The sequence below is a fragment of the Hibiscus syriacus genome, unplaced genomic scaffold (assembly GCF_006381635.1).
Source record: "Hibiscus syriacus cultivar Baekdansim isolate YM2019G1 unplaced genomic scaffold, ASM638163v2 tig00111330_pilon, whole genome shotgun sequence".
NCBI classification, from domain to species: Eukaryota; Viridiplantae; Streptophyta; class Magnoliopsida; order Malvales; family Malvaceae; genus Hibiscus; species Hibiscus syriacus.
The window spans coordinates 12,258,961-12,328,446 of NW_024063059.1; the positions used below are offsets into that span (position 1 = coordinate 12,258,961).

At 38.0% G+C, this 69,486-nt stretch overlaps 1 pseudogene; it reads left to right on the forward strand.

The window, feature by feature from the left end:
- The first annotated feature begins 21,829 nt into the window (after positions 1–21,829).
- On the forward strand, positions 21,830–53,295 carry LOC120158670 (annotated as a pseudogene).
- Positions 53,296–69,486: the final 16,191 nt, after the last annotated feature.

The following is a 69,486-nucleotide window of genomic DNA, read 5'->3' on the forward strand; positions in this document are numbered from 1 at the left end:
GTTTTGGAACTGTTGAGGATCAATTTTCATGCAAAATAAAACTGCCCATAATAGAGGGTATCGATATTGCTAAAGGGAGTATCGGTACTACCTTTTTTATATTTAAATCAACTAACCGTTACTAGCCATTGGGGCCAGATGGTATCGATACTATGCCTATGGTATCGATACTACTATACAAAGTAGTATCAGTACCCTTTTGAGTATCGATACCATTTTTACATTCTGGAATTTGAGTAATGCTAGTAGTATCGATACTACCTAGTGAGTATCAATACTTCCCTTACCTTGGTATCGGTACTATATGAACATTATCAATATTGTTCATGAGGTATCGATACTGTAAGAACAGTATCAGTACTGCATGTCCAGAAAATTGTTTTGTGCTCAATTCCAAGTTTTAAGGACTTAAAATTATTTTTGAAAACTTTGAACAAATTCAATTCAAGTCCAAAAACATTTTGCCTTAAATTGTTATATCAAAATATAATTCAATAATCTCCCCCTTTTTAATATAACAAAACATTTGAAAAATTATTTTTGGCATAACTCCCCCTTAATAAAATATTTAATGAAAAAGATATCAATTGTTATAAAATATGTGAAAATGTTCAACTCCCCCATTTTCATTAAGAAATTGAGTTTTTCAAACCCTTACTTCTCCCCCTTTTTGTTATATAAAAAATAATTCAACTTTAAAGTTCTAAAATAACTTTGGAGAGTAAGTGTTAAATTTTATCTTAAAATCATTTGAAAAATCAAAAAGCTCCACCTCAAAAAGTGCATTCCAAACAAAAAATTGACTTTTAAGACCTTGACACTTAAACAAAATTGAATTTCAACAAAGAATAACAAACATGTTAGTAGCACATGAAATTCAATATATCCAAGTCTAAAATACTTTATGCAATACCAAATTGAGATTAAGTTCATACACATAAAGTTTCTCAAAAATGTTATGCATTTGAAAAATGGATATCAATTGTTAGAAATATATCATTTATAATAAATCACTTGCATAGCCATTTAAAATTAAGGTTAAAAAATTTAAAATTTGTAAAATCAAAGTATGTGAAAAGTTTATATCAATTGTTAGAGAAATATCATTTGCATTGAAAATTAATTTTGACCAAAATTCATTATGATGAACTAAAAATTATGAAAGATCATTAAAATTTTAGAATGTTAATCATAAATCATTTTTCAACATACATGAGATTTACAAACAATATATAGTCATTTAAAATCAAAACTCATGCATGCATAAACTTAAATGAGCAACCAAATAACCCAAAATAAAAGCATTAAGCTTAGAGGTTACCCATTCCTTTTAGAGTGTGGCTAGAGCATCTTGATTTTTTCATTTTCATCAACATTGCTCCCACACACCTACAAGATACATTTAAGTAGATTTTGGTATCCAAATTGCTTTGGATCCTTGAACGTTAGTTTCAATGCCCTTGTTATCTTACGAACTCATACATGTCTAATTTTAAAAGATTTTCTTTTATGTATAGGACAAGCATGTTCCATATGACCATGAAAATGACAATGTGAGCATTTTGCCATTTTTAGACATAATGAGTTTTTTTTCAGAAATTAATTCTTTTTCTTTTGTTAAGCTCTCAAGCTTAACTTTCATATCAAAATTTTATTTTTCTAAATCATTGATTTTGATTTTTGAAATTTCTAAATCATTTTTTCAAAATTTCATTTTTATTTTCAAAATCAATTTTTGCTTTCAAAACCAAATCATTTTCAACTTTGAGTTTTGAAATTAATTTCTTATATTTGGAATTCATGGTCTCAAATTCCAAATACAACATAAGCATCTTGTAAATCATCAAAAGAATGTGAATTTAAATCATTTGAGTTATAAGATACCATTGAATCTCCTTCGATGGCCATAAGGCATAGGTTGCCTACTTCATTTTCATCATTGGAGTTATCTTCATCACACCAAGCTACCACAAATGCCTTTTTCTTGGATGATCACTTCTTCTTTAGGAGATGACATTCATACTTGACATGCCCCATTTTTTTACAATTGAAACACGTCTTGGGACTCTTCTTCTTGATCAATTCATGTTTCACTTCCTTGGAAGTCATTAATCTCTTGAACTTTTTGAAGAGCTTGTACATCTCTTCTTCTTCATCATCATCATCTTCATCCACCTCTTCATTTGAATCTTGATAGCTCTCATTGGTGGACTTGAAGGCAATGCCAACCTCCTCCTTCTTTACTTCATTATTCTTGTCATTATTTGCTTCATCATCTTCCTCTTCCTTCACCATCAACTGATGAGTGAGAAGAGAACCAATCAACTCATCGAGAGTGACTTTAAATTATTAGCTTCAATGATCGTCGTCTTCTTCGATTGCCAAGACTTTAGAAGAGAGTAGATCATCTTCCTCACAAGCTTCTCGTTAGGGATTACTTCTCCAAGTTTCTTTAGACCATTTATAATCACAAAAAATCTATCTGTCATAGTTTTGATGTCTTCATCGGGTTTCATCTATAAATTTTTATAGCTATGATTAAGAAGACTTATCTTGGTTTCCCTCACTTCATCGGTTCCTTCATGAGTGACTTGGAGCTTATCACATATCTCATTAGCATTGGAACAAGAGGAGACTATTTGTCCGCGTTTTATGAGTACTAAATTTGGACGTGAAATATGTGTAAGTATACACAATCGAATAAGTAATACAGTGATGAGTGAGTATCGTATCCACAAGGATTGGAGAGATCTTGAGTAAAGTTTATGCACTATTCTAAAGTAACTAAGTATAGCTAATGGTATTCACAAATAAGAATGTTGTGGCAAAATGAAATGGATGTTGTGGAAATTTAATAATGGTAAGATGGTAGCAAATGGAGATGTCGTGGCAAATTATATTGTTTTCGGTGCAAACAAATGAAAATGTAAAGGTGAACTAAAATGTAAATATTGGATTTGATTATCAGGACTTTAAACTCCTCCACACGACAAGCTACTATGGGAATGAGCGATAAGAGTCACTAGGGAAATTTAAGTCTACTTCTCAGAATGGTCGTACTGTTATGCCTTATCTGCCCAACAGAGTTTACTAAGAGTGCCCTATGCTATCTCTAGTTAAGGGACTCGACAGATTGAAGATGCCTTGGCAAACCGGTTGGCGTAAGTCCCTGCAGTGATCCTATTGGTCCAGATAACAGGATATGTCTCGGCAATACCTTTTTACGATAACATTAACATCTAACCTCTCGTTCACGCACAACTCTTTTTAGTCGACTGAAATCATATCCTTATCGCTCAGGTGGATTAGGTCTAGTTATTATCTAGAACTCCTTACTTATGTGGTTCTTCCCTAGTTTGTCTCGAACAATAAGGATGTATTACCTATATATTCTCTCGAGCACTAAGTAATCTCCTAAGGAATGGTTACTCTCATTGCTCCTACAACCTTAAGGCACTAAGCTTCATAAAAAAAACAAATAATAACATAAAAAACAATCATTCATTAAAGAAAATCTTAAATATCCAAAATGAACTCCCACCAAATAAGTCTAGTTCATGGTGGGATTCGAATATATCAAGTACAAAGCAAGTTAATCCATTTCTTACAACCCAAATGATAAAATAATGAAAGCAAGGAGAAAAGGGAAGGAGAAAAGCCTTCGACGTGCACTGTCGAAGCTTTCCTCGACCACCACGGACTGTCCCAACGAACTAGCTCCTCTCGGATACCTAGAACACCACTCTCACTAGCTTGTCAATGGAGCAATGCCATGGCAAATATGATAGGTGGAGAAATGAGATACCTTTTTCTCTGAATTTTAGGCTTTTGGCAGCGTGTGTAAAAGTCTCTTTTCATTGTGGCTTCATCTCCTATTTATAGGGGATAATAACCCTAGGGTTTAATGTTAAATTTAACATAGTACCCTAAAGTTCATTCCTTTTACGTGAGAGATGGTGCAGAGTTGGTAGTGGGCCCGATATATGGGCTAATAGTAGAAATCACGGTAGACAACGACAACTGGCTCTTACTAAAAATATTAGGGGATAATAACCCTAGGGTTTAATGTTAAATTTACCATAGTACCCTAAAGTTCATTCCTTTTACGTGAGAGATGGTGCAGAGTTGGTAGTGGGCCCCTCCTATATGGCTAATAGTAGAAATCACGTGTAGACAACGACAACTGGCTCTTACTAAAAATATCTTCTTTTATCTTTTTTGTCCAGAAATATCGTCAGAGTTGTCGTGGTAATCGCATTTTTCTTAGTAGTTTTATCATGTCATGACAATTCCCTTTTGCTTATCCTTGCTTCCAAATCCTACACATCATCAAACAAAACACCTTCCCCATAAAGCAGCACCGATTACAAAATAAAATGTCGCGACAAACATAATTCCACCATATGCAACTATATTCTCCTAAATGCATCTATATGATCCTAAATGGGCTCTTAGACAATTAATAAATTAATCGAAAAGGTCTCAATCGTGTATTCAAAGGTTTTAAAGAAGAAATTCTTAGAGTTGGTTATTTCATCCTCAACAGTCATATACATTCAATTCTAGCCATAAATAGTTCCTCATCATCAGGTATTCTTAATTTATTCCACAAAACTAATGCTAATACTTACTAATGTCATGGCATATTAAATTATACTAATACTATCATACAATGACTTGGGAACCCTACCTCCCCCAAACTTGAGAGAAGTATTGTCTTCAATGCTAAATAAAAACTAAGTTAAAACTAGACTACATGTTATGCAATGCAATGTAATGCAAAATACCTTGACTTTTTATACGGGTGGTGGTGCAGCAGTCGTGCGACGTAGGCGCTTGCGCAATTGTGTGGGGCTAGAATGTTCAGAATCTAATGATGGTGTAGCAGGGGTGGTCTTAAGGCCTTCTGGGATTAGTGATAGATGAGGTTCCTCTCCTCTATACAACTTCTTCAATCGACATCAACTTTTGGCAAAGGGAATTGTTGCTACATTTTCGATTGTACTGTATCGTATGGCTTCGTGGGCTGCATTGGTGCTGTTAGAGTTGGTAGTTGGGGCCCAGTCTCTTGTCGCTCGATTGTAGGCATAGTGTGGATTGAGTTAACATATTCCGGCTCATCTTCATTATCTAACTGTTGAGCATCTACTGATGTCGTGGCATTCGCAGATGTTGTAAAAGTGTATTAGTAAAGACTAGAAGATCAAAAGCTACATGCGGATGGAGCTCCATGAAGATTGTTTCCATATCATCATTCATTTGCTTGACATGGGTAATGAAGGTTGTCAGGTTACTGGTCAGATTCGCCACTTGGTCCTAGGTCTGCTTAGTCAGAAGTGTTGCAATTTACCATGGCATTTGTGCAGATTGGTGGACATCATCAGCAATGTCAGCTTTTGTGCCAACACCAATTGAGTCTTCTTTCTAAGTGGGTACAACTTCTGTAGGGGCTTTACCCTTGTCCACATGTTTGGGAGTTTGTTCTTTTCGAAACATCTTAAATAGTTATGACAATTTTGTCGTGTTCGATTGGAGCACTAGTATAGACCAAAATTCTCCACACATATAACAATTCCACCTTTAAAATATTTTGCCTTGGCATTTTGTTCTCTTTTCGCTCCTAGTATAGACCAAAATTCTCCACACATATAACAATTCCACCTTTAAAATATTTTGCCTTGGCATTTTGTTCTCTTTTCGCTCTTTTTTACTGTGGCAACTTGAAATCATTTGGACAGTAAATTCGTTGAAGAAGTCGAGCTTATCCCACAGTAGCCACTATCGTGCATAACCTTGTTCTTTTCTAGGCTATTGAAGTAAGAAAGTAAAACAACACTAATAAGAAAATTGACAATGTTAACATACCACAAAATTGTCGCAGTAAATAATAATTTCTCTTTAGGTAATTTTTCCTTAATCTCCATTTCATTTCTTAATTCTTTTTAATTTCTAGTCTAGACAGATGGGCAGTTACTTGGGGTTTAGGATGAGTAAGTTCAATAGAATCCAAAGGTTCAAATTTCATACCTGGTCTAGCTATGGGTGAGCTATACTGAATCATCTCCTTTGGAATATCCTCGAGCTCCTCTTCGTCTTCTTCATCAAGCTTCAAGTGATTATCATTGCATAAAAATTTGTGTTGCGGCAAAATTGTACAGCTTTCAGTTGGTCATCAACTCCTACAGATGGGGGTTTTTCTTTTGCTGTGGAAAAATTTTTCTTTTCTTCATTGGTTGCACTCTTCGAACCCTCATTATTATTTTTCAGCGAATATGAATTTTCTTGCACCTTCAGATCTTTGTGCACAATCTCATGGGCAGGCTCTCCGAGTGTCTCCCCCCTAAACTTAGCATCTTTTTAGATTTTGATGTCACTCCTTAAAGTGAATATACCATAATACTCCTTGTCTTGAGCCTTAGTGACTTCAGTATCACTAGAAAGACTGCCATGTGGGTGAGAATGTAATGTCATGGCAATTTGACCAACCTAACCCTCCAAAGCCTTCAAAGATGAGCTATGGCTTTAAAGCAAAGCTTCTTGGTTTTTTTATAGAGGTCGCATGTTCATGCAGCATGGTCTTCGTGGTTGCTATAAAATCTTGCATTGTGGCCTCCAAAGAACTTGTGTTGGATAAAGATGGCACTCCCTCGTTAAAATTATGCCATGGCATATTCGTTTGAAAACCTTGGGAGTCACTAAAGTTCTGGTGCCTAGCGGGATGACTAGCATTATTGGTTCCTTGATTTCCCCAAGAGAAGTTTAGACGCTAACACCATCTAAGATTTTTAGAATAAGGGTTATTATTGTTGCCTCGATTATAGTTCTCTACATAGTTGATGGACTCATGATTGGTCGGACACTCGCTCTCATGGTGATTATCATGGCATAATAGACATGCTGAGTTGGCTGCCTTCACTTCTTTCATCTCACTTGATTGTTGCAAATGCTTCAACATATTGGTGATGGCAGAAAGTTGGACGGACACAGAATCCATAGTATCCAACTCAAATGTCCCAGGTGCTTTTCGCCCGACTCTAAGCCTTGAAGATGAAAATTGATAATCATTGTTGGCAATCTTATCCAGAATGTTGAATGCCTCTGTAGGTGATTTATCAATCAATGTCCTATTTGTCGAGGCATCTAGCATCATTCTCGTGGGTGCATTGACTCCATTATAAAACATCACAACTTGAGTCCAGTCATGAAATCCATGATTGGGGCACTTATGAAACAAACTTTTGTATCAGTCCCAACATTCAAACTTAGACTCTTCATCGTCTTGGTGAAAAGATGCTATGGCATTTCTAAGATGGTTGTTCATATTGGGTTGATTATGTCGTAGCAAAAAAATTTAGCACAAGTCAGGCCAAGACTTTTTCGAACCGGAAGATAATCCATTGAGCCATACTCTGGCGTGATCTTTCAAAGAATATGGAAATAACTTCAATTTCAGCACATCTTCATCCACACCTTGTTGTCAAAAGGAGTCACATACCTCAAAAAATGCTCAAACATGTTATCTTGTATCCTTATGAGGAGTACCACCAAATTGTCCAATCAATCCTAACATGTCGAACATAACCTGTTTGAGCTCGAATTGGGTTGCCTGAATCTTGGGAGCTATAATAGTAGGTTTTAGGTCGTCCAATGTGGGAGCTAACTACAGGATCCTTCACTTGATTTTAAACAACATAAGCCTCAAGTTCAATATGAAATAATTGTTCTTTGGGTCTACTACGGGTCATGAAACAATGTAACACCTGAAAAGATAAACACAAAAACAAGTAATTGTGTACAAAGAAAAAAATAAAACGGTGCAACAACTAAACTCAACATCGTCAATAGCCAATCCCCGGCAATGGCACCAAAAACTTGTCCGCATTTTGTGAGTACTAAATATTGACACAAAATATGTGCAAGTATACACAATCGAACAAGTAATACAGTGATGAGTGAGTAAGTGAGTATCCACAAGGATTGGAGAGATCTTGAGTAAATTTTATGCACTATTCTAAAGTAACTAAGTATAGCTAATGGTATTTACAAATGAGAATGTTATGGCAAAATGAAATGGATGTTTTGGAAATGGAAGAATGGTAAGATGGTAGAAATGGAGATGTCGTGGCAAGTTATATTGTTTTCAGTGCAAATAAATGAAAATGTGAAGGCAATCTAAAATGTAAATGTTGGATTTGATTATCAGGACTTTAAACTCCTCACACGACAAGCTACTATGGGAATGAGTGATAGGAGTCACTAGGGAAATTTAAGTCTACTTCTTAGAATAGTCGTACTTCTATGCCTTATCTTCCCGACAATGTTTACTAAGGGTGCCCTATACTATCTCTAGTTAAGGGACTCGATAGATTGAAGATGCCTTGGCAAACCGGTTGTCGTAAGCCCCTGCAGTGATCCTATTGGTCCAAATAACAGAATATGTCTCGACAATACCTTTTTGTGGCAATATTAACATCTGACCTCTCGTTCACGCATAACTCCTTTTAGTCGACTGAAATCATATCCTTATCTCTAATGTGGATTATGCCTAGTTACTATCTAGAACCCCTTGCTTATTTGGTTCCTCTCTAGTCTCTCTCGAACACTAAGGATGTGCTACCTAGACATTCTCTCGAACACTAAGCAATCTCCTAAGGAATGACTACTCTCATTGCTCCTACAACCTTAAGGCGCTAAGCTTCATAAACAAAACATATAATAACATACAAAAACAATCATTCATTAAAGCAAATCTTAAATATCCAAAATGAAATCCCACCAAATAAGACTAGTTCATGGTGGGGTTCGAATATATCAAGCACAAAGCAAGTTAATATGTTCCTTACAACCCAAATGATAAATAATGAAAGAAAAGAGCAAAAGGAATGAGGAAAATCCTTGTCGGAGCTTCCCTCGACCACCACAGACTGTCCCAACGAGCTAGGTCCTCTCAGACGCCTAGAACGCAACTCCCCCTAGCTTGTCAATGAAGGAATTCCACTGCAAATAGGATAGGTGGAGAAATGAGAGACCTTTTTCTCCGAATTTTTAGGCTCTTGGTGGCGTGTGTAAAAATCCCTTTTCATTGTGCCTTCATCTCCTATTTATAGGGGAGAATAACCCTAGGGTTTTGTGTTAAATTTACCATAGTACCCTAAAGTTCATTCCTTTTACGTGAGAGATGGTGCAGAGGTGGTAGTGGGCCCCTCCTATGTGGCTGATAGCAGAAATCACGTGTAGACAATCACAGCTGGCTCTTACTAAAAATATATTCTTTTATCTTTTCTGCCCAGAAATGTCGTCCGAGTTGTCGCGAAAATCGCATTTTGCTCAGTAGTCTCATCATGTCATGGCAATTCCTTTTTGCTTATTCTTTCTCCCAAATCTTGCACATCATCAAACAAATCACCTTCCCCATAAAGCAGTACCGATTACAAAATAAAATGTCGCGACAAACATAATTCCACCACATGCAACTATATGCTCCTAAATGCATCTATATGATCCTAAATGAGCTCTTAGACAGTCAATAACTTAAGTGAAAAGGTCCTAAATATGACCTTTTTACAGAGTCATCACTCTTCCATATTCATCCGGGGTTAATGCATAAAAGAGAATGTGCATAGCCTTAGCGTTGAGTTGAAACGTTTTCTTCTTTTCATCACTCCAATCGTCCATCTCACTGGGTGGAGTGGAGTAACCCTTCATGATTGAGTTCCAAGCTCCTAGATCGTTGGCTTGAATAAAGAGGATCATCATATTCTTTCAATAGACATAATTTGCTCCATTGAAGTAAGGTGTTTGTTGATCGACCGTGAATCTTCAATGTAATAGGCACCGGAGGTTGAAGCCATCTCATTGTCGGTTGCATCGGGAATTGGTAGAGCTTCTTCGAGGATCGTCTCAAGGTTGTTAAACCTTAAATTGAGTCAAGCTCTGATATCAATTATTGGTATTTGTGGAAGCTTGAATTGAACAATTGAAAGAGTTGCAAAGGGGGTTAATTGGCAATAATTTGATTAGAGAGTAAAGAGAGAGAAAAATAGAAAAATTTGGCACAAGTATTGATAGTGGTTCGACTTATCAACCAAGTCTACTTCCACTACCTAAGTTTCTCACTTAGGATTTTCTAACAAATTCACTAAATTTGTTCTTTCTTTTTAAATGATTAAGAGATAACATTTATACTCACTCTCTTTTTCTATTGGCTAAGATAGAATCAATCCCCTTTAACAAAAGGTAAAAGGAAGTAAAAAATTAAACCTCTCTAAGGTAGGGTGTTTATAAAATAAAGCTCACAAAAACACTAATATTTATAAGAGAGATAAAATAAGATTGAAAAACTCTTCTCTTGTGTTTGAATGTTTGGATAGGTGTTATAACCCTTCTTCAAGTGTCTTGAATTAGTATTTATATCTTGGAATGTTGCTTTGGCCTTTTCTAGCCATTTGAAGCATTTTAAGCCATTGGGGATCAATTTTCGTGCAAAAATAATTGCCCAGAAAAGAAGGTATCGGTACTCCTAAAGGGAGAATCGGTACTATATTTGTTTATATTTAAATCGACAAGTCGTTACTAGCCGTTGGGGCCTAATGGTATCAATACTATGTCTATGGCATTGATACTACTGTACAAACTAGTATCGGTAACCCTTTAGGTATCGGTATCATTTTTACATTCTGGAATTTGAGCAACGCTGGTAGTATCGATACTACCTAGTGAGTATCGATACTTCCCTTACCTTGGTATCAGTACCATATAAACAATATCGGTATTGTGCATGAGGTATCGATACTGTAAGAACAATATCAGTACTGCTTATCTTGAAAATTATTTTGTGCTCAATTCCAAGTTTTAAGGACTTTGAATTTTTTTGAAAACTTTGAACAAATTCAATTCAAGTCCAAAAACATTTTTCCTTGAATTGTTATATCAAAATATAGTTCAACATCCCCTTTTATGATATAACAAAACTTTTGAAAAAAATTTAAGATTTTTAAGATTTGCTTGCTTGAAATAACTACTCCCTCTTACTCTAACATTTCCCCTCCCCCTTTTGTTAAATCAAAAAGTTTAAAAAACAAGATATAAATAGAAGTTATGAAGATCAAACGTACCAAACGAGGTTAGTCAACATAAATAATACTCTCAAAGCAATAAACATGGTCATAAAACATAATGTCTCAAATATCAAATATTAGAAACCATATCAAGTATCCAAAATGACATAAATATCACATATAAGCATCCATGTGCATAAAAATCCAAAGCCATAACAAAAGTATGAAAATGAACATCCACAACCAAAAGATAAAAAAATATCCAACCAAGTCTAAATGTAATGTCGAACATGAGCACAACAGTCAATCAAAGAAAATCGATCAGGCATCTGACAGAGGAGGATTGTGATCAAAGATGGAGCGCAAAAGGAAGCAAACTCGTGAGAAATAGCGTCAATCCTATCAGTCACCATATTGAGTCGAGCAAAAAATTGTGTCAGAAATCCACATACATCGGCTCCAAAGATGACTGTCGAGCACCAATCTTAGAAACCTGAGTCCCCAAAGCCATGAAGTGAGACTATGGTAGCAAACATCATGTTCATTTTCTCCATGAACATCTGGAAGTAACACTAGCATCCTCAACGCCAACTCGATGGAGATTGTCAGGAACACGTTCACCGGATCATCGATATCTCGTATCGGATCATCATCATGAGATTGAAGTGCATCAAAGATAGAGCATGCGACTTGCTTTCCTTTTCTTATCCACGTTCTCTCAATCTTTTCCCATCTCGATTTATGAAGAGATTTAATATCAAGGTGAGAGGTTAGGGGAATAGTGGGATCAAGAGAGACATTGATATTGACTTTGACAAAGATATGACTAAGAAGAAAACCATAAACAAGGGTATCAATTTTCTTAATTAGAAGTTGTTGATGACGTCGACAAGCTAACTGAAGATAATTTGGGGCAAATTTATTTGTTTCTGATGTAGAAAGAAATGAATCCACCAAATATCAATGGTATGAAGGGTGGAGAATTTAGCACCAGATGGTCAAAACCACTAAGTGATAATAAGATGCAAGAATCACTTATGAATGTCTAGGGTATTTGCACTATGACTAACCTTATAAGGGGATTCAACAATATCTCGTTCATTGTTTATACCCTTAACCTCTAGACTTAAGTCTCAGACTATATAAGTGACATCTATGTGAAGGTATTGCCCAATGAAATAGGAGTGAATACTAACAGTGGCAATTAGAGTTTGATTAACAACACAAACAACATTTGAATATAAAATATGAATAAGTTGTTGAAAGACAACGGGTATGATATTGAAGGTGTTGTCTAGTTTCTAAGATTGGAGTTGCGGAATGTATTTGAAAATAAGCTTGGTCATGACGGAAAGAGATGACATACGCTCTCCCCTAAGGGGTAAAGACTCCAAGAATTACGAATAACAATGCAAAAGATTTTGGCGTTCGGGTTCATTAAAGCATGTGTTTTGAATGGCTAGTTAATTTGGATTTGGAAAAGGGTTAGGAATAGGATTTTGGAGATCATCAATTCCCAAAACTCCAATGAGTCTGCAATATGCAAGGTATTTAAGATTAAAATAAAAAAACTGAAAAACAAATGGATTAGCGTTATATATATGTGTGTGTGTGTGTTTGTGTAAAACAGTGAATATTTGTATATTTTATAAGAGTGTGTGTATATATATGTGTAAGTAATATATATATATATATATATATTTAAAAGAAAATGTATAAAATTTAAATAAATGTGTGTGTGTATGTATAAAAGCATATAAACAAGACAAAAATTTGAAATAATAAAAAAATTAATTCAAAATTAGTATGAAATTAAAAAATTAATATTGTTTAGTGAAAATCGGTATATTATGGTGCGAAAATGATGTAAAAGTAATACGCATTCACTAATTTAACCGAAACTAACAAGAATTTAGCATAAATTTGAAAATAAAATAAATTAGGGTTTTTAAAAAAATACCTTGATTCATGATTTGAGGAGGAAATGAAGCAATATAGCTTGATTTAGAAGTGCATGCAAAAACAAGCAAGAAAAGCCACCCAAAAATGACGGAAAACGGTGTTAATTTGATATCGGGACGAGAGCTTTAGTCGGTCGATTGGGTTAGGGTTTATAAAAAGGAAAGTTTTGGGAGATTTTGAAGGTTTTAACGCATTCTAGACCCCAAGTATCAGTACTCATTTAAATGAGTATTGGTACTCCTACGTTGAATGGGTTGGTATCGATACTTCCTTAGGCATGATAATTCATTTTCCTCTTGAATTGGCTCATCAAGAGCATCTTGTGTTTGTTCTTATATATCCTCTTTAGATGATAGTTCACCAACTTCATTTGATGTCATAATACCTACATCATCGTCCACACAAGACTTTTTCCTCGGAAAGGGGTTATCATAAAAAAACATGAATATGCTCTTCTACCACTAGAGTTCTTTTGTTTAAGACTCGAAAAGATTTAACATTCATTGAATATCCAAGGAACATTTCTTCATCAATTTTTGCATCAAATTTGTCAAGATTGTCTTTTTCATTATTTAAAACAACACTTACATCTAAAAGGATGAAAATAGCTAATGTTAGACTTTTTATTTTTAAAAATTTGTATGCAGTTTTCTTTAAAATAGGTATAATCATTACTCTATTTATAATATAACAAGGGCGTTAGTGGCTTCTGCCCAAAAATATTTTGGCACATTATTTTCACAAAGCATGGTTCTAGCCATTTCCTCTAAAGTTCAAATTTTCCTCTCAACAACTCCATTTCCTCTAAGAACTAAAAAATTATGGCTAATACCACAAGAGTTGCAATATTCATGAAAACCAAGATTTTGAAATTCGGTTCCATGGTAATTCCTAACATTAGAAACTAAGTAACATTTTTCATTTTGGTTTATTCTAGAAAATGTGATGATAGCTAAAGCTTTATCCTTAGAACTTAAAAGATAATCCATGTGAATATAGAATAATCATCAACAAGAACAAAATTATATTGTTTTCAACCCAAGTTAGTAGTCCTAATAGGCCCAAATAAATCCATGTGAATCAATTGTAATACTTTATTAGAGGAAACATCATTAATGGATTTAAAAGAAACTCTTTTATGCATACCTTTTACACATGCATCACAAATTTTGTCTAAATTAAATTTTAGCTTTGGTAAGACTCTTACTAGATCAACTTTAACAAGTTTATCCAATATGTTTATGCTAGCATGTCCAAGTTTTCTATGCCATAATCATGAATCATTTTCATCTGTAGCTACTAGGCATACATTTGAGGATATAATATCATCTAAATGCACCATGTAAATGTTTCTTATTTTATGACCAACAAACATAATCATATTTGATGCAATGTCAACAATTTTGCAACCATTAGACTCAAATAAGGCATTGTATCCCTTATCACATAATTCAATAATACTAAGTAGATTATGCTTCAAAATATTCACATACAAAACATTTTCAATAGGAATGGAAGAGTTGTTACCAATAGAACAAATTCCTTCAATGTGACTTTTTGAGTTGTCACCAAAGGTTACTCCTCCTCCACTTTTGGCTTTAAGCTCCAAGAATCGACTTTTATCACCGGTCATGTGTCTTAAGCATCCACTATCAAGGTACTATGAATTTGCACTTATGTTTTGGGCCTTGTAGTAATGCTTATCCACCTATAAACATAGATTAATTTTTTATTTTTGGTACCCAAATTCTTTTGACTCCATAAGCATTAGTTCCCAATGATCTAGTCCCCTTAGGAATTCATTTTTCTAGAATATCCTTGTCCTTAATAGCAGTGAGCCCTTTAGGGACCCATATGCTCCTAATAACTTTTCCATTTAAGGTTATTTGGGGACCTCTATGTTTGTATTGCCCAAAGTTATTTTTAACATAGTTAGATTTTGAATTTTGACCTTTATGAATTCGTGTTAAGCCAACTTTGTTAAAAGAAGCCTTAAGATCATTAAGCTCTTTTTTATGATCATCATGGACTTTAGAAAATAAGTTATGCAAATCTTAGTTTTTCTTTTCAAACTCATCAAGTTTGACTTGCATATTCTTTATCTTACTTTCAAGTTCATCATTGGTCTTAGATAAGAGATCATTTTCATTTTTCATTTTTGAAATGTTTTTCATATTCTTTGAAATCATGATATCAAATTCTAAGGCCAATTCATCATAGGTCTCTTTTACTTCATCAAAAGAATATTCATTTGAATTTAATAACTAGAGGTTACCTTAGTTTCTCCTTAGATGGCCATAAGACACAAGTTGGCTACTTCTTGGTCTTCTTTATCGGAGCATTCTTCATCACTCCATGTAGCTACATGTGCCTTTTGTGCCTTCTTGGTTTACCCCTTCTTCTTCAAATGAGGACAATCAAACTTGATATATCCCAGTTTCTTGCACTTATAGAAAATGAAGGGATATTTCTTCTTGATTTATTCTTGAAGCCCTCATTTCTTTGAAATCTTCTTCCTTTGTAGGACCTCATGAATCTTTTAAATCTTTTGGCAAACATTGTGATTTCTTCATCTTTATCTTCACTAGAATCACTCTCTTCCTTGGTTGACTTGAGAGCAATCCCAACTTTCTTTTTCTCCACCTTCTTTCTTCTTCTTTTGAAGTTTCACTTCGTGAGTGAGTAAAGATTCGATATGTTCATCTAGGGTGTACGACTCTAAATATTTGGCTTCTTCAATAGCGGTTGTTTGGCCTTTCAAAGATGAAGGTAATGATGCAAGAATCTTTCTTACAACTTCTTCATTTGGATAGATTTTTATAAAGTTCCTTAAATAGTTGATGATGTATCTTGGACTTCTTCAATTGAGTTGTACCCTCATGTGTGACTTCAAGATTATCCCAAATCTCTTTTGCATTTGAGCAAGAAGGCACCCTACTATATTCATTGAGGCCAAGTGCACAAAATATGATGTGCATGGCCTTTGCATTGAGTTGGATGAGTCTTCCATCTCGGTCCATTCCGACTTGACCTTTGGAACAATAAGCTCTCCTTGCTTCTTGGAATGTATTGAAGCTCCGTCGGTGATGACATCCCACACCAAATATTCCGTAGCTTGAATGAATAACATCATTCTATTCTTCTAATAAGAGTAATTAGCACCATTGAAATATGGAGGCTTCAAAATAAATTGAGACTCACCAAAAATACCGGAAGCAGATGGAGTGGCCATTGTAGATGAATTGATAGACTTCTTCCAAGGATCTTCTCAAGAGGATTTTAAGCCTTCTAATGATATTAGCTCTTATACTAATTGTTGAGTCAATCGAACCAATAAAATAGCTAAGAGTAGGTGAATTGGCAAATAAAAATTGATGGAAGCTTTTTGCAAGAAAATGAAAAATTGGAAACAAACAATTTTAGAGTGGTTCAACTTCCTCAATGAAGTTTACATCCACTACCTTAGCTTCTACACTAAGGATTTCAACAAATTCACTAATTTGTTCAAACCTTTTAAGAGAAGGTGTAACCTTACAACACACTTAGACTTATACCCTAAAGTCTCAGGTGTACAACCCTTCCTAAGAAGAAATTAGAAATAGCAAACTTAGAAAACCTCACTAGGATGTGTTTGCACAATTCAAGAACAAATAAGAACACTCAACAAATGATAAAAATGAGTACAAAAGTGTTCTTTGAAAACAAAAAGAATATTGAAGAATGTTGACTTGATTTTTGGCTCAATTTGATTGCTTTGGCTTTCTCTATGATTTCTTGTCTTCACATATGACTTGGAATCTTGTTTTATACCTCTTCATTCAATTCTAGTCGTTTGGGTTGTTGTGGAAGTTAATAGAGTTGTTGGGAAGAATTTTCCCGCAATAAATGCTGCCTAGACGTCTTGAGTGCCGATACTCGGGCTTGGAGTATCGATAAAGCATGTATTAAATACAAAAATCTAGCCATTGGTGAGAGTGGAGTATCGGTACTCCACCTAGAGTACCGATACTTGTATCTATACTAATAGAGTATGGATACGAAAATAGCCTACTGGAATCGTGTTTGTAAAAAACGTAATAGAAGTATCGGTACTATTATCGGTAATTTAGTGTATTTTTACACACTAATATTGGTATTGTTCTTGCAGTATCGATACTTTATGATTAAAATATGATTTTTGACTCGATTAAAATCCGAACCCTTTGTAAAATGTTTGAAAATTATTTCCAATATATGACTTGAATTTTTAAAAATAGTAAGAAGTAATTATGAAGTTTTTAACTTTGGAAATAGTTTTTATATTCGAATGGTTGAATTGAATATAAGTTTAAAAACCGAATTAAAAATAATCTTAAAATTTCTTTAAACTTATTTACTTTTAGTATATCAAAATCTCAAAGCATGATTCATCACATTTAACTATCGTAAAAGATTCCAAGAAATCATTCGCCTATTCTCCTCAGGAGCCCCGTAAAAACTTGTACACCTCCCTTACAAACCATCATAAATAAACACATCAATATGGGACAGAGAATACGATTAAAACGTGACCCGATTAAAAATTTTCCACGCTAAACAAATACTACCGCTACTGCCAACAGAATCCACATCAATGCATTCTGAAAACCACATCTCTAAAGAACTTGCACCATCTTCGAACTCTGTAGTTTTTTCTCCATGAGGAAAACCACAGAAGGACTTGCATCTTGCAACATGTGCAAGAGAGAACGAACTTCCCGAGGCTCCCTGAGCCTCATACATTCTTGCTAATGAGTTTCATTGCAGCATGTGTTGTAGTTTTCTCAATCGCTATCACGTTGACTGGAGCATGTTGCGGGCGTTTCGCACCATCCTATTTCACCATGGAACTTCCCGAGGCTCCCTGAGCCTCATACATTCTTGCTAATGAGTTTCATTGCAGCATGTGTTGTAGTTTTCTCAATCGCTATCACGTTGACTGGAGCATGTTGCGGGCGTTTCGCACCATCCTATTTCACCATGGGATTTTCTTCCTCATCAACTACCATATCAATATCAGGACCTGATGAAGTCAGATTCGAATCCACCAATAGGTAGGGAGGGGCAGATCTTCCCCCTGTGTTGTTCACCTCCCCATCGCTCGTTCCTCCAGGATTAAGAACCCCATCAGTAGGGTCTTCTCATAGCCAAGGACTCTTGGATAACCCTCTCTAGCGTGAGGGAGCTCGTAGGGAGACATCATACTAGAAAGTTCACTCCTTTTTATCTTGTAAGACTCGGAGAGGACAGAACCCCTCCCCGTGCCCTAACTTTCCATACATTAAGCAAAATAAACGCAATTTTTCATATTGAAAATTTGCATACACTTGGATGTCATTCAAGAGTGCCAGCTTTTTGCGTCTCTTCAAAGGGTAACCGACATCAACCTTAATCCGAACACGAATGAACCCTCTATAGTCGAGGGATAGAACCTTAGAATCATAAGCAAGAAATTTTCCTATGAAATTCCCCAACTGCATCACGACTATTTCACAAGCGAACCTCATTCGTAAATCAATTATACTGATCCAAAAATCCACCAAGTTAAACGGGACTACCATCGGGTCTTCCCCATCCACAAGTTTGTGCATAACCAATAAGTGCACATTAAAATACCAAGGACCATCGTTGATAATACGATCGATATCTATTGTATGATAAATATAAAACAAGTAACGCCCACCCTCCAATTGTGTTATAGAGATACCACCAACCGGATGTCAAACATTTGCCATCATCTTGCACATGGCTTGGAAATTGATATTGCTCGAAGTTAGAAAAGATCCCACCAAGCATAAATCAAAGGAAACAATTGACCCCTTACTCGCACTATCCAACATAAGAATCGCTTCTTCCTCATCCTCTAGTTGGAGGCCCTCCAGATGTTGATTTAGATCACCCATCACCACGATCATTGCAAACCAAATCCAAAGTCACTGTACAAAAACAAGGGGCAAGAAGAGAATGAAGGGCAAAACCCTAATAGAAAACCACACTGCTGAGAGAATAAAGGGTAAAACCCTACTTTTATTTAATATATTATTAAAAATATAATAGTGACCGATTTTCATATTAATGAACTTAGTTTTATTTAGATATTTATGATTTTAAAATGATAAGATCATGAATATTATTGGTATGCACTCGTTATATTAGTTTTTAATGAAACGACAATAGATACAATACATGTTTTCTTTTCTAGATATAAAATAAACGACACAAACGAAGCTATTTTGATAGTTTAAGGGATGATTGTTATTCCTAGAGGTCCTGAATTATAACACTAAAGATCGTAGAATATTTGAATATTCATTGTTAAATAATTGAAATCTTTAGAATATATACTACCACTTGTAATCATCATAAATTAATAATATATATATATATATATATATATATATATATATATAAATAAAGTACCAACTTATGGTTGATCACTAAAATTCAAATCTATTAAACCGTGAATTCCATACGATATATATATATGTTTCCAATATCTATAATATGCTAGAAAATCACCAAATCAATCATTAAAATATATGTTTGTCAACAACAACGTCCTTTTCAACCCTCCCAACAAATATTTTTAAAGACACCAACACAGCTAGAAAATGCTGGGGAGCAATTATTCGAAGAAAACTCCTCCCCAACCTCCTTCAATATAATTACACAATCATTATGTTTTTATAAATCTCATTCGTTGTTGATTTTGGCTATAAATAATTAAATTGATATTCATCTTTTAAATAATTTAAGATGACTATAATAGAGTATATGTTTAGAATCTTTTTCATTCATTGACAATACTCTCTGTAAATGCAACTGCTTGAACTGAGAACTTCTAAGGAGAACAATACTCTCCTTTACCACTGAATCGTTTAATAAGTTTTAATGCTCGCTCATTGCATTCATTGCTTCACAAGTGTGGTTGTTGGTCTCAAAGCGTGCACCTCATGGGTTGAGTATCGATTCTTCGAAATCACCATATTCGATGAAAGACTTTCGGCTTCTGGGAACAAGGTTACCGCGATCGAAATCGGGGATGATAGTGATGGGAAGATGAGACCTCGGTTTCTCATCATCGTGAGAAAACGAACAAGGACGTTCAGAAATACATATGAAATCGCTAGAGCAAGTAGGCAAGAATTTATAGAAATATTTATCAATTAAACCCACACATCTTGGCTCGTCTCTTCATATAATAATTGCTTGCTTGTGTTGCAGACACACATATGTAAAGCACCCCAAGAAAAGCACTTGTTCTTTCCTTTATATTTGTTACTTAATTTTCCACAAAAAAGACAATGAAAAAATCAATTTTTCTCGCACAAATTTCAATAACTATGTATCAAATTATAATATTAAATCACTTTAGACGGTATATATATTTATAAAATCCTTGCTTATATTTTAGATCGTAGCTCTGTATTTATTATTTTATTTAGGGTTTTACGTATTTAGTATTTAAACTATCAGTTTTGGTTCGTTTTAGTATTTAAATTTTTAATTTTTCAAAATCATATTTAGTGTTTAGCTTTTGTTTCATTTTAGTACCCCCACTATTAAAAACTTAACACTTTTAGTTCCTAAACTATCAGTTTTTTCAAAACATAACGTTAAATTTTGAACAAGGATTCTAAGATAAAACAAAAAATAAATTTTAGGTATGGTTTTAAAGAATTTAAAAGCATAGATACCAAAATGGACAAAAATTAATAGTTTATGTACTAAATACGTAACTTACCCTTTTATTTATTTAAAATTATATCAAATTATTAGGGAGTTCTAATTTTATATAAACGTTTGACAAAAGTTACTTATTATATTAACATGAAATTGTATAATATAATGGTCGTTTTGATGATCCAATATGACATTTTAAGCTAACATATATATAATGGGGTGGATTTACGATGTTACATCCATTAGTCCCTGTACTTTAGTAATTTTCAAGGTTCAATCTCTTTACTACAAATTAAACTCTAACTTTTACAAATTCATCATCCAAGGTAATTTAACTCTTTTAAAACCTTTATAAATTCATCTGGTTTTGGTAGGTGAGTTTCTCAACATGGATTTTCTGTATACACAAAAACTCGAACTTGAGACCATACTTAAACGAAATCAAAATTACTTACCACTTGAACCAACCCTATTGATCAAACTTTTAACTATTTTGACTTACTATAATTCATTAATCATTATCATCAATTCCTTGGCATATCTTATAATAGAATATCGGTCTGTCATCCTTTCTCAAGATGAACGCATGTTATAATCACGTCAATAATTTTTTTAATAAACTTAATTGAAGTTAAATTAAAATTTTAATAATTTAATTAATACAATTCTAATTTAGTAATTAAAATAAAATCGAATCAAACAGTTAATAACTTCAAGTTACCCTAAAGAAATAAGGGTAAATTACACGCTTAGTACTCAATTATTATATTTATTTCATTTTGGTCACCAATTATTTTTTTAAAATCATACCTAACGTTATGTTTTAGTTTTATTTTGATCATCCACTGTTAAAAACTTAACATAACAATTAATGTAATATTTTTTTTCATTTTTCAATAGTGACATAGAATTATCTTATTGTGATGCATTATCATCATTAATTTTTTTTAGTAAGGATGACTAAAATAAAACTAAAACATGATTTTAAAATTAAATAATAGGGTGACCAAAAAAAATAAAAGTGATGGTTAAGTTTCTAATGTAATTTACCCAAGGAATTACTCACAGTGAAGTAAACTATTACGACTTTGCCTTGTCGCCTTCCTTTTCGCCATTTTCAATTTGCCTCGAGGCTTAGCTCAGGAGTATCGAGTGACGACGGTTAGCTTCGATCCCCATTCTCTATATTTTTATGCATTTTTGTTTCTTCGAATTGGTCTGGCGTTCTAATTAAACATTCGTAGGTTCCATTCATGGGTTTCATATTAAGATAAGAATTTGAAGGGGTCCCTCTATTTCCATTATCCTCTAGGCTTAATATTTATTTGAAGTTTTGGGTACCTGTAAATTTCTGCATTTGTTTTTCGGATTGGTTTCGTTGCTGCTATATTCGATGTAAAATATGATTTTCCCCCTAGCTTGAATTTAGCAATTTAAATTATGATTTTTTAATTTGGTGATTAATATTTTGTTAATAATTATTATTAGAGCTTAAACTACATCTTTCTAGAAAGCATATTCTTTTTAGAAAATGATTTTATTCACTGATATAGATGATATGCTTCAAAATCTAGTAGCAATTAAAACACTTGGTTGGGTTTTTATGCTTTGTGTGTTTTGTTTTAGTTTCATTGATTGAGTTGGTGCACAATTAATCTGTGATACGAAGGTTAGTCGAAGATTTTATGAAAGTATATATAGACAGATTGTATTTAGTTCCTATAATTGAGAATGGCCTTGTGTTATTTTCAAGTTAAGGATTTGTTGCGAGTTCGGGATTTGCAACTTCACAAGATTTAAATTTGTGAAGAAACTGCATTGCTTTTTCATCCCTATACAAGAACGGCTTCCCTTATTTTGGTTTTGTTACTTGTTAGCATTTTAGACCCTATTCTTTTCTCTGTGTTCTTAAAGTGGTTTTCTATCTGGTTACCTGGCAGTTAACAATTTTGATTGCTTCCCATATGGCTCGTTCACTTGAAGCAATATAAACTATAAAGTGTTTTGCCTTCTTTTCGATCTCAGCTACAGCTTGATTTCCTTCTTGTAGCGGTTCAAACAATGTCTTGTTTTTTTTCTCATTTTTGCATTTATATGAAACTCTGACTCGTTTTCACTAAATTAAATTAATAACATTCTTCTGGATATTAGGTTTTTTTAGTAATGTTGGCTTCTCATTTTTATTTTCAGCTTGATATAGACGTAACTGGAATATCGCCATTTTAAATTTGAAGTTTCAATGGCGATTTCATCCCTCCCTTGTATTCAACCTGTACGAGTTTCTTTCAAAGCCTCTAACTTCTTTCCTGCTGGTGTTTGTGGTGGATTCAACAAGAACAAAAAGATGAATGTTATTTGTCTGTCTTCCTTGAGGAAATTTGAGAAAGATATCAACTTTCAATCAAAGGTATGTTTTTTATGTGCATTTTCTTGATGAATCAGACAACTGTTTTTAGTAGAATTATGTGGCTGTTTTTTACTCTATCAAGCCATTGGTTGATTAAATAGTTTGCAAAGCATAGACTTTAGACTTGTTTATCTCTGATCCTATCTAGATTGTGAAATACTTTATAATCATGTTGAAGACACCAAATTTTGACCAATTAATATTGTTATATATTATATACAATAATGTTTACATCAGATCGGTAGCCCAGCAGTGACTAGTAACACGTGGCCCAACAATGGCCCGAAGTGAAGCACTTGAACCGGTCTGCTTGTATTTCCGTCTGAACCGGGTCCAAATTGAACCGTTGAACTAGGGTTTGGAAACCCTAGTTCCTCCTCTCTTTGTCTCCTGACTGAGCGCCGCAGCCCCAACCTTCCAAAGGTCCCACGACCAAATTCCTCGATCAACAGCCCCCACGAGTCTTCGCCATACACGCCTCTATCCCATGCTTCTCGGCAACAGACCACCATCGTGGATGTTTAGGACACCAAAATAGCAAATAACAAGTGTTTTAGTCCAAACAAACCTCTGAAAATTCGGAACTAGAGATAGCATTATTATGTGTATAAATACCCATGTAATCAACGATATCAGGGGGGAGGACACGACTTGTACACAACACCACAAATCTACAGCAAATATAGAGAAACAAGCCTCTTTGTACAACGTTTGAAAGGAAATAAAGGTAGCGTTTTTTACCTTATTTGTTCGTTCTTGGTTACTTGCATGCGTAGTTACTTGCATTTTTGTGCTTGAAAACCCCAAAGAAAAACGTTTTGGCCGATGACAGAGGGGTGGATCTTTGAACTTTCGATCTTCGATCTACACCCGAAGGCTTGTTTTCCTAAAAAACTATTCGGAAATTCAAAGTGGGGAAGGGAAAGCTCTTAAAAAAATGAAATGTTTTTTTGATTTGCCGCCGATGAATGGCGGCCGTCGCCGTTCAACGGCGGCGGCGAGGCGGAGCAAGGGTGGTCGGATTCTGGGCTGCTCATCATGTTCATCAGTTTGATGAACAAATCAGAGAAAATAAGAAAATGGGGGGGGGGTTCGGCTGATGAGGAGAGAACAAATGAAGTTTTCTTAAAAATTTTAAGTTATATACTCGGCCCACGAAGACCCGCGTGACCCGACCCGCAACAGCCTATACCCGCGTGTTTTTTGAAAGGGGGTAAACTGCGCCTTTTGACCCTACTGTTTCCATAACTTCTATTTTAGTCCCCAAATCCGATTCTTAAATCTGATTTCCTTTTGATTTCGACCCTAAATTAAGATTTTCTTTTAATTTAGTCCTTTTTGGGATTTTAATTCTAATTTTTTTATTTATATTTTATAGTATTATTAGTTTTTTTTATTTTTACATATATGTGTGATTAGTATTTTATTATTTATTTTATTTATTTATTATATATATCTATATGCATGTATATATTGTATTGTTTTTACAAGTTAATATTTATATAAATATATATATATATGTTTTTTTTATCTTCTTTCCCTCGATTTATTTTACTTTTATTTTATGTTATTTCTTGTTATTTAATTTTTTTTTGTCGTATTTATTTATTTACATTTGTTTCTTTATTATGTTATTCTCTTTCGTCTTTATTTTTTCATTTCAGTTTTGTTATCTCAATGTTGGTCATGTCGTTTGCTTTTTGTCCTTATTTTATATGTTGTTAGTTTTTTTTCTTTATTTATTTTCAATTTATTTTCGTCACCTTTATTTTTCTAACGTTTTTCCTTGATTCCGTAAGAGTACGTTTTCAAAAACAGTTAAAGGTAAGTTTTGGATCGTTATTTTTAACTTTTAATTTAAATTTACAATTTTCTTAGTTAAGACAACTGGAAATTATGTAGTACCGAAAGGGCAGTTCAAGGGTGCTAACCCTTCCTTGACTGTAACCGACTCCCGAATCCGACACATCTTTGGTAAGACGCAGATCAGGTAAATTATAAGCTATCCAGTCAACCCATTTATTTTCAAATAAATGATCGGTGGCGACTCCAATCCGTTTAATCCAAGTCGAAGCCCAATTCCGGGAACCAACCGAAAGACGGTTACGACAGCTTGGCGACTCCGCTGGGGACGTAAGTGAGTCAGGCTAAGGTAATTTCCAGTTGTCTTTTTAACGAAAATGGTAAGTTTAAATTTTAAGGTAATATTTCGATCCTTTTACTTACTTTGATTATATTTTGAGTAAATAGTTGGACTAATCGTTTTCTCATGATTTCAGACTTCAAAGTTTTTTCCATCTAAGGCTCTATACCCGAGCTCCAATTCCTATTTTAAGTGGGGGTGAAAGCGATGCCTTTGTGTGAATTTATCACCGTGCGGCCTAGCAATAGCCTTCGGGATTCATATATCTTATGTCTTCGTGTGAATTATTCACCGTGCGGCATAAGGGAATGTGTCCCCTCGAGTTTAACTTAGTCCATACAAGCCTGTGATGGGTTTAGGACTAAGGGTCTGGCAAGCCCAAGGGGGCACCGACAAGGAGAACTCGGGTACCGTTTTTTTAAAACCTAAACCGGGAGACCATGAAGAATTAGAGCCTACCCCGAAACCACGTTCCAAAACTTAGGATATTTTTACCCTAACCATGTTTTTGTTGCGCTTTTTCCTTCCGTCATTTTTTTTTATTTGTATTTTTATTTTACTAACGTTTTTGCCTTTGTGTTTTCTAGCATTTGCATCATTACAAGAGGCTATTGATCCCTAAAAGCGTTTGTTATACACAAAATAATTCGAATTAATGGACAAAGGTGTTGTAATACAAGAGATTGAAAACGCTGAGGCACGACTATGGTCCGAGAAGGCTCAGAAAGAGAAGGAGACAGCCTTCAGGGAAACTATGTGTCAGAACTGGTTAGTTATGCCGCTGTCAGCCTGAAACAGAATAATGTCCAAGAGCTGCGAAACATTTGGGACAGTTGGAAGAATGACAGAAAGCAGAAATTCAGCCAACGATATGGTGATATCGCCCTTTTGCTCCATGTCAAGACTGATGAGCCTTACTCCGAGCATTAATCAATTCTGGAACCCTGATAGTTGTTTCACCTTTAACCAGGAAGACATGGTGCCTACTATCGAAGAGTATACTACTCTACTGCACTGCGAAAGCATCAAACTAGAAAGGGCATATATTAAACATATCAAGAGTCAGCCCTTCAAGAACGGACTGGCCAAGATTGCAGGGGTTGATGAAAAGTGGTGACTGATCGACTCCGGCACAAAGGTAGCGGGAAGGAATCGAGTGGATCCATATAAAGCAACTAATGAAAAACCACCCTTATGTGGAAGACTATAGACCTTTTGCACTGGGTCGTACGGTTTGATCATATTTCCGAAGGCTTTGGGGTGCATTGACGCTGCCGTGGTAGAACTATTTGAGCAACTTTCTAAACGAGTTAACCCAGCACCAGCCATTTTGGCCGAGACCTTCGATCGCTCAACCATTGCCGAAGAACTGGCGGGGAAGATTCACCGGGTGCATTCAGCTCCTTCAAGTCTGGATTCACAGCCACTTCTGGAAGACTGACGGGGTTGCCTACCGCCGTTTCAGCACCACCTATTCACCTCTAGGTGAATTTATTACCTTAAAATGGCATGAAGGCGCTTCGAAAGAAAAATGGATGAAGGTCTTTACGCATCTTCAAGACCGAGATATCGTCTGGAGAGCCCCTTGGTTATTCCTCATGATGTTCTTTTTCGATGTGATGACTCCGATACTGTGACCTTACTTGGACTTTGGGGAGCAGTCGGGTGCTCCGCTATTAGCACTTAGACAGTACGGAGCACGTTTGTCCCAGCAACATGCGGGTTGGCTAGGTCAGAGTTTGAGTATCACGGCGACAGTTATAAGAAGATGATCAAAAGCAGCCGATTCGTGGAGGAAAGTATTCCGGATGGATGTTGTAGCTGCCAGAAGCATGCTCACTCCCGGATTATGTGGAGTGGCGAATTAAGAAAGAATGACAACATCCCTGTGCCAGACTGTGATGACACCCGGACCATGGAAGAACATCTCATGCATGTCCCTTCTGAACTCGAGATAGCCAAGACCGAGTTTGAAGCCGTGAATAGAGCTGAAGCAAAGGATAAAGGAACTGAAGCTGAACGTTATCAGTGGAAGCTTGATGCTGACTCTCAGAAATATCGGGCAGAAAATTGGAAAAAGAACAAAAAAGAGTCCGTTTTGAGCTCGAAGACTTGAGAAAGGGGTATCAAGATAAGGTCAAGGATAACTCCAAGTTGAAAGTAACCTCTGAATACTGGAAAGACGAAGCTCATAGCCTGAAAGGAAGTTTGAGGGGCCTGATGAGAAAGCTTGAGGGAACAGATGAAGACTGCCCAAAGACGCTTGGCAGATAGTCAATATCAGAACCAGCGCTTGAGAGTTCGGATAGCTAACTTAGAAAAACGACATGAGAAAGATGGCAAGACAAGCTGAGTTAGAAGCTATTGTAGATGGGTTCAAGAGGCAAGCAAACGAGCTTCAGATGGTGCCCTTCGACGGAGGATTACAATGGCGTTCCGTTGGGAACAAGCACAGCGAAGGGTGAGGGCCGAGACGCAACCATCCGAGATTTCCTGGATCAAGTGCAAAAAGCAGCCCGTCATCTTCACGGCCTAGCAAGGGAAGCTGGTGTGGTTCGACAAGGCTTCTACCATGACAGAGGAAGGCAGAAGACTTGTCAACCTACTGGAAGCTTTCGGGTCTAGAGGACTTAGTCCGAATGTACCTTAATCTGTTTTTATGTCTTAAAAGATAAGACATTTTGTCTGAACAAGGGTTATTATAATAATGAACACTTTTCGGATCATGCCTCCAATTGCATACATCATGCATTGCATTTCTTGCATTTTATATTTCATGTCTGTTTATTTTATGTTTTTCCATGTTTTTACTTCGTATTAACTAACAGAACATGTCTCAGACACCGAGCTTACCACCACAAGCATCAGATACAATCACCCGCACAATACTCGAGCAAAAAAGAGACAAATGGAAAGCCAGAATGGAGAAAATCGAAGAGCACATGGCAACTTCAAAAGGAACTAGAAGATAAGAGGCTCAGAACAGTGAAAGTACTCTTGTCCATCAAGAAAAATCAGGAGTCCTTGGTCGACCAAATCGTAGCCAAGTTGTCAGGTCTACAGCAAGCTAGTGCATCAGGGGGCATCTCTTCCGAGGGGGTGGCCATACCACCAACCCGCAAGTGGTTCTCTCACCCGGAATTTACCCGGGGACGCATCTGCTACTAAAGGGAAAGCAGCACTACCCGGGGACTCATTCGGTCTACAGCAAGCTAGTGCATCAGGGGGCATCTCTTCCGAGGGGGTGGCCATACCACCAACCCCGCAAGTGGTTCTCTCACCGGAATATTACCGGGGGCATCTGCTACTAAAGGGAAAGCAGCACTACCCGGGGACTCATTCGCTACCAAAGCGAAAGTTGCACCTGCTGTGAAGATACAAACTTCTACAATCATCCCTGATGATCATCCGGATGATTATCATGTCCCAGACTTTGACGAGGAAGATAAAGCTAAAAAAAGATAAAAATATTAAAAGATCAAATAAAGATGGTCCAGGGAGATCATGATTATTATGGAGTGGACGCAATGGAGCTGAGCCTAGTTCCAGACTTGGTGCTTCCACCAAAGTTTAAAGTTCCTGAGTTTGAGAAGTTCGACGGGAACAGTTGCCCTTCAGCCCATATTACTATGTTCTGTCGAAAGATGACAGGATATAGCGGGAATGACCAACTCCTGATCCATTGTTTTCAAGAGAGCCTGTCCGGTTCAGCTATTCGGTGGTACATCCAGCTTAGCTGAACTCATATCAAGACGTGGAAAGACTTAGCCAAGTCTTTCTTGGAGCAGTATAAGCATATCAACGATATGAGACCAGACCGGGTCATGTTACAAAGCCTAGAGAAGAAACACAATGAGAGTTTCCGACAGTACGCACAGAGATGGAGGGATTTATCTGTGCAAGTTCATCCACCCTTGGATGAAAAGGAAACAAGAAAGCTGTTTGTACAGACCTTGAAGGCACCTTACTTCGGGCATTTGGTAGCAATCACGTCGGGGAGTTTTTCAGATTTAGTCATGGCCGGCGAAATTATCGAGTTGGCCATTAAACAAGGAAAGATTGAGGGAGGAGACTCCAGTAAAAAGTCTCCCATCAAAAACAAGGAGCGAGAGATCAACAATGTGAACACCTACAACGTCAACAAGGGGGTTACGATCTCAAGTTCAAATTCCACAGCAGTTGTACCATCCGGTACTTCTAGACAGAACCAGAGGGAACCAAGAAGAGAAAGGGAAAGGGAGCAGTTTGATCCCATTCCCATGACGTATAAAGAATTATACCAACAGCTCTTCGACACTCATGCAGTGTCACCTTATCCTCTGAATCCAATAAATCCCCCTTACCCGAAATGGTATGACGAGAGCGCCCACTGCGAATACCATGGCGGTGTGCAGGGGCATTCGATTGAAAGTTGTCTCGCATTCAAGAGACTTGTGCAACGAATGCGTAACAAGAATTGGATCACTTTTAACTCCGGAGCACCAAACGTCGCCCAGAATCCCTTGCCCAATCATCAGGAGACAGGAATCAATGCCGTTACTACCGAAGGGGGAAGGAAGGTTAAATCGAGTATTTCAGAGATCAAATCTCCTTTGGCTTGGGTATGGAGCCAAATGGTGAAGGCAGGGCTTCTTGCACCATATCCAGATACGACAGAAAATGAAGGTGGTAACCATTGTTGTTACCACAACGAAGAAGGACATAAAGTACAAGATTGCCCAGAGTTCAGATCGTTAGTCCAACTCATGATGAACCAGAAAGAGCTGGAGTTTTACGAAGAAATTCTAGATTCTTTGGAAGCAGATGTTTGTGCCACCGGAGAATCATCAGATAGAAAATTTGGTAGGGGTAGTCCTTTGATAATTACCCCTAAAGCAAGCATGACAGTAACAACACCAGCCAAGGTGGTAATCTCCGCACCTCGGCCTTTTCAATATAAGGACAATCGGCAAGTGCCATGGAAATACGAGTGTCAGGTGAGTACTTCCGGAGGAGGTAATAGTAAAGTGGGGCAGAGACCACTGGAGCCGTTCAAAGAAGATGTGCTGGTCGTCAATGAACCTATAAAGGAGGAAGAAGCTAAAGAGTTCCTCAAGATCTTGAAGCACAGCGAGTACAACATTATAGAACAGCTCCACAACTTACCTACACGTACTTCAATGCTAGCACTATTTTTAAGTTCAGAAGCACACCGAGAAGCGTTGTTGAATGTCCTTAATCAAACGTTCGTGCCACAAGACATACCAGTCAGCAAGATGGATCGACTGGTGAACAATATTCAAGCTGATAATCTCATCTCGTTTTCAGATGATGAGATTCCATCAGGAGGAAGAGGCCGAACGAAGGCGTTATACATTACTACCTACTGTAAGGGGCACGCTTTACCAAGTGTCTTAATCGATAATGGTTCAGCCCTGAACGTGATGCCTTCGATTACATTGAAAAGGCTACCAATAGATACCTCTCATATGAGAGCTTGTCAGAATGTGGTCTGAGCATTTGATGGGACCAAAAGAGAGGTAATCGGAAAGATTGAGGTACCATTGACCATCGGACCAGCCACCTATGATGTTGAGTTCCTTGTGATGGATATCATTCCGTCCTATAGCTGTCTTTTGGGAAGGCCATGGATTCATCAAGCAGGTGCAGTACCCTCCACGTTGCACCAGAAAGTTAAATTTGTCATTGACGGGGCCTTAGTAATTATCAACGCTGAGGAAGATATCGTGGCAAGCGTGACCACGGAGGCTCCATACATCGAAGTAGACGAGGAAGCAGTAGAATGTTCGTTCCGCTCTTTGGAGTTTGTGAATGCCACATTCGTGGCGGAAGGAAAGAAAATCCCAAGACCTCGACTCTCCAAATGCACAAAGATGGAGATCAAGCAAACCCTGGGCCAAGGCGCCAGAACCGGGAAAGGTTTTGGGAAATATTTGCAAGGGATGATCAATCCTGTCCTTCCTATCTCAAAATTAGACCAATTTGGGCTCGGTTTTCAGCCCAGTTATCATGAAAAGAGGAAGGAGGTCCAAAAGAACCGGGAGAGAAGATTGGCCAGATTGACTGGGAACGAATTTCAATGGAAGCCCATGACATTCCCGCCGCTTTTCAGAACATTCAAGTCAGGTGGTTATGTGTTTAAGACCACCATATCCGAGTTAGAAACGGCTCTGGAAGATTTGAACGTTAATGCCGTGACCACAGAAGATGTTAACAACGGAGATAGATCCGGGATATGCCTTCTGCCACATGGGTTCGTGCCTAGCAGTTGGTCGGTGGAAGAGCTACCTGTGATTTACAAGAATCTTTCAGAGTAATATTCGAACTATCCCTATTTGCCTATACCCGGGGCAATAGGTGATCTTTTGTAAGGGTGAATAAATATTTTGTTTAAGTTTAATAAATGATGCATTTTTCTTCTCCATGGCAAACAAATTTTTCTTTTATTCATTATCTATTTCCTTCATTCCAGTACTTCATTTCCAGTTACTCTCAAAGTTAGTTCTTGACCGTTACGTGTGGATATATCCTCTCACACATACACATCTTCCTCCTTTCAGGTTCCCAGATAACGATAATGTGGGCACTGATGATCCTGATCCAGAGGTGGATTTTAAATCAACCATTTGTCTTGGGGAATTTGATGAATGCGATAATGAAGAGGAGTACAACTTGCCTACCGAATTGTTGAGAATGATAGAAAGAGAAGAAAAGCAAATACTGCCACATAAGGAGGCGATCGAAATCTTAAATTTGGGCACTGAGGAAGATCGAAAGGAGGTTAAAATCGGCACAACTCTTTCGACTGAAGCAAGAAAAAACCTGATAGTCTTACTTCAGGAGTACGGAGATGTGTTTGCTTGGTCGTATCAAGACATGCCGGGACTAGACACAGATATGGTAGTTCACAAACTGCCAATCAAACCAGAATTCAAACCTGTGCAGCAAAAACTGAGAAGAATACGACCAGAAATGCTCCTTAAGATCAAGGAAGAAGTCAAGAAGCAATTTGATGCCGGTTTTCTCCAGGTAGCCAAATACCCTGAGTGGGTGGCCAACATAGTGCCTGTGCCGAAGAAGGACGGGAAAGTACGCATGTGTCGATTACCGGACCTTAATAAGGCCAGTCCCAAGGACAACTTTCCTCTGCCACACATAGACACTCTGGTGGACAATACGGCCGGGAACGCCTACTTTTCATTCATGGATGGATTTTTCGGGGTACAATCAGATCAAGATGCATCCCGAAGACATAGAGAAGACCACTTTCGTCACAATGTGGGGAACTTTCTGTTACAAAGTGATGCCTTTCGGATTAAAGAATGCTGGGGCAACATATCAGAGAGCTATGGTGACCCTGTTCCACGACATGATGCACAAAGAAATCGAGGTTTATGTCGACGACATGATTGTCAAGGCACAGACCGAGAGTGAACATGTCAAGAATCTAAGGAAGCTCTTCCAAAGATTGAGAAAGTTCCAACTGAGACTAAACCCTAGCAAATGTACCTTCGGGGTAACATCTAGAAAACTATTAGGCTTTATAGTCAGCAGGAGAGGCATACAGGTCGATCCTGATAAGGTTAAGGCTATCCAAAATCTACCTCCACCACGAACCCAAAAAGAAGTCCGAGGTTTTCTGGGCAGACTAAACTACATAGCTCGGTTCATCTCTCAGTTAACCGACAAATGTGACCCCTTCTTTCGTCTCCTCCGAAAGAATAGCCCTGGAGCATGGGATAAAAATTGTCAGATTGCATTTGAGAAGGTAAAAGAGTACTTATCTCGCACTCCTGTCCTGATGTCCCCTATCCCAGGAAAACCTCTGTTTTTGTATCTCTCCATATTCGAGAGCTCCATGGGGTGTGTCCTGGGTCAACACGACGAGTCTGGGAAGAAGGAAAGAGCCATCTACTACTTAAGCAAGAAGTTCACCGATTGCGAGGTCCGATATCCTCTTATTGAGAAGGTTTGTTGTGCCCTGGTATGGGCTACAAAAAGACTTCGACAATACATGTTGTATCACACCACTTGGCTGATTTCCAAGTTAGACCCACTAAAATACATGATGGGTGTACCTGCTCTATCCGGAAGGTTAGCCCGATGGCAGATGCTTTTGTCTGAATTTGACATCGAATACGTGAGCCAAAAAGCGGTAAAAGGCAGCGCCATATCTGATTTTTTGGCAAGCAGAACTGATGAGAGCTATGAGCCGCTGGACTTTGATTTCCCAGACGAAGACTTAATGGCCATATCTTTAGAGGAAGCAAGCATTTCAACGGACAGTTCCTGGAGAATGCACTTCGATGGGGCATCAAATGCACTAGGACATGGCATCGGGGCAATTCTAGTCTCCCCAGAAGGGAGTCACTACCCATTTACCAGCAGACTGAACTTTGATTGTACCAATAACATGGCAGAATATGAAGCCTGTGTCTTGGGAATTCGGGCTGCACTGGGGCAAAATATAAAGACTTTGCGGGTGTATGGAGACTCAGCCTTAGTAATCTATCAGCTCCGAGAAGAGTGGGAAACCAAGGATATAAAGCTGTTAGAGTACCGAAAACTAGTGTTGGATCTGCTCGAAGAGTTCGACGAAGTCACCTTCCACTACGTGCCTAGAGAAGAAAATCAAATGGCTGACGCTTTAGCTACCTTGGCAGCCACATTCAAGGCTGGCGGGGAGTCTGAAATGATGCCAATTAACATGCAGTCGTATGAGTACCCAGCTCATTGTTACCAAATTGAAGAAGTGAAAGACACTAAGCCTTGGTACTACGACATTCTGCAGTATATCAAGCATCGGAGTTATCCAGAAAAAACCACCGAAATCGAGAAGAGAACCCTTAGAAGGTTGCCAGCTGGATACGTCCTTGACAGAGAGGTTTTATACAAGAAAAGCCATAACCAAGTTCTGTTAAGGTGCGTCGATGCTGAAGAGGCAAAAATGATAGTGGAAGAAGTACATGATGGAGTTTGTGGAGCACATGCAAATGGGCATATGATGTCAAGACAAATAATGAGATGCGGATATTTTTGGTCCACACTGGAAAGCGATTGCATCAACTATGCTAGGAGATGTCATAAATGTCAGATTTATGGAGACAAGATAAATGTTCCACCCCATCCGCTTCATGTAATGATGTCACCATGGCCTTTTTCTGTGTGGGGCATGGACGTTATCGGGCAAATCCATCCGAAGGCTTCGAATGGTCACCGTTTCATTCTCGTAGCAATTGACTATTTAACGAAATGGGTAGAGGCTAAGGTAATTTCCAGTTGTCTTTTTAACGAAAATGGTAAGTTTAAATTTTAAGGTAATATTTCGATCCTTTTTACTTACTTTTGATTATATTTTTGAGTAAATAGTTGGACTAATCGTTTTCTCATGATTTCAGACTTCAAAGTTTTTTTTCCATCTAAGGCTCTATACCCGAGCTCCAATTCCTATTTTAAGTGGGGGTGAAAGCGACGCCTTCGTGTGAATTTATTCACCGTCTTTCGGTTGGTTCCCGGAATTGGGCTTCGACTTGGATTAAACGGATTGGAGTCGCCACCGATCATTTATTTGAAAATAAATGGGTTGACCGGATACCTTATAATTTACCTGATCTGCGTCTTACCAAAGATGTGTCGGATTCGGGAGTCGGTTACAGTCAAGGAAGGGTTAGCACCCTTGAACTGCCCTTTCGGTACTACATAATTTCCAGTTGTCTTAACTAAGAAAATTGTAAATTTAAATTAAAAAGTTAAAATAACGATCCAAAACTTACCTTTAACTGTTTTTTGAAAACGTACTCTTACGGAATCAAGGAAAAACGTTAGAAAAATAAAGGTGACGAAAATAAATTGAAAATAAAATAAAGAAAAAAACTAACAACATATAAAATAAGGACAAAAAGCAAACGACATGACCAACATTGAGATAACAAAACTGAAATGAAAAAATAAAGACGAAAGAGAATAACATAAATAAAGAAACAAATGTAAATAAATAAAATACGACAAAAAAAAATAAATATGTGATTATCTCAAACATGCGCATGAGCCTTGATCGGCTTTTGGGTACCTGTACTTTTCAATGAATCTTTGTACAGTAATATGCGATTATCTTTCATAAAAAATAAATAAACCATTAGGTTTAAATCTAATTCAAGATGCTCGAAAGGAAAGATGATCTTTATTCATAAAGGAGGAGAAGAACAAATAATATATGGCAAACATTCTAGAAAACGAATACACGATGATGTGTAAATGAATGTCTTAGATCTCGATAATGTGGGCACTTCTAAGCTGAAAAGTCGTTTGGTGACCTTGAATGCAGCCTTTGCCAAAGGGTTTTTGAAAATGCGACAACGTTTGGGAGAGTGCGACATTTCTCCGATTTATTGAGTTTGTAGAAGATTCCTGTGCCGGGATGTTTCCACTATTAATATCCAAATCGCCTTTGCCGGGTTTTCAACTTGGACTCATCCTTGGTTGCAAGACGCCCTTTGCGGGTTTTCATCTTGAACCCACCTTATTTTCTCTTCTTTTGTTCTTTTTTCCTCTTTTTCTTTTCTCAATTTAGGGCGCCCTTTCGGGTTTTCACCCTAAACGTTCTTTTCTTTCCTTTTCTTTTCTTTTCTTTTTTCTTTTTTTTTTTTTTCTTTTTTTTTTCAACTTAAGACGCCCTCTCGGGTTTTCATCCTAAGCGAAGTATTTCTTGACTGCGTCCGAGTTGATGGGATGTGGCAGTTCAGGTCCGTCCATTTCAGCTATGACGAGGGCTCCTCTGGAGAAAGCCTTTTTCACGACGTAAGATCCTTCCCAATTTGGCGTCCATTTTCCTCGGACATCTTTCTGGACTGGCCAAATTCTTTTTAGCACCAGATCTCCCTCGCGGAATATTCTTGGGCGCACCTTTTTGTCATGTGCTCGGATCATTCGTTTCTGATAGATTTGACCGTGATGAATGGCTTTCAGTCTTTTTTCATCTATCAGATTAAGCTGATCATATCTGGATTGTGCCCACTCTGCATCATCCAGTTTAACTTATGACAAGACCCTGAGGGACGGAATCTTGACTTCAATGGGTAGCACCGCTTCCATTCCATAGGCTAATGAAAATGGAGTTGCCCCAGTCGAAGTTCGTACCGAGGTTCGATAAGCGAACAAAGCAAAAGGCAACTTCTCATGCCAGTCTTTGTAAGTTTCAGTTGTTTTCTCCACTATCTTCTTAATATTTTTGTTTGCTGCTTCTACTGCTCCGTTCATCTTTGGTCTGTAAGCAGTGGAATTGTGATGTTTTATGTTGAACTGTTCGCAAGCAGCACTCATCATCTTGTTGTTCAAGTTTGTTGCGTTATCGGTGATAATCCTTTCAGGTAGACCATACCGACATATAATTTCTTTCTTCAGAAACTTTCAAATAGTGGATTGAGTGACACTGGCGTATGACGCAGCCTCTACCCATTTCGTGAAATAGTCAATTGCTACGAGAATGAAACGGTGACCATTCGAAGCCTTCGGATGGATTTGCCCGATAACGTCCATGCCCCACACAGAAAAAGGCCATGGTAACGTCATTACATGAAGCGGTGGGGTGGAACATTTATCTTGTCTCTATAAATCTGACATTTATGACATCTCCTAGCATAATTGATGCAATCGCTTTCCAGTGTGGACCAAAAATATCCGCATCTCATTATTTGTCTTGACATCATATGCCCATTTGCATGTGCTCCACAAACTCCATCATGTACTTCTTCCACTATCATTTTTGCCTCTTCAGCATCGACGCACCTTAACAGAACTTGGTTATGGCTTTTCTTGTATAAAACCTCTCTGTCAAGGACGTATCCAGCTGCCAACCTTCTAAGGGTTCTCTTCTCGATTTTCGGTGGTTTTTTCTGGATAACTCCGATGCTTGATATACTGCAGAATGTCGTAGTACCAAGGCTTAGTGTCTTTCACTTCTTCAATTTGGTAACAATGAGCTGGGTACTCATACGACTGCATGTTAATTGGCATCATTTCAGACTCCCCTCCAGCCTTGAATGTGGCTGCCAAGGTAGCTAAAGCGTCAGCCATTTGATTTTCTTCTCTAGGCACGTAGTGGAAGGTGACTTCGTCGAACTCTTCGAGCAGATCCAACACTAGTTTTCGGTACTCTAACAGCTTTATATCCTTGGTTTCCCACTCTCCTCGGAGCTGATAGATTACTAAGGCTGAGTCTCCATACACCCCGCAAAGTCTTTATATTTTGCCCCAGTGCAGCCCGAATTCCCAAGACACAGGCTTCATATTCTGCCATGTTATTGGTACAATCAAAGTTCAGTCTGCTGGTAAATGGGTAGTGACTCCCTTCTGGGGAGACTAGAATTGCCCCGATGCCATGTCCTAGTGCATTTGATGCCCCATCGAAGTGCATTTGATGCCCCATCGAAGTGCATTCTCCAGGAACTGTCCGTTGAAATGCTTGCTTCCTCTAAAGATATGGCCATTAAGTCTTCGTCTGGGAAATCAAAGTCCAGCGGCTCATAGCTCTCATCAGTTCTGCTTGCCAAAAAATCGGATATGGCGCTGCCTTTTACCGCTTTTTGGCTCACGTATTCGATGTCAAATTCAGACAAAAGCATCTGCCATCGGGCTAACCTTCCGGATAGAGCAGGTACACCCATCATGTATTTTAGTGGGTCTAACTTGGAAATCAGCCAAGTGGTGTGATACAACATGTATTGTCGAAGTCTTTTTGTAGCCCATACCAGGGCACAACAAACCTTCTCAATAAGAGGATATCGGACCTCGCAATCGGTGAACTTCTTGCTTAAGTAGTAGATGGCTCTTTCCTTCTTCCCAGACTCGTCGTGTTGACCCAGGACACACCCCATGGAGCTCTCGAATATGGAGAGATACAAAAACAGAGGTTTTCCTGGGATAGGGGACATCAGGACAGGAGTGCGAGATAAGTACTCTTTTACCTTCTCAAATGCAATCTGACAATTTTTATCCCATGCTCCAGGGCTATTCTTTCGGAGGAGACGAAAGATGGGGTCACATTTGTCGGTTAACTGAGAGATGAACCGAGCTATGTAGTTTAGTCTGCCCAGAAAACCTCGGACTTCTTTTTGGGTTCGTGGTGGGGGTAGATTCTGGATAGCCTTAACCTTATCAGGATCGACCTGTATGCCTCTCCTGCTGACTATAAAGCCTAATAGTTTTCCAGATGTTACCCCGAAGGTACATTTGCTAGGGTTTAGTCTCAGTTGGAACTTTCTCAATCTCTGGAAGAGCTTCCTCAGATTCTTGACATGTTCACTCTCGGTCTGTGCCTTGACAATCATGTCGTCGACATAAACCTCGATTTCTTTGTGCATCATGTCGTGGAACAGGGTCACCATAGCTCTCTGATATGTTGCCCCAACATTCTTTAATCCGAAAGGCATCACTTTGTAACAGAAAGTTCCCCACATTGTGACGAAAGTGGTCTTCTCTATGTCTTCGGGATGGATCTTGATTTTATTGTACCCCGAAAATCCATCCATGAATGAAAAGTAGGCATTCCCGGCCGTATTGTCCACCAGAGTGTCTATGTGTGGCAGAGGAAAGTTGTCCTTGGGACTGGCCTTATTAAGGTCCCGGTAATCGACACACATGCGTACTTTCCCGTCCTTCTTCGGCACAGGCACTATGTTGGCGACCCACTCAGGGTATTTGGCTACCTGGAGAAAACCGGCATCAAATTGCTTCTTGACTTCTTCCTTGATCTTAAGGAGCATTTCTGGTCGTATTCTTCTCAGTTTTTGCTGCACAGGTTTGAATTCTGGTTTGATTGGCAGTTTGTGAACTACCATATCTGTGTCTAGTCCCAGCATGTCTTGATACGACCAAGCAAACACATCTCCGTACTCCTGAAGTAAGACTATCAGGTTTTTTCTTGCTTCAGTCGAAAGAGTTGTGCCGATTTTAACCTCCTTTCGATCTTCCTCAGTGCCCAAATTTAAGATTTCGATCGCCTCCTTATGTGGCAGTATTTGCTTTTCTTCTCTTTCTATCATTCTCAACAATTCGGTAGGCAAGTTGTACTCCTCTTCATTATCGCATTCATCAAATTCCCCAAGACAAATGGTTGATTCAAAATCCACCTCCGGATCAGGATCATCAGTGCCCACATTATCGTTATCTGGGAACCTGAAAGGAGGAAGATGTGTATGTGTGAGAGGATAATATCCCACACGTAACGGTCAAGAACTAACTTTGAGAGTAACTGGAAATGAAGTACTGGAATAAAGGAAATAGATAATGAATAAAAGAAAAATTTGTTTGCCATGGAGAAGAAAAATGCATCATTTATTAAACTTAAACAAAATATTTATTCACCCTTACAAAAGATCACCTATTGCCCCGGGTATAGGCAAATAGGGATAGTTCGAATATTACTCTGAAAGATTCTTGTAAATCACAGGTAGCTCTTCCACCGACCAACTGCTAGGCAAGAACCCATGTGGCAGAAGGCATATCCCGGATCTATCTCCGTTGTTAACATCTTCTGTGGTCACGGCATTAACGTTCAGATCTTCCAGAGCCGTTTCTAACTCGGATATGGTGGTCTCAAACACATAACCACCTGACTTGAATGTTCTGAAAAGCGGCGGGAATGTCATGGGCTTCCATTGAAATTCGTTCCCAGTCAATCTGGCCAATCTTCTCTCCCGGTTCTTTTGGACCTCCTTCCTCTTTTCATGATAACTGGGCTGAAAACCGAGCCCAAATTGGTCTAATTTTGAGATAGGAAGGACAGGATTGATCATCCCTTGCAAATATTTCCCAAAACCTTTCCCGGTTCTGGCGCCTTGGCCCAGGGTTTGCTTGATCTCCATCTTTGTGCATTTGGAGAGTCGAGGTCTTGGGATTTTCTTTCCTTCCGCCACGAATGTGGCATTCACAAACTCCAAAGAGCGGAACGAACATTCTACTGCTTCCTCGTCTACTTCGATGTATGGAGCCTCCGTGGTTACGCTTGCCACGATATCTTCCTCAGCGTTGATAATTACTAAGGCCCCGTCAATGACAAATTTAACTTTCTGGTGCAACGTGGAGGGTACTGCACCTGCTTGATGAATCCATGGCCTTCCCAAAAGACAGCTATAGGACGGAATGATATCCATCACAAGGAACTCAACATCATAGGTGGCTAGTCCGATGGTCAATGGTACCTCAATCTTTCTGATTACCTCTCTTTTGGTCCCATCAAATGCTCGGACCACATTCTGACAAGCTCTCATATGAAAGGTATCTATTGGTAGCCTCTTCAATGTAATCGAAGGCATCACGTTCAGGGCTGAACCATTATCGATTAAGACACTTGGTAAATCGTGCCCCTTACAGTAGGTAGTAATGTGTAACGCCTTCGTTCGGCCTCTTCCTCCTGATGGAATCTCATCATCTGAAAACGAGATGAGATTATCAGCTTGAATATTGTTCACCAGTCGATCCATCTTGCTGACTGGTATGTCTTGTGGTACGAACGTTTGATTAAGGACATTCAACAACGCTTCTCGGTGTGCTTCCGAACTTAAAAATAGTGCTAGCATTGAAGTACGTGTAGGTAAGTTGTGGAGCTGTTCTACAATGTTGTACTCGCTGTGCTTCAAGATCTTGAGGAACTCTTTAGGTTCTTCCTCCTTTATAGGTTCATTGACGACCAGCACATCTTCTTTGAACGGCTCCAGTGGTCTCTGCCCCACTTTACTATTACCTCCTCCGGAAGTACTCACCTGACACTCGTATTTCCATGGCACTTGCCGATTGTCCTTATATTGAAAAGGCCGAGGTGCGGAGATTACCACCTTGGCTGGTGTTGTTACTGTCATGCTTGCTTTAGGGGTAATTATCAAAGGACTACCCCTACCAAATTTTCTATCTGATGATTCTCCGGTGGCACAAACATCTGCTTCCAAAGAATCTAGAATTTCTTCGTAAAACTCCAGCTCTTTCTGGTTCATCATGAGTTGGACTAACGATCTGAACTCTGGGCAATCTTGTACTTTATGTCCTTCTTCGTTGTGGTAACAACAATGGTTACCACCTTCATTTTCTGTCGTATCTGGATATGGTGCAAGAAGCTCTGCCTTCACCATTTGGCTCCATACCCAAGCCAAAGGAGATTTGATCTCTGAAATACTCGATTTAACCTTCCTGCCCCCTTCGGTAGTAACAGCATTGATTCCTGTCTCCTGATGATTGGGCAAGGGATTCTGGGCGACGTTTGGTGCTCCGGAGTTAAAAGTGATCCAATTCTTGTTACGCATTCGTTGCACAAGTCTCTTGAATGCGAGACAACTTTCAATCGAATGCCCCTGCACACCGCCATGGTATTCGCAGTGGGCTCTCTCGTCATACCATTTCGGGTAAGGGGGATTTATTGGATTCATAGGATAAGGTGACACTGCATGAGTGTCGAAGAGCTGTTGGTATAATTCTTTATACGTCATGGGAATGGGATCAAACTGCTCCCTTTCCCTTTCTCTTCTTGGTTCCCTCTGGTTCTGTCTAGAAGTACCGGATGGTACAGCTGCTGTGGAATTTGAATTTAAGATCGTAACCCCCTTGTTGACGTTGTAGGTGTTCACATTGTTGATCTCTCGCTCCTTGTTTTTGATGGGAGACTTTTTACTGGAGTCTCCTCCCTCAATCTTTCCTTGTTTAATGACCAACTCGATCATTTCGCCGGCCATGACTAAATCTGAAAAACTCCCCGACGTGATTGCTACCAAATGCCCGAAGTAAGGTGCCTTCAAGGTCTGTACAAACAGCTTTCTTGTTTCCTTTTCATCCAAGGGTGGATGAACTTGCACAGATAAATCCTCCATCTCTGTGCGTACTGTCGGAAACTCTCATTGTGTTTCTTCTCTAGGCTTTGTAACATGACCCGGTCTGGTCTCATATCGTTGATATGCTTATACTGCTCCAAGAAAGACTTGGCTAAATCTTTCCACGTCTTGATATGAGTTCGGCTAAGCTGGTTGTACCACCGAATAGCTGAACCGGACAGGCTCTCTTGAAAACAATGGATCAGGAGTTGGTCATTCCCGCCATATCCTGTCATCTTTCGACAGAACATAGTAATATGGGCTGAAGGGCAACTGTTCCCGTCGAACTTCTCAAACTCAGGAACTTTAAACTTTGGTGGAAGCACCAAGTCTGGAACTAGGCTCAGCTCCATTGCGTCCACTCCATAATAATCATGATCTCCCTGGACCATCTTTATTTGATCTTCTAATATTTTTATCTTTTTTTAGCTTTATCTTCCTCGTCAAAGTCTGGGACATGATAATCATCCGGATGATCATCAGGGATGATTGTAGAAGTTTGTATCTTCACAGCAGGTGCAACTTTCGCTTTGGTAGCGAATGAGTCCCCGGGTAGTGCTGCTTTCCCTTTAGTAGCAGATGCGTCCCCGGGTAATATTCCGGGTGAGAGAACCACTTGCGGGGTTGGTGGTATGGCCACCCCCTCGGAAGAGATGCCCCCTGATGCACTAGCTTGCTGTAGACCTGACAACTTGGCTACGATTTGGTCGACCAAGGACTCCTGATTTTTCTTGATGGACTCAAGAGTACTTTCACTGTTCTGAGCCATCTTATCTTCTAGTTCCTTTTGAAGTCTTGCCATGTGCTCTTCGATTTTCTCCATTCTGGCTTCCATTTGTCTCTTTTTTGCTCGAGTATTGTGCGGGTGATGTGTATCTGATGCTTGTGGTGGTAAGCTCGGTGTCTGAGACATGTTCTGTTAGTTAATACGAATGTAAAAACATGGAAAAACATAAAATAAACAGACATGAAATATAAAATGCAAGAAATGCAATGCATGATGTATGCAATTGGAGGCATTGATCCAGAAAAGTGTTCATTATTATAAATAACCCTTGTTCAGACAAAAATGTCTTATCTTTTAAGAGACATAAAAACAGATTAAAGGTACATTCGGACTAAGTCCTCTAGACCCCGAACAGCTTCCAGTAGGTTGACAAGTCTTCTGCCTTCCTCTGTCACTGGTAGAATGCCTTGTCGAACCACACCAGCTTCCCTTGCTAGGCCGTGAAGATGACGGGCTGCTTTTTGCACTTGATCCAGGAAATCTCGGATGGTTGCGTCTCAGGCCCTCACCCTTTGCTGTGCTTGTTCCCAACGGAAACGCCATTGTAATCCTCCGTCGAAGGGCACCATCTGAAGCTCGTTTGCTTGCCTCTTGAACCCATCTACAATAGCTTCTAACTCAGCTATTGTCTTGCCATCTTTCTCATGTCGTTTTTCAATGTCAGCTATCCGAACTCTCAAGCGCTGGTTCTGATATTGACTATCTGCCAAGAGTCTTTGGGCAGTCTTCATCTGTTCCCTCCAAGCTTTCTCATCAGGCCCCTCAAACTTCCTTTTCAGGCTATGAGGTTCGTCTTTCCAGTATTCAGAGGTTACTTTCAACTTGGAGTTATCCTTGACCTTATCTTGATACCCCTTTCTCAAGTCTTCGAGCTCAAAACGGACTCTTTTTTGTTCTTTTTCCAATTTTTCTGCCCGATCTTTCTGAGAGTCAGCATCAAGCTTCCACTGATAACGTTCAGCTTCAAGTTCCTTTATCCTTTGCTTCAGCTCATTATTCACGGCTTCAAACTCGGTCTTGGCTATCTCGAGTTCAGAAGGGACATGCATGAGATGTTCTTCCATGGTCCGGGTGTCATCACAGTCTGGCACAGGGATGTTGTCATTCTTTCTTAATCTTCGCCACTCCACATAATCCGGAGTGAGCATGCTTCTGGCAGCTACAACATCCATCCGGAATACTTTCCTCCACGAATCGGTTGCTTCTTTGATCATCTTCTTATAGCTGTCGCCGTGATACTCAAACTCTGACCTAGCCAACCCGCATGTTGCTGGGACAAACTGACGTGCTCCGTACTGTCTAAGTGCTAATAGCGGAGCATACCCGACTGCTCCCCAAAGTCCAAGTAAGGTCACAGTGTCGGAGTCATCACATCGAAAAAGAACATCACTGAGGAATAACCAAGGGGCTCTCCAGACGATATCTCGGTCTTGAAGATGCGTAAAGACCTTCATCCATTTTTCTTTCGAAGCGCCTTCATGCCATTTTAAGGTAATAAATTCACCTAGAGGTGAATAGGTGGTGCTGAAACGGCGGTAGGCAACCCCGTCAGTCTTCCAGAAGTGGCTGTGAATCCAGACTTGAAGGAGCTGAATGCACCCGGTGAATCTTCCTCCGCCAGTTCTTCGGCAATGGTTGAGCGATCAAAAGGTCTCGGCCAAAATGGCTGGTGCTGGGTTAACTCGTTTAGAAAGTTGCTCAAATAGTTCTACCACGGCAGCGTCAATGCACCCCAAAGCCTTCGGAAATATGATCAAACCGTACAGACCCAGTGCAAAAAGGTCTATAGTCTTCCACTCATCAGGGTGGTTTTTCATTAGTTGCTTTATATGGATCCACTCGATTCCTTCCCCGCTACCTTTGTGCCGGAGTCGATCAGTCACCCACTTTTCATCAACCCCTGCAATCTTGGCCAGTCCGTTCTTGAAGGGCTGACTCTTGATATGTTTAATATATGCCCTTTCTAGTTTGATGCTTTCGCAGTGCAGTAGAGTAGTATACTCTTCGATAGTAGGCACCATGTCTTCCTGGTTAAAGGTGAAACAACTATATCTAGGGTTCCAGAATTGAATTAATGCTCGGAGTAAGGGCTCATCAGTCTTGACATGGAGCAAGAGGGCGATATCACCATATCGTTGGCTGAATTTCTGCTTTCTGTCATTCTTCCAACTGTCCCAAATGTTTCACAGCTCTTGGACATTATTCTGTTTCAGGCTGACAGCGGCATAACTAACCAGTTCTGATACATAGTTTCCCTGAAGGCTGTCTCCCTTCTCTTTCTGAGCCTTCTCGGACCATAGTCGTGCCTCAGCGTTTTCAATCTCTTGTATTACAACACCTTTGTCCATTAATTCGAATTATTTTGTGTATAACAAATGCTTTTTAGGGATCAATAGCCTCTTGTAATAATGCAAATGCTAGAAAACACAAAGGCAAAAACGTTAGTAAAATAAAAATACAAATAAAAAAATGACGGAAGGAAAAAGCGCAACAAAAACATGGTTAGGGTAAAAATATCCTAAGTTTTGGAACGTGGTTTCGGGGTAGGCTCTAATTCTTCATGGTCTCCCGGTTTAGGTTTTAAAAAAACGGTACCCGAGTTCTCCTTGTCGGTGCCCCCTTGGGCTTGCCAGACCCTTAGTCCTAAACCCATCACAGGCTTGTATGGACTAAGTTAAACTCGAGGGGACACATTCCCTTATGCCCGCACGGTGAATAAATTCACACGAAGACATAAGATATATGAATCCCGAAGGCTACTTGCTAGGCCCGCACGGTGAATAAATTCACACGAAGGCGTCGCTTTCACCCCCACTTAAAATAGGAATTGGAGCTCAGGTATAGAGCCTTAGATGGAAAACAACTTTGAAGTCTGAAATCATGAGAAAACGATTAGTCCAACTATTTACTCAAAAATATAATCAAAAGTAAGTAAAAAGGATCGAAATATTACCTTAAAATTTAAACTTACCATTTTCGTTAAAAAGACAACTGGAAATTACCTTAGCCTGACTCACTTACGTCCCCAGTGGAGTCGCCAAGCTGTCGTAACCGTCTTTCGGTTGGTTCCCGGAATTGGGCTTCGACTTGGATTAAACGGATTGGAGTCACCACCGATCATTTATTTGAAAATAAATGGGTTGACCGGATACCTTATAATTTACCTGATCTGCGTCTTACCAAAGATGTGTCGGATTCGGGAGTCGGTTACAGTCAAGGAAGGGTTAGCACCCTTGAACTGCCCTTTCGGTACTACATAATTTCCAGTTGTCTTAACTAAGAAAATTGTAAATTTAAATTAAAAGTTAAAATAACGATCCAAAACTTACCTTTAACTGTTTTTTGAAAACGTACTCTTATGGAATCAAGGAAAAACGTTAGAAAAATAAAGGTGACGAAAATAAATTGAAAATAAAATAAAGAAAAAAATTAACAACATATAAAATAAGGACAAAAAGCAAACGACATGACCAACATTGAGATAACAAAACTGAAATGAAAAAATAAAGACGAAAGAGAATAACATAAATAAAGAAACAAATGTAAATAAATAAAATACGACCAAAAAAAAATCATCAAACATTTGAAGAATTCAAGATCAGAGATTGGAACTTCAAGCTTTCAAAATCAAGAGTCAACAACGACAGGCCACCGGAGATCGAGATTACTCTCCAGAGCTCAGAATAACATATGTTGCATACGCATTTTAGGCATACCTAAGAGCATGACATCCATAACATCACATATATGCATATCTTTGCAGGTTTTACCCATAGCTAAGTTCAACTTCACAACGAAGGGACCGCTGGTTGTCAACAAACATTTCTCAGATTCAGAGTCAATTTCAACTTCACAACGAAGGATATTGGACTCCAGACAACGCAAGTTCAACTTCACGATGAAGGGACCGCTGGTTGTCAACAAACATTTCTCAGATTCAGAGTCAATTTCAACTTCACAGTGAAGGATATTGGACTCGAGACAACGCAAGTTCAACTTCACGACGAAGGGACCGCTGGTTGTCACCAAACATTTCTCCAATTCAGAGCCAATTTTAAAACGAAAGATATTGGACTCCAAACAACGCAAGTTCAACTTCACGACGAAGGGACCGCTGGTTGTCATCAAACATTTCTCCAATTTAGAGCCAATTTCAACTTCACAACGAAGGATATTGGACTCCAGACAACGCAAGTTCAACTTCACGACGAAGGGACCGCTGGTTGTCATCAAACATTTCTCCAATTTAGAGCCAATTTCAACTTCACAACGAAGGATATTGGACTCTAGACAACGCAAGTTCAACTTCACGACGAAGGGAGCGCTGGTTGTCAACAAAATTTCCCAGTTTAAAGACAGCACAAGTTCAACTTCACAACGAAGGGGCCGCTGGCTGTCAACAAACAATTTCCCAATCCAATTTCAACTTCACAGAAAATGATATTGGACTCGAGACAGTTCAAGTTCAACTTCACAACGAAGAGGCCGCTGACTGTCAACAAACAATTTCCCGAGCCAATTTCAACTTCACAGCGAAGGATATTGGACTCGAGACAACACAAGTTCAACTTCACGATGAAGGGGCCGCTGGTTGTCAACAAAAATTTCCCAGTTTAAGACAGCACAAGTTCAACTTCACAACGAAGGGGCCGCTGGCTGTCTACAAACAACTTCCCAATTTCAGAGCCAATTTCAACTTCACATCGAAGGATATTGGACTCGAGACAACACAAGTTCAACTTCACGACGAAGGGGTCGCTGGTTGTCAACAAAAATTTCCCAGTTTAAGACAGCACAAGTTCAACTTCACAACGAAGGGGCCGCTGGCTGTCAACAAACAACTTCCCAATTTCAGAGCCAATTTCAACTTCACAGCGAAGGATATTGGACTCGAGACAACGCATGTTCAACTTCACAACGAAGGGGCCGCTGGTTGTTAACAAACACTTTCCAAGCTTTCAGAGTCAATTTCAACTTCACAGCGAAGGATATTGGCCTCGAAGCAACACAACTTGCATTGGATTTCAACCTCACGACGGGGGATATCCAATTCTCAGGCTCAACTTCACGACGAAGGAGCCATATGCAATTCCAACTTCACAAACAGAATGACCCAACTTCACGACGAAGGAGTCATCTGTAACACCCCAACACCAAAGTCTTCAGGTCAAGTTTCACCTTCTCGACGAAGTATCTTGAGCCAGAAGACGATTCAGAGGCCACTTGCCAACAACTCTGAGTTTGATTTCAACTTCACGACGAAGGATTTCGTACTCAGAATTTTCCTAGTTTTGACTCAACCTCACGACGAGGGAGTCATTTCGTATTGACAAACCAGCTCTACGACAGAGGATGTTCGACCTTGTTAAAATTTGTGTCTTTTAATCTTTGCTCCATTTTCGTTACACGATAATGAGCAAAGAGGGGCAGCTGAAGACACCAAATTTTGACCAATTAATATTGTTATATATTATATACAATAATGTTTACATCAGATTGGTAGCCCAGCAGTGACTAGTAACACGTGGCCCAACAATGGCCCGAAGTGAAGCACTTGAACCGGTCTGCTTGTATTTCCGTCTGAACCGGGTCCAAATTGAACCGTTGAACTAGGGTTTGGAAACCCTAGTTCCTCCTCTCTTTGTCTCCTGACTGAGCGCCGCAGCCCCAACCTTCCAAAGGTCCCACGACCAAATTCCTCGATCAACAGCCCCCACGAGTCTTCGCCATACACGCCTCTATCCCATGCTTCTCGGCAACAGACCACCATCGTGGATGTTTAGGACACCAAAATAGCAAATAACAAGTGTTTTAGTCCAAACAAACCTCTGAAAATTCGGAACTAGAGATAGCATTATTATGTGTATAAATACCCATGTAATCAACGATATCAGGGGGGAGGACACGACTTGTACACAAACACCACAAATCTACAGCAAATATAGAGAAACAAGCCGAATCTTTGTACAACGTTTGAAAGGAAATAAAGGTAGCGTTTTTACCTTATTTTGTTCGTTCTTGGTTACTTGCATGCGTAGTTACTTGCATTTTTGTGCTTGAAAACCCCAAAGAAAAACGTTTTGGCCGATGACAGAGGGGTGGATCTTTTGAACTTTCGATCTTCGATCTACACCCGGAGGCTTGTTTTCCTAAAAAACTATTCGGAAATTCAAAGTGGGGAAGGGAAAAGCTCTTAAAAAAATGAAATGTTTTTTTGATTTGCCGCCGATGAATGGCGGCCGTCGCCGTTCAATGGCGGCGGCGAGGCGGAGCAAGGGTGGCCGGATTCTGGGCTGCTCATCATGTTCATCAGTTTGATGAACAAATCAGAGAAAATAAGAAAATGGGGGGGGTTCGGCTGATGAGGAGAGAACAAATGAAGTTTTCTTAAAAATTTTAAGTTATATACTCGGCCCACGAAGACCCGCGTGACCCGACCCGCAACAGCCTATACCCGCGTGTTTTTTGAAAGGGGGTAAACTGCGCCTTTTGACCCTACCGTTTCCATAACTTCTATTTTAGTCCCCAAATCCGATTCTTAAATCTGATTTCCTTTTGATTTCGACCCTGAATTAAGATTTTCTTTTAATTTAGTCCTTTTTGGGATTTTAATTCTAATTTTTTATTTATATATTTTATAGTATTATTAGTTTTTTATTTTATTTTTACATATATGTGTGATTAGTATTTTATTATTTATTTTATTTATTTATTATATATATCTATATGCATGTATATATTGTATTTTTTTTACAAGTTAATATTTATATAAATATATATATATATATATGTTTTTTTTATCTTCTTTCCCTCGATTTATTTTACTTTTATTTTTATGTTTATTTCTTGTTATTTAATTTTTTTTTGTCGTATTTTATTTATTTACATTTGTTTCTTTATTTATGTTATTCTCTTTCGTCTTTATTTTTTCATTTCAGTTTTGTTATCTCGATGTTGGTCATGTCGTTTGCTTTTTGTCCTTATTTTATATGTTGTTAGTTTTTTTCTTTATTTTATTTTCAATTTATTTTCGTCACCTTTATTTTTCTAACGTTTTTCCTTGATTCCGTAAGAGTACGTTTTCAAAAAACAGTTAAAGGTAAGTTTTGGATCGTTATTTTAACTTTTAATTTAAATTTACAATTTTCTTAGTTAAGACAACTGGAAATTATGTAGTACCGAAAGGGCAGTTCAAGGGTGCTAACCCTTCCTTGACTGTAACCGACTCCCGAATCCGACACATCTTTGGTAAGACGCAGATCAGGTAAATTATAAGGTATCCGGTCAACCCATTTATTTTCATATAAATGATCGGTGGCGACTCCAATCCGTTTAATCCAAGTCGAAGCCCAATTCCGGGAACCAACCGAAAGACGGTTACGACACATGTATATCTCTATGAATACGAATGGTGTGCCGTGTGCCAAATGAAGGCAAGAGGATAACCTAGATTAGTTGGCTATTTTTGAACATCAGATAGAAAAAAGGATTTATCAAACTTCGATTTGATTCAGCAATCTTGTGTGACTTTGCCTTACTTACGAATCCTGGCTTCTTTTCCGCAACTCATGCCAATATTTGATGCCTGAATTACTATTGGTAAGTTAATCTGGCATTTCAGGCCACAAAAATAGTTAATAATGTTGTTTCTATTCCTAGTTCCTACCTAGCACTCCTTTTTGATATCTGTGTTTTGACTAGTGCCTATGAATTAACCGGAATATGTCAGGTCCCTATCTTTTACAGTATAGTATTGATTGTTACATATCTGGAAAATTAAAGATAGGGAAGGGATCGATAGTTTGGCTTCCAATCCATCTGTTAGCCATCCCTTGAAGGAGTCCAATTGATTAGCAATTTGTGTTCAATTATTTCTTGAGCTGCATCTGGACTCTTCATCTGTCAAAACCTCTCTGCTTTAGTTGTCAGTCTATCCATTCAAGTATGAGGTCATTCTTATTTTGAATATGGTGGACAATTATTGCAAATCTATTCCCTTTTTAAAGTTGAAGCAAATGATACTAACACCTAATGTATGATATCCATTTAGAAATACTTTCTTTCTTTATGCACTTATTTTGAATATAGTATAGATCCTTTTAATTGTTTCTTTGTAAACTATTGTTTTAAATTTTTACTTGTTTATTTTCCCATGAGTCTAAGTTAACATAATCAGGTGTCTACCTTCGATATATCAGCAGAGATTGTTCCATATTTGGAAAATAAGTTATAGGGAAGGAATTGGTGGTTTCCACCTTTTTGTTTGTTTTTGTGGAAGTGACTTATTGTTTCTCAGTAAGCAGCACTCACTGCTTATATGAACTACTTATATACTATATAGTTTATACTTATAAACTTGTACTTTATAGTTTATATATGTATATATACTTTATACTAAAACTTTATATATATATATATATATATAAACTATACCAAATACAATAAATCAAAATAATCAATTACATGACAATATTTGTCTGAATCCAGGAAGGAAAGATGAAGAGTCAACATTGTAGGAATCTCTCCGAGTTTCAGATCGGCAAGGCTTTGTAATCTAAACCGAACTTTCAACCGATTAGTCTTCTCCACTGTTCTCGAACTCATAACAACTGGATGCATGACAGCAATCCAAACATGAACACACCGGTTCCCCAAATTATACAAATAATGCTTTTGGGATAAAATTCTGCCCTCGGCAAACGAAATTTGAAACCCTAAAGTTCTTATACTATAACTTTTTGAGGAATGTTGGCTTCCTTCACTTGTTTGTTTGTAGCAGCCATGATCTATGTTATTTGTGCAAGTTGGATGTAATGTAAACAAGCCATTGAGTGGTGACTGGCGAGTCCCTTTTGCTTTTGAACCTCTTGTCCTCTGTCTGTGTTTCAATTTTTTGTTCTTAAAGATTAGATCTCTGATTTGTTTAACATAGAGATTTGGGAAACTTGTTTTATGACTTCTGCATATAGCATGTATGTAGTTCTTTGCAATTTATATAAGCGTGCTTATTGTGAACAAGTGTTTTGTATGCTATCTCATTTATATTTGCTTTATATATGTTCTTTTAATGCTTTTTCATATTTTGGAAAACTACACATCTAAGTAGAATGACCTAAATGCGTAAATTTTTTAATTATAGGTTGATAAAATGTTGGACAGTATAAAATGGGATGACAAAGGTTTAGCAGTGGCTATAGCTCAAAATGTTGATACGGGAGCCGTATTAATGCAAGGCTTTGTAAACAGGGATGCACTAGCTACAACAATCTCTTCTAGGAAGGCGAGGTTCTTCAGTCGATCACCGTCAACATTGTGGACAAAGGGAGAAACCTCCAATAATTGCATCAACATTCATGATATATTTGTTGATTGTGATCGTGATTCTGTTCGTTCTAAATCTACTCTCTGTTTGGCATTTTTTATCGTTTGCTTAATTGACTAAGTTTTATTTTTTTTTCCTTGATTGCTTAATGTATTAGTGTGACATAACTGAAACTTCTCCTTTAGATAATTTACCTTGGGAAGCCGGATGGCCCTACCTGCCACACAGGGTCAGAGACATGCTATTTCACAACAATAAGTGATTTGTTAAAGGAGAAAAAAGTAAGCAGCTCTCGTGTTTAACATAATCATCACAATCGTTTATTCTTACTTCAAACTTACATTATATGGTGTTATTTGCAAGTTCATAATTAAATTAGTCTGTATTTGCAGGTTGAAGAAACTAACTTGGCATTGACAACTTTATATTCATTAGAATCTACAATTTCCAAAAGAGAATTAGAGTTAGCAGGGAAACATGGAAAGCCCTCGTAGACTAAACGACTCTTAACCGATGAAAACTTCTTGTGCTCAAAAATCCGGTATGATTAGTTTTACCTTTGCTGTGCTAATTTTGTTTTCCATAGAGAACTGCAGAAAGTAGACCCAGTCATAAACAAAGGAGTTTTAAACCTCCAATGAACAGCATGTGTAAAGTATCTATATATGGAATTTGCATGTTAAGTTTTATATAAGCAAATTAGATGGATCTGTTTACTTATGCAGGGAAGAAGCAGATGAGTTGTGACGAACACTGGAGGAGAACGAGGATAGTTCACGTACCGCCTCGGAAATGGCGGATGTACTCTACCATGGCATGGTTTTGCTAAGGCGTAAAGATGTAAAAATAGAAAATGTTCTAGAAGTTCTTCGGCGAAGATTCTCTCAGTCGGGTATAGACGAGAAGCAAAGCCGTGTATCAAGTGAGAGCTAAGTGTAAGCTGTACTTTTGCTAAACAAGTTATAGATTTGCAGTTTTAATCCTATGCTTGGTTTTGTTCCAATTGTTGACATGCTTAGTTTGTTTTCAGTAAGTTATAATTATGGCATAGTCTATCTATGCGTCATAATTATGAAATAATCTATCTCTGCCTCGTTAATTCTAAATATGCCACAAACCCAGTACTTGTATTTTGATCTACCTCAATAACAATGTAATAATCTTTTTTTTTTCTCGCTTTTCGGTCGAATCTTTCTCAATTATTCTATGATATATTAGTTGTTCTAATTTTTTTAATAGTATGAGTGATTACAAGTATGTATATAGAATTCTTTTAGCTTATTGATAACGTACACATGCCTTGCAAAAGTAACTACTCGAACTCGAGTCCTTTAACTACTCGAACTTGAGTCCTCTAAGCAGAACTATATTCCCTTTTACTAGACATGCACAGAAGCCGGATTTCAATCCGATCCGGATCGGTTTTTATCCGATCCGGTTTTTTCCCATAGACAAAAAACTGGTTTATAAAATAACCGGTTTGGATTCTAACCGGTTTGCAGGGCCGGATATCCTAACCGGTGTAACCGGTTTCGGTTTGAAAAAAACCGGTTTTTTTAAAAAACCGGTTATAAAAAAACTTAAAAAAAACCGATTATAATATTATTAAAATTACATCGTCATCAATTGCAACAAAGTTTACGATAATTGAAATACTTAAATACTTCCAAGTTCGATAAATTCAAATACTTAAAAACTTCCAAGTTCGATAATTGAAACAAAGTTTACGATAATTAAAATAAAGTTTAAAAATAAACTACATTGCCATCTCTTCTTCATCATCTTCGCCTTCTTCGTTTGGAGGGGATATTCCAAGTTCGACTTCTTCAATGTGTAAGTTTGCTTCCAAATCGGCATCAATTGCATCTTCTAGGGTGGTGATATGTTGCTTCCGAGCCACTCCATCCAAATAATCCTTCAAACAAATGCATATTTCCACCGACTCGGGACTTAGTCTTGATCTCCGTTGCGATATAACCCTGCCACTAACAGAAAAAGCGGATTCCGAAGCTACCGTAGAAGCTTGGACGGTTAGTAAATCACGGGCCATGGCGGCTAGAATCGGAAATTGTGCTTCTTTTTCTTTCCACCAAGCCAAAATATCCAAACTTTCAAACTCTTCAAATGTCATTTTTGATAGAAAATCGCATGACATGTAATTTCCCAACTCGCTACTTGGGGTGGTAGTACGTGATCGTTTGGATTGGGAATTTACAAGAGTGTTAAAAAGATTCAAATTTATGTTACTTGGACGTCTACTAGATGATTCCGTATCCGTTCTCATTTGATCGTGTATTACACTACTTGATCCGTATTTAGTTAAATAAATTGCAAACATGTCTCGAAAACATTTGTTAAAATAATTTATTTGGTTTTGGACAAAGTTGGGTTCATCATCGGTTAGATTAAAAGCAAACGCAATTTGTTCAATTAGTGTTTCAACCCCGCCAACATTTAACGTTGGATTTAAAGCGGCGACACAAGTAAAAATGGGGGGAATCTCCTTAAAATATTTTAAAAGTTTTTCCTTCATTGCAAAGCCAATTTCTTGAAAATCTTCGGTTTCAAATTCAAAGTCATTTAGTCGGGTAGCCAACAAAAATATTTGATTAAGAACCAACGGGCTAGTTGGGTAATAAACACCGGATAAAAAAGTTGTTGCATTTTTAAAAACCCCAAGCAAATCGGTTATTTTGGCTATAGTTTCCCAACTCGAATCCGGATAAATGTTTGGGACATGGCCCCTCTCGAAAAGCCGATCGTGAAATGTTTGCAATGTTTCCCTTTGCCTTAAGGCAGTATGCATCATCATCCAAGTTGAGTTCCAACGAGTTCCAAATTAGGACCCAAAGCTTTTTTATTAACCGACTTACAAAATCTTTTATAATCATTTAGTCCTTTGTTGTTGTTACAAATAACCGATTTTATCATTGTTTTAAATTCTAATCTAATCGGCTCAATAACCTCCAAATCGGCTTGCACGAATAAATTAATTATGTGTGCAACGCAACGGGTATGAAAAAACGCACCATCTAAAATCGGTGAAAATAATATTTTCAATCTTGGAACCGTGTTTGTATTATTCGATGCATTATCAAAGGATATAGAAAAAACTTTATTTTCTAATTTATAAAGACAAATTACCCTTTTTAAAAGTGTAAATAAATTAACACCGGTATGCGGCTCACCGAATAATTCAAACGCGATTGTTCTTTTCATCATTTGCCAATTATCTTGATCTAACCAATGTGCCGTAACGGCTAAAAAAGAATTTCCGATATTATGAGGGGAACTCCAAACGCCACATGTAAGCGACACACCATAACAGTGTTCTTGGAATCCTAAAATCATTTTTTCCCTCGTCGTACGCCACATTTTTATAGCATCTCTTCTAAGGGTAGTACGACTTACTTGAGTATAACGTGGTTGCATTAGTTGTTGAATTGTTGCCATGAAATCTTCATCATCAAAGTGGTCGAACGGCAATGCTTTTGTAATCACGAACTTTGTAAACGCTTCTCGTAATTTTTCGTTGTCGTAAACCAAAACACCATCTTGCGGTGTAAGATTCGATTGACTTGGATCCGATCTTGAGCGAAGTGCCTTGCATGATTTTGTCATGGTTCTTCAACGTTGCGTTTCCTTCCGGTGCAAGCAACTTTAGACAAAGTTTACAACGCGCCCTCCTCGAGCCATTTGACATCTCACATAAATCGTAGTAATCTCAAATATCTTTGTTTCGAGTGTGTTCGATCACTCTCACGACTTCAAGGTTTCTCCCGACGGAAGATTCAGCCTGTTACTCATGATGAACAAAAAATTACAAAAATAAGATTTGAGAGATGTTTAGGTGTTGTGTAATAAGATTTGAGAAAGTTGTAATCAACCAAATACATCCCCAACCTATTTATACATGTTTAGGGTGGTAAAATGGTAATTTTTTTAAGAAAAAAACGGTCAAAATGGTCACAAATCCCCCCAAACGGTTATATTAACGGCTAGTTTTTTTAAACCCATACCGGTTTTTTCCGGATAAAACCGGTTTTTTAACCTGTTTTTTTCAAACCGGTTTTTTATCCGGTAAAAAAACCGGTCCAGGTTTTTTTTTCCAAACCGGTTAAAATAACCAGTTAAAAAAATCCGATCCGGTTAAAAAAATCGATTTTTCCCAAATCCGGTTTCGAATATTTTTTTACACAAAATCGGATATTCAGATTTTTTATGCACCTCTACCTTTTACAAATGAGATTACTCAAATAACTTCAAAATCACCACAAGTTGTAACAACGTTGTTCATAAGTATCATAATAAACATTGTTCTCCCTTTATCATAATAGTAACTCATCCCGCCCATATCATTATCCTAAATTTCACCCATAAGCTCATTTACATTCATAATCATGAATGAATAAATCAATATTTACAGTAGGGCTGAGCAACGAAACCGAGAAAACCGAAAAACCGACACGAACCGAGTAAAACGGTTCGGTTCGGTTTGGCTTTAAACGGTTCGGTTTTCGGTTCGGTTTAAAGGCTTTATTTTTTTGATTCGGTTCGGTTCGGGTTTTCCATATGGAACCCATTTATTCCATATTGAACCGAATAAGCAATTTTTGTAAAAAAAATTATAGTTTCAAGTGATTTTTTTATTGAAAAACCGATAAACCGAACCGAACCGAACCGAAAAATCCGAACCGTTAAAAAAACCGAACCGAACCGATAAAACCGATTTCGGTTTTTTCGATTTTTTAACTATTCGATTTCGGTTTAAATATTGAAAACCCGTTTATTTCGGTTCGGTTCAATTTTTGGTAAAAACCTAACCGAATACACCCCTAATTTACAGTACTGTCATTACATTAACAAGGCCCATAGTGGGTTGATGGAAGTTTGATGAAAGAAATTGATGATTTTTTATTTTTTTTATTTTTCAAATACATTTTATTATATTTAATATATACACAGTAAACCTCTAATTTAGGGATGGACGTTAACATGGTTTTGTCAAAATTCCATGATTTTGTGTCACTTTAGATTGATGGAAAACCCTAGCTAGAGCAAACTCGATAGCAAAATCGATTTCAGCGAGGTTGGGGGAAAACCGCAGAACAAACCATCACATTAAGGCACTTAATCAGATCAGGATGAGCAAACTACAATTAGTGATCAAGAATGATGCATTCTTGATAAGATGGGAGACCTTATTACCATCACAAAGGGTTGATGGATTCGATCTCCAAGGAAACACTAGCCATACCAATGGGAAAGCCGTATGCATGGAAGACGCAACAACATGGTGAGGACAGAATCAGGTCATGGAGGAGCATCCAGTACAAAAAGATTGTCAAGAAGTCAGAAAGTCTTACGACCAAAACGTTAACAAGAACTCAAGCATAATATTAGACGATGAGGACCTTGAACTAAGTATCGGAGATTATGACATAGATAGATCCGAAGAATTTTCGGTTATTCGATTCTCAGAACAGGTTCATAACAGAATCAATAGAAGCATGAAGAGGTCATAATAGAAGCAAGATTTTAGAATCAAGAATCCAACCTTTGTAGCAACCAAAAGGAAGGTTTCAACTGATAGATCTTGACAATAACTACTACATCGTCAAGTTTGAACAAGAAGAAGATTACATGAAAGCCATCACGGAAGGCCCCTAGACAATCTTCGGGAATTATCTAATGGTCTAACCATGGAATCGATCATTCTTGACTACAGAAAAACACCCATCACACATTGTTGGCAGTTATTCAGGCATGTGGAAGTAACTGAGTCGTTAGTCATGATGGTGGTTAGGTTGTTAGGTCTATTAGCTAGTTAGCTAGCAGCTGAGCAGTGGAGTTAGCTTGTACGTGGGCGATATGATGTAGCTTTATTGTATTCTGTAATCACGCATCTTTTCAATGAAATACTGAAGTTCTTGTACTTTACTTTATGGTATCATTTGCCATAATCATGGGTGGTTCTTGTTTCTCTTAAACGATTTCGTTGTTCTGTTTTCTTTGTTCTCTTTCGTTCGTGTTCTCCTTCTCCAGTTGCTTGCTTGCTCTCATGGATCCCTCGTCCTAAAGCTCTAAGATATTTACCAACAAGATAGTCAACGTCATCCTTGATGAGACAAATTTTCTCCTTTGGAAGCAACAGATACTTTTGACGGTGCGAAGTCATCGACTCAGCTTGCTGGTTTTGATGCCCATACTGAGTTACTTCCTATATGTGCCAATCTTACTCAAGGAAAGCAGTTGGACTCGTCGCGTGGTTCCTATGCTAAGTTCGATCACAAGCCAACTCCCTAGTCGGGTGGCAGATCAGGTGGCAGGGTTGACCGTTGTTGGCATCAATTTGATCAAACGTTTTCTGGTTTCACTGCAAGCAGTAGGTCTAGTCTTGGTTATGAATCGGCAACTAGGGACTACTTTTCCTTTGAGGAGAGGAATGCTGAGTGTAAATGTTGTGCTCGGCATAATAGGGGGCATGCTTCCAATCAGTCGGACTCTCAGCAACCTCACACGCATGTTACAACTGTTGCTTAGGATCATTGGGTGGTTGATTCTAGGGCAATATATCACGTGATACCCGATGCTTCCAATATTGCTAGTTGAGGTGATTGTTGTGGTTCAGGTAAGCTTATGGCAAGTAATGGTGTTTCGTTACATGTGAATATGGTTGGTGATTCTTTGATGTCAGCTTCTCCTAATACTTTACTATTACGAAATCTGCTTCATGTTGTTGTGATCAGGGATTCAAATAGCAGTCGCGGTAGCATTTTCGGTTGTGTCGCGATTGCGGACATAGCGAACGCTATTACGAGGATTGTGGGTATCGCGGTCGCGGACCGCTATTTAAATCCCTGCTTGCGATAGAAAAAAATTTATTCTCAATGTCCCAACTTGCTAGGGACAACCGAGTCTTTTTTAAGGTTCAAGCAAGTAGATGTTAAGTCTGAGATGAGGTTACTGGTGAGGTTTTACTTCAAGGCAAAGAGCGTAGAGGACTGTACACCTTTGCCATGGATTGAAACCTGGACAATCTTGATGGTGCTCAAGCTCATTCTGCAGTTGCTCTAAGTAGTCTAAGTGAATTGTGGCATAAGAGATTAGGCCACCTTGCTTATGATACGCTTAAGAAATGTATTGCTTGTTGTATGGGTAAAAGTCACAAGCTTCCCTTTGTTGAATCTAATTTTGTGTATTTTGCTCCTTTTAAATTTGTTTTCACTAATTTGTGAAGACCTCCATATAATGCGTCAAATCTCGAGTTAGTAATTTTGGGCTAACTTTAAAAGAATTTAATAGACCCACTAGACTTATAGAATAACTTGGATCAAGTTAAAAATTAAATTGAACTTGGGTTAGGCCTAATAGTAACATGAAGGGGTACTTTAGCATTAGTAGGAAAGAGGAAGGATTAAAGAGCAATTATGTCATCATTCAAAACAAAGGTTGGTTTATTTTATTGATGATGTAATTTGCCTTACCCACTTTCTGTTTCCTTCGTTTTCATCATCCTTTTGTCCTTTTATCAAATCCTCTTTTTCTCCAGTTTTCTTTCTTCAAGAAAACTATCAAAGGTAGAAACTTGATAATTTTCCAAGGCCATTTTGGAATTTCTAAGGTAAGAATCATAATCTCCTTACTCTAAGCTTTCATTTGGGCTTCCAATCTCATAGTTTGGTCATAATGACTATAGATAAGGGTTTAGTGGGGTTTAGGAAACTAAGGATTTCTAGCTTGTTTTTTTTTTTTTTTTTGTAGATTTGAGTTGAGGAAATTTTTTTTAGCCTCATTTTAGTCTTACAAATAAGTTAGTAACTCATCCTATGTTATGCTAATGAGGGAAGTTGGAGAAGGTTCCAAAGATAAGGGAAAAAAGAAATTAGTTCTTGGGTGATTGGAGACATTCTCTTCAGCTTGGAGACTAAGATAACATATTTCAAATATTTATATACCAATTCTGGGTTATTAAGTACACTTGTATAGTGCTTGCATTAACTTGTACAATATGAGAGCAAATTCATGGTGAATGCTAGTTTTTGTTGTTATTAAGCATGAAAAATGACCTTTTATGTCCCCTAATATATCACATAAGTATCGATACTCAAGGGATAATATCCATACCATTTTAGGATTTAGGATTCTTGTAACCTATTTTGATACTGATACTCAAGGGAGTATCGATATTGGGGTGAGGGTATCGATACCTTAATTAAAGGTATTGATACTCAGCTATTTTTTTAAACATCGAAGCTATTTTCGATATCAATACCCAAAAGGCAGTATCGATACTATAAGGTCAGTATCAATTAGGGATGGGCATAGGACTCGAACCCGACGCGGGTCGGGTTTTTAAAAAAAAAATTAAATTCGGGTCGGGTAGGGTCGTGTTTTTTTTAAAGGTAATGTTCGGGTCAAGTCGGATTCGGGTTTAGGGTGAAAAATACTAGACCGACTCGGCCCAGAAAAAAAAATATAATTTTACCTTATATATTTAGGGATAATTACAATAATACCTTTCTATATATTATTTTTTAATTAAATCACTATTTTTATTGAATAAAAATAATATTTTTTATTATTTAAGGTCGAGTCGGGTCGAATCAGGTTCGGATTTTATCTCAAAAAATCAAGTCGGGTTCGAGTTGGGTGGAGGGTATATATTTTTCGAGTCAAGTGAATGATGTAAAATTTTCAGGTCAGGTCAGGTTGGCCAAAACCTGACCTAGACCTGACTCATGCTCATCCCTAGTATCGATACCCTCGCCAAAATTTGGGTAAGAAACCAATCACATCTTAAGTAAGTTGGGTTAGGAGATCAACAACATCTAAACTTCATAAATAAGATTCTAAGTGAGAACAACTCTAATAATCACTATAATTACATTCTAGAAATGATATAATTTAGGGAATCATAAAACTAATTGCTGAACTATGTTTTGATATAAACAATTTAAGGGAAATATTTTTGGACTTGAACTAAATTTATTCAAAGTTTTCAAAAGGTTTCAAAAATAATTGAAAGTCCATTAAATTCAGATTTGAGTAAAATATTAAGATGTACCAATACCCCTATGAATGGGTATCAATACCCATATGAATGGGTACCGATACCCCTATCAATACCTGTTATGAACGGGTACCGATAGCCCTTATGAATGGGTATCGAAACCCCATGAATGCTCAAATTACATAATGCAAAACGGGTACTGATACCCCTTTAGAAGTACCGATACCCCTATCAATACCCCCTGTTTGGACAACCTTGTTTTGCAGAAAAATAATCCCCAAACGGCTCCAAAACATCCTTAACGGCTATATACTACTTCAAACTCATTTCAAGCTCATTTCAAGCTATAAATACAAGCTGAGGACACTTGAAGAAGTAAGATAACACCTATCCAAGCAATCAAACACAAGAGAATAAGTTTTTCATTCTTATTTTCATTCCTCTCTTGTAAATATTGTTCTTGTGAGCTTAATTCTTGTAAACACCTACCTTTGAGAGGTTTATTTGTTTACTTCTTTTATCCTTTTGTAAAGGGGAAAGGTTCTAGCTGATCCCGTGAAAAGTTAGGGAAATGTTCTAGTTTAGCCCGTGAAAAACTAGGGAGTTTGTAAAGGTTATCTCTTTGTCCTTGAAAAACAAAGAACAAATTAGTGAATTTGTTGGAAAATTCTTGGTGAGAAGCTAAGGTAGTGAATGTAGACTTGGTTGAGAAGTCGAACCACTATAAATCGTTGTGCAATTTTCTATCTTTCAATCTCCTTACTCCCTAAACACAAAAACCTTTTTGACCCCTCTTTGCAAACCATTTCGATTGTCGATTCGAGCTTCTGCAAATCCCAACACTAACATTGTGTGGTGCTCGGTAAATGTTCAGGACACCCAAGCTACTCTAGTAGCTAGGTAAACGCTTGTGTGGTAGAATATCTAGAGAAGTCGTAATTAATACACAAGCACTTCTTTACATACCAGGTGTAGATACCCTAAGTACTCGTATGGAGTAGGTTGGTTAGGTGAACTTTCTAATGTAAAAATTCTGGATCTCACCCTAAGTAGGCTAGAATGGTGTGCGTCTAAGATTTAGCAAAACCCTCCAACCACAACATGATGTCCACCTTTGTATATATGTTTAAATTTGCATTTTCATATGCAAATATTTATGTTAACGAGCATGATCATATAATGAACACGTATAATATAGTTTCGTTATTAATGTGGCACTGAGTTTGTGAGCTCAATGTTCGAAATTTGTTTTCATGCACAGGTTCTTAGGGGCGTTTGAGGAGCTTATGAACAGTCAGCATTCCATACCAACATCATTTTTTGAGTATGTATTGAGTATATTTTTAGAGGCCATGTACTAGATATGGACTTTTTGTATTTGAGTCATAACTGTATTTTGAAATATTTCTTTAAATTAGTTTGGATATAGATTGGGGGCTCCTGATTTGTAAACTTAAACACTACTATTTCATTTTATGTTTATGATGAATGTTTTAAATTGGTCTTTATAATTGTTTTTAAATGAAATTTTTTTAGTTAACCACTTTAGTGATCCCATGTAACTTATTAATCCTTCGGTCTACATATCGTAGTGCATTAGGACATTACACTCCACATGTATCATCTAATGGTTTTCGATTCTATGTGACGTTCGTTGGTCCTTACACTCGTCACACGTGGCTTTATTTGTTGAAAAGTAAGGATCAAGTAATTGTTGCATTTCAATTGTTCAAAGAAATGGTGATGACATAGTTTAGTGTTTCCATTAAAGCTGTCCAAAGTGACTGGGGTGGGGAGTACAAGCCATTCACTTCGTTGTTGAGCAAAGTTGGTATTGTGCATCGTCTCACTTATCCTCACACGTCGAAGCAAAATGGAGTGGTAGAACGGAAACATCCGCATATCGTCGAATTAGCTTTTGTATTGCTCGGTCAAGCATCTATGTCCCATTTTTGGTTGTATGTTGTGCTAACAACTGTCTACCTTATTTTTAAGTTACCAACTAAAGCTCTCGCAGGTGACACTCATTTTGCAAAGTTGTTTGGCAATAAACTGGATTATGATTTCATGAATGTATTTGCATGTTGTTGCTTTCCCCATCTACGCCCTTTTTATAAGCATAAGCTTGATTTTAGGTCCCAACCGTGCACATTCTTGGGCTACAGTTCACAGCGCAAATGATAACAATGTCTTGCAAGGGATGGACAAGTGTATATTTCTAAACATGTTGTGTTCGACAAAATGACCTTTTCATTTAATGATGATACTAGTGACCTTCAAGGTAGTGCTAAAAATGTGGTGAATAGTCATTTAATGATGACAAACAGCAGTTGTTCAACCTGAATTTGATGTTTTATGCAAAAATGATACGTGGACATTGGTCAAGCAGTCATCTGGTAGAGCCATAGTTGGGTGTAAGTGGCTACTTTAAGTTAAAAAAGAACCATGATGGGTCTGTGCAATGTCACAAGGCAAGATTAGTGACAAAAGGATACTCTCAAATTCCTGGCCAAGATTTTCGAGAAGGCAACCTGAATGTTATTTTGTCTCTTGTAGTGGCAAACAAATGATTGTTAAGACAGTTAGACAATAATAACTCGTTTCTTAATGATGGATTAAACGAGGATGTTTACATGCAACAACTACCAGGCTTTGAGGTGTGCTCTCAGAATGGTTCTAAACTGGTGTGAAAACTTCAAAAAGCCTTGTATAGCCTTTGAAAGACACCGAGAAATTGACATACTAAGCTTAAAGGGAGTTTGTTGCAGTTTGACTTTTGTTTAATCGAAAGTGGATGCTTCACTCTGTTGAATGTTCAAAGCAAAGTTGGCACCGAACTTTGAAAATGGTTTTCAAAGTTTGGTAAATGTTAGATTTCAAATATAGGCACCGAAAATGGGGAAGTCAAAAGGGGGTTGATATTGTTAATTTTTGGTAATAGTTAAATCATACAATTAGTCATTGTACTTTAAGGTATTTACAAGATCAATCCCTAAGCTTCAACTATAAATACCCTAACCCATTTAGCTTCAAAATCATCCCAAATCATTTCTTTCTCCCAATACTAGAGAGCTTTCTTGTGAGTAGTGAGTGTTTTGTAAACACTTATAAATTTTCTCCTTTAGTAAAAGATCTGCAGCAGTCCGAAGACGTAGGCATAATTGACTGAACTCCGTTATCAATTTCGGGTATTATTTTTCGGCTTTTATTTCGCATTTTCACTAATCTGGTTATAGGTAAATTACTCTTTACTCGTTTATTTCCCAACAACTGGCATCAGAGCTTTTGGTGGTGAATTTTGTTAGTTTTTCTGTTATATTACTATTCATTATTATTTACGTGAATAGTAAATTTCGTAAATAGTAAAAAATTTATCGGCGATACGAATTTGTTGACGGAGGTGTTCTAATACATAGTGGTTCGCAAGAATTGTCGGAAATGATCCAAACAAAGCCAGATTCGAGTGGGAACGATGGTTGCAGACGAAGGGAAGGTGAAATTGAAAAGTTCGATGGTGCAGACTTTGGCTTTTGGAAGATGCAGATTGAAGATTTTTTGTACCAGAAAAATATATATCAACATATCTTAAGAAAGCAACCAGAGGTCATGAAAAATGAAGACTGAGATCTTCTCGACAGACAAGCCCTCGGAGTTATTCGAGTGACGTTGTCCCGAAATGTTGCTTTCAACATAGAAAAGGAAAAAACCCCGGCGGATCTTATGGAGGCTCTCTCCAGTATGTATGAGAAGCCATCATCCTCAAACCAAGTTCATTTGATGAGGCGATTATTCAATTTGCGGATGGCAGAAGGGGCATCAGTGGCTCAACACCTGAATGAACTCAACACAATCACAACCCAGTTGAGTTCCGTGGAAATTGAATTCGATGATGAAGTTCGAGCTTTAATTTTCTTATCATCTCTACCAAACAGTTAGAATGCTACTATTACAGCAGTCAGCATATCATCGGGAAATAGTAAATTGAAATTCGACGATGTTCGGGATCTGATATTGAGCGAAGAAATTCGACGGAGAGAATCAGGTGAAGCATCAACCTCCTCAGCCTTACACACGGAGTCTAGAGAGAGAACTTCAGAAAGAAATTCAAATCGTGGCAAATCCAAATCTAGAAGAGGAAAATCAAGAACGGGAAAGAAATATTTTACCTGTTATAATTGTGGCAAGAATGGTCACTTTAAAAGAGATTGTCGAGCATTGAAGAAAGATACCGGTGCACAGGAGTTTGCAAATATGACAGAGGAGACAGTTGATGCCATGATTCTAAGCATCAACAGTCTAATTGAATCATGGATCTTGGATTCAGGGGTATCTTTCCACTCCACCCCATGCCAAGAAATCATAGAGAACTTTGTCAGTGGTGATTTTGGGAAGGTTCATCTAGCTGATGATGAAACCTTAAAGATCGTTGGAAAAGGAGAAATTCGATTAAAGTTGCCAAACCAGACCACCTGGAAGCTGACAGGAGTGAGACATATTCCTAGCCTCAAAAGAAATTTGATTTCTGTAGGACAGCTTGATGGAGAAGGATATAGTATAACCTTTTCAGGTTGTGAATTGAAGATTACCAAAGGAGCACTCGTCATTGCTTGTGGTAAGAAGACTAGTACTCTCTATATAACCTCAAATTTAGAGAATATCATTGTTGTAGCAGATGCTGATGGAAAATCAAACATATGGCACCAAAGGCTTGGCCATATGAGCGAGAAAGGGATGAAGACACTTTTGTCAAAAGGGAAGCTACCGGATCTAAAGAGTGTAGATGTCGGACTATGAGAGGATTGCATCTTTGGCCAACTAAAGAAAGTCAGTTTTGCAAAGATTGGCAAGACACCCAAGGCTGAAAATTTAGAGTTGGTTCATACTGATGTATGGGGGCCATCTCTAGTTCTATCTCTTCTTGGCTCATTATATTATGCCACTTTCATCGATGATTCTACAAAGAAGGTGTGGGTTTATTTTCTGAAGAAGAAATCAGAAGTCTTTGATACCTTCAGAAAATGAAAGGCCATGGTGAAAAATGAGACTGGTTTGAAAGTCAAGCGGTTGAGGTCTGACAAAGGAGGAGAGTACAGAAATAGTAAATTCAGATATTTCTGTGCAAACAATGGAATCAAGATGGAGACAACAGTTCCCATGACACCGCAGCAGAATGGCGTAGCAGAGCACATGAACAGAACTCGGAATGAACATGCCATAAGTATGAGGATATATGCTGGCTTGCCCAAATTTCTATGGGTTGATCAACACTGCAGCTTACATGATCAAGCGTGGGCCCTCAGTTCCCTTGGATGGTGGAATACCAGAGGAAGTTTGGAGCAAAAAAGAAATAAACCTTTCACACTTAAGAGTGTTTGGTTGTATTTCTTATGTACACATACATTCTGCTGAAAGAAGTAAACTTGATGCCAAGTCCAACAAATGTGTATTTGTTGGTTATGGTGGTGATGAGTTCGGTTACCGGTTTTGGGACTACAAAAATCGAAAGATCATCAGAAGCATAGATGTCATTTTTAATGAAAATGTGATGTACAAAGACAAGTCAACCATAGAATCTAGTAGCTCCAACACCGAAGCTGAAACAAAGGAATTTGTTTAGTTTGAGGAGATTTCTGGAAATGATGTTCAGAGCAGTCCTGAAGAAGTTCAAGAAGAACCAGGCACACCAAAACTGAGACGATCCTCCAAAATTCCTAAACCAACCATCGTTATTCGCCTTATTTGCACTACTTGTTGCTGACTAACAATGGTGAACCAGAGTGCTATGATGAAGCAATACAGGTAGAAGATTCAGTCAAGTGGGAGTCTTCCATGAAAGATAAGATGGACTTGCTTATGTCAAATCAGACGTGGGAATTAGCTGAATTACCACCAGGCAAGAAAGTGCTCCTTAACAAGTGGATTTACAGGATCAAAGAAGAGCACAATGGGAGCAAACGCTACAAAGCAAGATTGGTTGTCAAAGGTTTTCAGCAAAAAGAAGGTATTGACTACAATGAAATTTTCTCTCCAGTCGTGAAGTTGTCTACAATCAGACTGGTGTTGAAAATTGTAGCTGCAGAGAATCTACATCTTGAGCAGTTAGATGTTAAGACAACTTTCCTTTATGGTGATTTGGAGGAAGAAATCTATATGAGGCAACCAGAAGGCTTTATAGAGGCAGACAAGAAAAACCTGGTATGCAGGTTAAAAAAGAGCTTGTATGGTTTAAAACAAGCTCCTAGGCAGTGGTACAAGAAGTTTGATAGTTTCATGAGTAGCAGTGGTTTTACCAGATGCCAAGCAGATCATTGTTGCTACATCAAGAGGCTCGACAACAGCTTTATTATTTTATTGTTGTATGTTGATGACATGCTCGTTGCAGGCTCAGACATGCAAGAGATTATAAACTTGAAGCAAAAATTGTTGAAGCAGTTTGCTATGAAGGATCTGGGCGCTGCAAAGCATATTCTAGGGATGAGGATTAAAAGAGACACAAAGTCGGGGACTTTGATGTTATCACAGGCTGAGTACATCAAAAAAGTACTCTCCAGGTTCAACATGCAATATGTTAAACCAGTAAGTACACCTTTAGGTGTTCATTTTAGACTCTCCAAAGAACAGTCACCAAAGACGGAGGAAGAACGTGCACACATGGTGAAGGTGTCGTATGCCTCAACAATTGGAAGTATGATGTATGTCATGGTTTGTACTAGACCAGATATTGCTCATGCAGTGGGAGCTGTTAGCAGGTACATGAATAATCTGGGCAAGGTACACTGGGAAGTAGTCAAATGGATCCTCAAATATATGCGGGGTACCACAAACAAAGCACTTTGTTTCAAAGGTGAAGATACGATACTGACAGGCTATGTAGATGCTGACTTAGCCGGAAATGTTGACATCAGAATGAGCACTACAGGGTATGTCTATACTTTATGAGGTACTACAGTGAGTTGGGTTTCTCAACTACAGAAGATAGTTGCTCTCTCCACAACTGAAGCAGAATATGTCGGTGTTACGGAAGCCAGCAAAGGAGATGATTTGGCTCCAAAGTTTTTTGGAAGAGTTAGGCAAGAAACAAGAGAACAATGTCTTTTATTGCGACAGTCAAAGTGTTATCCATCTAGCAAAGAATCTATCTTTTCATTCCAGGACGAAGCACATACAATTGCGATATCATTTATCCGGTCTCTTCTGGAAGATGAGATTTTGAAACTTGAAAAGATTAGTGGAGCTCAAAATCCGACAGGCATGTTGACAAAGACGGTGACCACGGACAAACTGAAGTTGTGTTCAGCTTCAATTGGCATGCTAGAATAACAAGACTAGAAATGTTGATGCATCAATCGAGGTGTGAAGATAGATTAAAATCAGTCTTCAAGTGGGAGATTGTTGAATGTTCAAAGCAAAGTTGGCACCAAACTTTGAAAATGGTTTTCAAAGTTTGGTAAATGTTGGTTTTCAAAGGTAGGCACCGAAAATGGAGAAGTCAAAAGGGGGTTGATATTGTTGATTTTTTGTAATGGTTAAATCATATAATTAGTCATTATACTTTAGGGTATTTACAAGATTAGTCCCTAAGCTTCAACTATAAATACCCTAATCCATTTAACTTCAAAATCATCCCAAATCATTTCTTTCTCCCAATACTAGAGAGCTTTCTTGTGAGTAGTGAGTGTTTTGAAAACACTTGTAAATTTTCTCTCTTTAGTAAAAGATCTGCAGCAGTTCGGAGACGTAGGCATAATTGGTTGAACTCCGTTATCAATTTTGGGTATTATTTTTCAGTTTTTATTTCGCATTCTCACTAATCTGGTTATAGGGAAATTACTCTTTACTCGATTATTTCCCAACACACTCTGAAGAATAAATGTGGTGAGTGTACGTATATTGTTGTGTACGTTGATGATATCATAGTTACCGGCGGGCAGTCCACCGATGAAATTAACAAGGTTGTGATGTTGCTCGATGACAATTTTTCCCTTAGGTGAGTTGAGCTTTTTTTTTGGGTATTGAGGTGAAGAGATGTGGTGACTCGATCATATGAAGTGAAAGGAAATTCATCCTGGAACTGCTAGAAAAAAATTAATATATTACATGTTCATACGCCTACTCATATGACTGCAACCATGAAGTTGACCTCTAGTACTGGCAAGAAGCTGCAGGAGCCATTTGAATATTGAAGTGCTGTGGGAAGTCTCCTGTATATGTGTCACTCTCTTCCTGACATCGCATACAGTG